Below are 68,152 nucleotides of genomic sequence, written 5' to 3'. Positions count from 1 at the left end.
GGGCCGCCGCCGCCATCATGCTTTTGAAAGCCTCTGTTTCCACAAGCCTATACGGCAGCATCTCTAGGCTGATCAATTTGGCAATGTGCACGTTTAACGCTTGAGCGTGCGGGTGCGTGGCGGCGTACTTGCGCTTGCGCTCAAACAGTGGCGCTAGCAACGTCTGGACGCTGTGCTGAGAGACATTGCTGGATGGGGCCGAGGACAGCGGAGGTGAGGGTGTGGGTGCAGGCCAGGAGACGGTAGTGCCTGTGTCCTCAGAGGGGGGTTGGATCTCAGTGGCAGGTTGGGGCACAGGGGGAGAGGCAGTGGTGCAAACCGGAGGCAGTGAACGGCCTTCGTCCCACCTTGTGGGGTGCTTGGCCATCATATGCCTGCGCATGCTGGTGGTGGTGGCTCCCCAGCTGATCTTGGCGCAACAAAGGTTGCACACCACTGTTCGTCGGTCGTCAGGCGTCTCTGTGAAAAACTGCCACACCGTAGAGCACCTTGACCTCTGCAGGGTGGCATGGCGCAAGGGGGTGCTTTGGAAACAGTTGGTGGATTATTCGGTCTGGCCCTGCCTCTACCCCTGGCCACCGCACTGGCTCGGCCTGTGCCCACATCCTGACTTGGGCCTCCGCGTTCTCGCCCGCGTCCACGTACTCTAGGCCTACCCCTACCCCTCAGCATGGTGTATTACCAGTAGTGCAGAAACAGAACGCTGTAATTAAATGTGCTGCTTATTGGCCTGTGGTTGGAGGCTGACTTAGCTTACGGAACGCCAGGAAATAATTTTGCGCAAGCCTGCTGTAACACTTAGCTGGCTGCGTATGAATTTGGAGGACAACTACACCCAGCACAGACCCAGAACACTGAGGACAGTCACAGGCAGCGCAAATAGATTTTTTTCCCCAAATGTTTTTGCAAAGGCCCACTGCCTATATTCAATAAATATATCTCTTCTCTCTGCGTCACCGCTACTGGCCCTGGAGTATGTCAAATAACTGCAGAGTGTTGCACTGTGGACTGCAATACAGCGGTGATTTAACAGCCCAGACAGAGCCAGGAAATAATTTTGCGCAAGCCTGCTGTAACACTTAGCTGGCTGCGTATGAATTTGGAGGACTACTACACCCAGCAGAGACCCAGAACACTGAGGACAGTAACAGGCAGTGCAAATAGATTTTTTTCCCCAAATGTTTTTGCAAAGGCCCACTGCCTATATTCAATCAATATGTCTTCTGTCCCTGCCTAACCACCACTTCTGGCCCTGCCTACACACTTCTGTCCCTGGACTATTACTGCAGGGCGCAATGCTCTGCACGGCCGATATACCAAAAAAAAAAATGTGCAACACTGCAAAAAGCAGCCTCCACAGTACTGCACACGGTCAGATCTGGCCCTAAGCAGGACCGTTGGGGTTCTTGAAGCCTAAAATACTCCTAACACTCTCCCTATAGCAGCTCCACCAAGACAGCACTTTCCCTCCTCTATGTCAGAACAAATCTGTGGCGAGCCGCGGGAGGGGCCGATTTTTATACTCGGGTGACACCTGATCTCGCCAGCCACTCACTGCAGGGGGGTGGTATAGGGCTTGAACGTCGCAGGGGGAAGTTGTAATGCCTTCCCTGTCTTTCTATTGGCCAGAAAAGCGCGCTAACGTCTCAGAGATGAAAGTGAAAGTAACGCGAACATCGCGTGGTGCTCGCCTCTCGTAACGAGCATCTCGAACACGCTAATACTCGAACGAGTATCAAGCTCGGACGAGTACGTTCGCTCATCTCTATAATCAAAACATTTGTTTTAAGTCTTGTTCTAGTCTTACATATATATACATTTCCTTGAGTTCCCATTACGCAGAGTATGGCAGTAATAATTTAATTAGCATGTTTTGTTATTTCATACGTGCAAATACATTTTATTTATTATTTTAAGCCATTTATCCCAGGGCACTGTATATAGGAAAATAGTATTTTACTGCCAGATTACAGGCGTATCCTAGGTGCTCCCAACCAAAGACTAATTTTCTCCAGGGTATATGGCATTGCCCAATAATAAAAAGTTTTTGGGCGGAAACCCAAACGCTTCTACAGGAACATGGGGGTTGACTATTCAGGTAACGCCCAAGTCTGTGCATTTCATTCTCTCCCTAATTGCACTAGAAGTTCTAATATGATACATACTGCCCTTCTAATAAGCAAAAGGTGTCTGTTGACAAACTGGCTGCAAGCCAACCCCCCAACAATACTGGATATAATACTTCAAATGAAATATCTTCTGAGGGTGGAGAGATTGGAGATGGAAAGATGAGCAGAATCTCAGGCCTCAAAGTTTTTTTAAGAAATTGCAAATTTTTATAGAAAGGTTCCTAGACCCAAACGAGATCATTGCACGTATGCGCCCCTTAAGCAATACAACTTGGTACTATATCCAAGCAGATGCGAATCGGTTGGGGAGATTAATAATTACATAAATCATTAATTTGTGATCTTACAAGAGAAGCTTTACCCAAGGGAGAACTGTAAATTTGTAACCTAAATCAATATAGTCCTAAATCCGTTAAGGAAGAACCAAGCAAGACATTTGATGAAACGCCAGTAATTTCCACCTTTATTTTTTAAGTTTAGTTTATTTAGCTGGATTTTTTAAGTTTAAATGTTGATTTGTTGCTAGATTACAATTTTGAGTGTACGTGTGTGTATATGCATATATATGTGTATACCTGATAATTGACTCAGGGCTTATTCACACGGGCATATATCGGCTGGGTTTTCATGCCCTGGCCGATATACGTTGCCCCTCTGATGCATTGTAAACCAGGGGTGTATCTCCGTAACGTAAAAATGCCCGGTTGGACTCATGTGTCAGTGGCGGAAGCTGTATTGACTCCTATGGGAACCAATGACAGCTGCAGGAGAAGGGAGGTGGGAGGGAGTTTAGCAGTCTGACTGCTAAACTCCGTTCCCCTTCTCTTCTCCTCTCTGCCCCTTGAGACTGTTTGCAGTGGGAGGGGCAATATGGGGGTGGAGCTAAGCACCTCCCCAGTCCTGCCCCTCCCACTGCAAATAGCGGCAAGGGGCGAGAGCTCAGCACACTAGTTCCCGCCTCCTACCCTTACAGAGGCTGTCTTCCCCTTATACGGTACAAAAATCTAGAAAATACTGCACAATATTTACTTCTGTTCCTTTACCTACGCCTATTGACAATACGCATAGTAATTTTAACATGCATTGGAATATAGGTAATTGGCAGTAAAGATAACATATGAACAAATGTTTCTGTGCAGGCCATTTCAACTATAGCGTTCTCAGTCTGCAGTGCATAACTCGGAGGTTAGGGACAGAGCAGCTTCTATAGGGAAAGTTATACAGTCCTGATCCTCTATGTAAGAACCCCAACGGTCCTTGTTAGGGCTACATCTAACCGTGTGCTTTACAGTTGTGGCTGGCTGGGAGTAGTAGTGCATCAATTTTTGTATTACGCATCTAGGCCTGTTCCCGGCCTTTCACTAATAGCGTTCTCAACCTGCAGTGCCGTACAACCAGCTCTCACCGTGAAACTGCACTTTAACATTTCCTAGCCTACTGCAAACTACTTCTGCTATACGGTTCTGTGTCTGCAGTGCATTAGACAGAGTTTAGGGACACAGCGACTTCTAAAGGGAAAGTTATACAGTCCTGGTCCTCTGTGTAAAAACCCCAATGGTCCTTCTTAGGACTACATCTGACCGTGTGCTTTACAGTTGTGGCTGGCTGGGAGCAGTAGTGCATCAATTTTTGTATTACGCATCTAGGCCTGTTCCCAGCCTTTCAGTAATAGCGTTCTCAGCATGCAGTGCCAGACAACCAGCTCTCACCGTGAAACTGCACTCTAACATTTCCCATCCTACTGCAAACTTCTTCAGTTATACCGGTCTGTGTCTGCAGTGCACTAGACAGAGGTCTCACCGGTAAACAGTACTGTAATATTTCCTGGGCCACTGCAAAGTATTTCAGATCTGCCGCTGTGCAGAGGGTCTCACAATACCCTTTTCTTGGTGGGTTGAGATAACCGCAGTTACCAGCACTATCCACTGGCTTTAGAGTCTTCTCCCACTCCACACAGCCTCTATTATCTACAAGTCTCTGCGAGCGGTAAATTAGCCCTAGGTATCAGCGCGAGTCACAGCATAGAGCCTCCACTATCTACAAGTCTCTGTGCGCGGTGAATTAAGCCACAGTTGTCAGTGCTGTACAGTGGGATAATTTATTTGGGCACTGCTCTGTTCTTAATCCACTATGATGACGAGTAGGGGTAAGGGTCGAGGATGCGGCCGTCCAAATGAGGGTGTGGGCACAGGCCGAGTTCCTGGGTGTAGTGAATCACAGCCGGCTGCTGCGGGATTAGGAGAGAGGCAAGTTTCAGTGCTCCCCAGCTTCATATCACAATTTTTGGGTCCGCATGGTAGATCTTTATTACAAACAGAGCAGTGCGAGCAGGTCCTGTCGTGGATGACAGAAAACGCATCCAGCAATGTATCGGGCACACAGTCTTCTACGCAGTCCACTACTCCCGGCCGAGGGACTGCAACTCTGAATCCTCTGACTGCTCCTCCTTCCTCCCAGCCTCCTCACTCCATGAAAATGACATATTCTGAGCAGGCAGACTCCCAGGAACTGTTCTTGGGTCCCTGTCATGAGTGGGAAAAAAATGGTTCCTCTCTCACCTGAGGAGTTTGTCATGACCGATGCCCAACCTTTGGAAAGTTCCCAAAGTCGGGGTGATGAGGCTGGGGACTTCCGGCAACTGTCTCAAGAGCTTTTTGTGGATGAGGATGATGAGACACAGTTGTCTGTCAGTGAGGTAGTAGTAAGGGCAGTAAATCCGAGGGAGGAGCGCACAGAGGACTCGGAGGAAGAGCAGCTGGACGATGAGGTGACTGACCCCACCTGATTTGCTAAACCTACTGAGTAGAGGGCTTCAGAGGGAGAGGCAAGTGCAGCAGCAGGACAGGTTGGAAGAGGAAGTGGAGTGGCCAGGGGTAGAGGCAAGGCCAGAGCGAAGAATCCCCCAACTCTTTCCCAAAGCACCCCCTCGCGGCAAGCCTCCGTGCAGAGGGCTAGGTGTTCAAAGGTGTGGATGTTTTTTAGTGAGGGCACGGACGACCGACGAACAGTGGTGTGCAACCTGTGTCACACCAAGATCAGCCGGGGAGCCACCACTACCAGCTTCACCACCACCAGCATGCGCAGGCATATGATGGCCAAGCACCCAACAAGGTGGGACGAAGGCCATTTACCGCCTCTTCCCCTGTGCCCCAACCTGCCACGCAGATCCACTTCCCCTCCCAGGACACAGGCACGAGCGCCTCCCGGCCTGCACCCACTCCCTCACCTCCACCGTCCTCCACTCCATCCAGTAACACTAGGTTACTGACACGTTGTAGTTGTGTAAGTGGCTCCAAGCCGCATAGTCTGGGCCAGCTTTTCCTGGAGTGGTCAAAGTGAAGGGTGGGATGGCCACTCCCACTTACCAGGTGAGGCTGAAAACAGGCCTCATAAAAACCTGGGCCTGCAGATCTTGTCAGAGAGTGTCTGGCTGAGAGAGCCAGAGAGACGGTTCAGTGGAGCTAGGAGCCCGGCTAGCCCAGTGGGTGGCTGAGAAGGCCAGAGGTTCACAGGGAGACGCCCCTAACCTCCACACCTAGGAGAGCTGTGTGCTGAGACCTCTGCAGGTCTGAGGACCGGACTGGCTGTGCGCAGCAAGCGTTGTTGTTTCAAGTGAGTAGTCAGGGCCGGTATATGCTTAGTGAGTGCACAGACGAGCAGGTGTTAGTTTATGTTGGCCTGGAGTTAAGGCCTGTTTTGTTTTGTTTATGCTGCAATAAACCCAGGCGAAGCCCGGACTAAAGAACTTTATTGCCCGGTGTCACTGTCCCTGGCCGCAGATGCCCACGCTGCTACCTATCCTAATGCTAATCCCTCAGTGTGTGTGTGTGTGTGTGTGTGTGTGTGTGTGTGTGTGTGTGTGTGTGTGTGTGTGTGTATCTCAAACTACTAACGACCACTTGTCTTAATGTATGTGTGTGAGTGCTCCTCATGCTCTGCCCCTGCTGATGTCATTGCTGAGCCCCTTGGTGACGCCCTCGAAGGTCCTACAACATATATAAAACACAGGGTCTGACCGACAGATGAACAACACAGTTGGGGCTCTTGGAAGGGAAGGACAAAAATAACACAATGAGAATACAAATCAGCCATTATTATCTCAGAAGACACAACTCAGCAGTCCTGACAGAAGACAACAACCTACCACCACTACAGAAATACGGTGGGCTGAAGGAGCTGTGGTGATGTCACTGCTATGGGAGGAGCAAAGCTGTGTGTGTGTGATGTGTGGAGTGTAGTAGAGCTGTGTGTGTGCATGTACCATGTAGCGGAGCTGTGTGGTGCATTGCGTCACCAGAAACACCGGTACTATAATTTCCTACACAACTCAGCAGTCCTGACAGAACACATTGACCTACGACAGATATCCAGTGGGCTGAAAGACCTCTGGTGATGTCACTGCTGTGGGAGGAGCCAAGCTGTATTTGTATTTTGTGGTAATCAAGCTACTGTGAGTGTGATGTACCACCAACACTGCTACTATGATGTCCTAACAATTACTAGTGTGTGTGTGTGTGTGTGTGTGTGTGTGTGTGTGTGTATATATATAATATATATACAATGGTAGCTCGGGATGCGAGTGCCTCAGCTGGTGAGTTTTTGACTTGCGAGCAGGCTCGTAACCCGAGTTTTTGCTCTTCATTGAATGGCTGTGATTGGTTAACCCAGCGCCGGTTTCCATTGGCTGATGCGGCGCTGGGTTTTCATTGAATGACGAGTTAATCTGGAACTGCCACTCCGGGTGTGCTTCGGGTCCTGCGGGAAAGCAGGAGATTTAAAAAATCTCCACTGCGTACGTGAGGGTGGCGTGCCGGCCGGCGGGCCCACCCACATGCAAAAAGGAGACGCCGGACGACCCGCATGCATCCGGACTGGTAAGTAATGTCCTTATGCCGTGGGCAGGGTGGGGTCCCATGGTAGAACTCCTGCCTATGGAAGCCGACCCGCCCGTGGACATGAGGCCTAATTCGTAGTACTAGGCTCTCTATATGGGCTCCTGCACACTTGCGTTTTTCTTACGCAATATCGCAGTATTTTTTTTAACGCGATTGTCAATGGGACTTTCTAATGTTGAAAACGCATTGCACAAAAATTGCAAAGCACAAACTTGCGATGCGTTTTTAACATTAGAAAGTCCCATTGACAATCGTGTGGAAAAAAACACGCAAGAAAAACGCAAGTGTGCAGGAGCCCTATGGAGAAGAGAGGCCTTATTGGCTCCCTAAGGCTGCCTGTGCACAGGCGTTTTTGAATTGCGTTCCCCGCAGTGATAATGCGTCCACGGGAAACGCGATGCTTGCTTTCCATAGCGTTGCTATGGAAAGTGCAGCCCCCCTATCCACAAACGGAGAACCACAGCGATTCTCCGCTCACGGACGGCAATGCGCAGCATTCTGTGAATTGCTACGATTCTCCGTGGTCAGATAGGCTCACTGCAGAGATCCGTCTGCCGGCTCTTGCTCCCGGGTGGCGGAGATTGGCCATGGGATTTTGCAACGCCCATTGGCAGGCAGCCTTAGGCTCCTGGGCCCCCTGTAGTTAAGTCTGTGTCTGAGCCTATAACTACTTCCCTGTATGTTACTTGGGTGTGTTTTGAGAGCTGCCAGGTATGCAGAGAAAACCCTTCACCTATCCTTCACACAGTGCTCAGCACTTGCTTCAGGAACACATGAGTGTCCGCAGCTGAGAAAGAACCATGAGGAAATTCTTTTCTCTTAAGAGAACACGGACCTGTCTGATCCTTCTGGGAACTTTCTTGATCTTGGGAAGTTTTTATTTTGGCTTAATAGGGAAACTCTTCACAGCCTACAGCCGGCCAGTGTTATATGAGAAAAGGAAGGAGATGGAACTTGTGGAAGACATCCGCAGGTGAGTAAAGTGTGGGGGAAGGAAGATCAAGGAGGCATTCACTGCCCGGTTATCGTTGCCCCGACGGGCGGAGGGGAGCAGGTTATCGCTGCCCAGACGGAGCTCAGCTCCTGCTCCTGGCTCTTCCAGCCTCCCCCCCCCCCCCCGCAGATGAGGATGATGTATATCGGCTCGGCGTGAAAACCGAGCTGATATACGTTCGTGTGAATGCAGCCTAACACTTTAGGGGTCAGTGAGACGGGCATTTTTTTGCTGCGCATGTTTTTGGCGTTTGTGATCTGCATCTATATAGAACCAATACTTTTCAATGGCAGCTGTCACATGATTTTTACATGTGCATAAAATTCGCACCTACAAAAAATGGAACATATGGGTGCCAATAGACATGGTCATGCGATATATATATATATATATATATATATATATATATATATATATATATATATATATATATATTTTTTTTTTTACGGTCAAATAAACGCATATAAAAAACGCCCGTCTGACTGAGCCCTTAATAAGATTTACATGCGGATCTAGCTCCAGGCAAAAGAACAAATCTGTGTGCTGCCGCCCATTGCGGTTTCCACGTCAAGAATTGCCTTGGGGCTTTCTCTTTCTGCCATTATGCAATGGCACCATCTGCTGGCTAGAGCCAGTACTGCGGTATGGGACATGCTGGGGAGGCCCCCGACAACAGTAAGAATACCCTACCGGACATCTTCCTACATCGGAGCTGTACAGCCTTCAATCAGAATGTCTTTAGACGTCAGACAGTGGATTGGAAAGGGTTAATGGGTACTATTCTCTGTGCAGATACAGATGTTTGAAGAAGCCCTGAAGGGCTTCTGAACGCAAGGAATTTTAAGTGTGTTTTCACGTGCGTAAAATTGCTCGCGTAGACATTAGCGGTATTTTCACACATACTATTAATTATTATAGTTTTTCTACGTGCGCGAAAGATAGGGCAGGTACTATCTTCTCGCAGTTTTTTTCAAACTTGCGCTAAGTAGTGTCGAGCTTGAAAAGTCCTAAAAGAGAAAAAAAGTTCATGCGCAACTATGCAGTGAGCGTAGTTGTGCATACAACCATGTGTTTTTGCCCTCTGGCTGCTTAAAGAAGCAGAAAAATAGCGCATGCTGCGGCTTTTCTTTTGGCGACTGAAATGCGCAGAAGAAATATGCGCATGTGGATGGACCCATTCAAATCAACGGGTTCTATTTTCTGTGTATTTCACATGCAAAATTTGTGTGCGCAACTACGCCTGTGTGAAGGGGGCCTGAGACCTGCAGCACTCCAGGGTTTTCTTCTTGTCCTTGTGTCAGATGTAAAAAAAAAAAACAACACACAGACAGTATACAAACCCGAAATGTTGAATGAAGCAAGAATTGGGACATGCAACTCCATGTCAGGCCTCCTACAAATGGATGTGACGTAACCACGCTTGCAAGAGCGTGACGTAATTGCGCTTTGAATGGAGCGTAATCATGTTCTCCCATGAGCGTAAGCCATGCTCCTGTACTGTACGTTTAAGCGCTGTTGGGCCTGTTCACATTGTCCGGTACCATGTTTTTTTTAAACTCATTTTATTGAAGTTTTAACATACAAAATTGTCAGAAAATTACACTTCACAGAACATGACAGTTTTATCGCTCAGAACACTTGGTGGAAAGGTCTGGAACCCCAGAACCCAGAAGATAAACCATATCAGGGCTCAACATTCTGGATGCAACAGATTGTATCTCAAGATCTGGTGAGTGAGCGTGGGATCCGCTGGAGTCTCGGTATAGATGAAGTCAGCATCTGGGGGGGAGGTACATTGGAATGGGGGAGTTACACCATAGGGTTACAACCCAAGTTTTCTCGAATTCATTAGGGCACTTTGGCCCTTTTATAGACTATATAATTATATGGAATGACAGTGTTAACCGTCTTCCTCTACATAGAAAGTGACGGATTTTTATGGTCCATCTATCTTAGAGCGATTGTTTTCCTGGCCGGGAATAATGATTCTCTCAGAAAGATTCTAATATGGTGCCACCATTGTTCTTCATCTAGTATCCCAAATAGGCAAATTTCAGGGCATGTATGAACCGGGACTCCTAGGATCTCTGAAAGGACCCCTGTAACCTCCTCCCAGAAGCTCTGGATGCCCGGGCATTCCAATATCATGTGCCAAAAAGCAGAGCGAACACATGTACATCTTATGCAAGTTGTTGATGGAGTCCTACCCATTTATGTAGCCTTACTGGAGTTAGATAGCATTGGTGTATTATATATATAACTGGACCATTTTGTTGTTTGCCGCTGGTGAAACAAATAGAGGAGATTCCAACAAATCCTGATGGGTATCATCTGTTAATGTCGGAATGAGTGATCTCCATTTTAACAGGGCAGGAGGTGTTGTCTGGGGTATTTTGAGTGAGATAAAGTGGGAATACAATGTGGATATAAGGCCCTGAGGGCCTTGGGAGCGCAAAATGCCTATTAGGGGATAATGCGATATGTAGCACCCGGGGTTTGAAAATTGTATTTGCAGTGCATGTCTGACTTGGAGGAATTTGTAAAAGTGTGATCCAGGTAATTGATACTTAGTCTGCAGCTGTTCAAATGAGAGTAAAGTATTAAGAGTATATAGATCTGCTAAAGTCTGTATGCTCTGGCCCTCCCATTCATGGTCGTCTTGTAACTTGAGCATCTCTGGAAGTCCGGGTTTGTGCCACAGAGGCGTATCTGCTATAATGTCTGTAAATTGGACATTGGTTTTGCCCGTCTCCAGATTTGTAAAGCCAATTTGTGTGTTGGGAGCATTTTACCTGAGCACCGAGGGTGACTCCAATACCGGCCACAGCCTGGGGACTTTTAAGTATTCCGCCTGATGTGACTGAGTTGGGCAGTGGGCTATCCCCCACCCAGCTTCTCAGATGGATCAGGTGGCCAGTAATATAGTATAAGAATAGTCCTAGAAGGGAGGCTCCCGCATCTTTCTTTGGCCTTTGGAGTGTAGACATACGCAGTTTGGGGCGTGAATTTCCCCATATAAAGGTAGACCTCAAAGAGTTTAATGCTTTGAAAAAGCGGTTTGGGATCCATGTCGGGGCGTGTTGCATAATGTAAAGGCATTTGGGTAGCACTATCATCTTAATTAAATTTATTCGACCCGCTACTGAGAGTGGCAGAGACCTCCATAATTTAAATTTAGTCTTAAACAGGTCTATTACGGGATGTACGTTCCGGTCCAGGGACCTTTTGGAGATATTAGAGATCTGGATTAGAGATGAGCGAGTATACTCGCTAAGGCTAACTACTCGAGCGAGTAGTGCCTTAGCCGAGTGTCCTCCCGCTCGTCTGTAAAGATTTGGGGGCCGGCGCGGGTGACAGGTGAGTTGTGGCGGTAAGCGGGTGGGAGAGAGAGATCTCCCCTCCGTTCCTTCCCGCTCTCCCCCGCCCCCTGAATCTTTACAGACGTGCGGGAGGATACTCGGCTAAGGCACTACTCGCTCGAGTAGTTAGCCTTAGTGAGTATACTCGCTCATCTCTAATCTGGATGCCTAAATATTTAAACTTATCCATGATCTGAAGGCCACAAAGTGAGCCAGAGTCCCACAGTGGGCTTTTCAGAGAGAGAGGCATCAAAGCAGACTGTGCCCAATTGATATGCAGGCCAGAAAACCCACCAAATCTATTTATAATGCCCATTGCATGCGAAAGCATTGTTACAGGATTTTATAGGAAAAGCATTAAGTCATCCGCATACAATGCCACACGCTCTTCCTCATCTCCTACAACAATACCCCTATACATCATGCTCCGCCGCAGCATAATTGCCAATGGCTCAATTGCTAATGCAAATAGTATGGGAGATAAAGGGCACCCTTGTCTTGTACCTCTGTAGAGGCGGAAATAGGGAGAGCATAGGCCATTCACTGATATTGCAGCCACCGGAGATTTATAGATTCATGAGATCCATTGAATAAAAGCCTCACCAAACCCAAATTTCTGAAGCGTGTAGAATAAATATGGCCACTCAATAGAATCAAAAGCTTATGTAGCATCTAGAGAAGCTAGCGCCCAGTCTTCTCCAGTGGCTTTCCCTATCTGCGTGATCTCCCGCGCCATGTTTGAACAGGCCTGCAGCCTACTTAGTAGGCAGGTCAGCCTAATTAGTCGCTGGTGTTATCGACTAACACCGCAAAATCACGCCGTTCAGTGTGTGATCTCGTTCTGAACAAGGGCGCATTTTCTCATTCCACAATTCCTTTGGGGCCTTGGGTGCGCAAAAAAAATAGAGCATGGCGCATATATTTTTGACCAACTGTGGGCGCAAAAACCCTCCATGAGAGGGAACCCATTGAAATCAATTGGTTTTAATGGATGCGGTTTGCACGAGCATTTTTTTTTTTTCTGTGCATAAATTCACATGCAAAATCGTCCGTGTGCAGGAGCCGTCAATGCGTGGGTAGTCCATGTATCGGAGAGCACATGGACAAGTGTCTGCATAGTGTCCAGTGTGAATTTTGCCCGGGTGCAACTCGGGCAAGATGTATGTACACCCAGCCTAAAGATTAGTTCCACTCTTCTGAGTGAGGGATTTCTGCAAGCCCCGATGTTCAACAAATCTGTGCCCTGTGAATATACCCTTTTATAACAGCTTATTGATGTGCTGCATTAATAGGTTAATAGGTTTTTCTATATATTTCTCTTTTTTTTTAATAGTTGCTTTAAGTTTTTGTCCCTTTAATTTTGCAGTACAATCACCTCCAGTGTAAATACAGGTATTATGCAGTGTAAATAAAGGTAGAGCAGGTAGCGGTGTGATGCAATGCTTTTGTTTTTACTCACATTAGCCGCAGGATCAGTGCTTCCGCCAAATTCACGTTTCATACCTGAGGCAAACTTTTCTGTCTTGTTGAAGAACAGGATCCAAATGCAAATGAGTTTCTGTACTCTAATCAATGGTACTAGGCATCCTGTCTGGTACCATTGATTTTAACCCTTTGCCTTCTCCATCACCCAATAGAAGGTTGTGAGAAATGTGCCATGCCCACACATCGATATGCTATTGCATCAAGGCGCAGGCACCTACATGCGCAAATTTTTCTATAAGGTCTATTTTTTACTCAAGCCCCCTTTACATTCAACGATTATTGTTTTGGCTCTAGCTAGATCACGGGAATCTAAACGATTAGCGTTTATTGTAAATGCCTACAAGATCGGAATGACGAACGATAATTTGTTAATTGTTCAGATCATGCAGGCATAAGGATGATTGGTCATTGTAAACAGGCCATCGTTCATCTGTGAGCGCCGGCCGGCCGGTTTACCGTGGATGGAGGCGGCCGGGGGCCGGTTTACCGTGGATGGAGGCGGCCGGGGGCCGGTTTACCGTGGATGGAGGCGGCCGGGGCCGGTTTACCGGGAATGGAGGCGGCCGGGGGCCGGTTTACCGGGAATGGAGCTGAAACGTTCTCCGGCCCGCTGCGCCTCCATTCACTAGTAACAATTGTTCCTACACTGTCACTCAACGAAACTCATTATGCCAAGACCAACATTACCAATAATAACACTATATACCACCACACCATGACCACATATTACCCACTTGTGATTAATGCCAATATACTGTTACTGAATAAAGACCACTACAAAGATCAATATTATCAAAAATAACATTATATGAGGGTCAAATAATACCCCAGATCGTTACTACATAATATCACCTTAATGTTGAGGAAAAAAACACTATACAAAGACCAATATTACTCCCCTCAATACAGTGACCAAATAGCATTATACACCATATCTACGCAGGCACTTTACAGACCATATAAATAATAACAGTACTCTTATAGTCCGTGATCACAGGTGGCATCCAATCTAACTGGAGTCATTCACTGTGCCTTTTTCTTCATCCAGCGCAGGCCATCATGATGACTTCTCCCAGGCCTAACTTGTGTCTGTAGTATTTGACACACAAATGCCTTTAATTCCTCAATTTTCCAGGGACCTGGCTACGTTTTACAAACTTCCATATGATCTCTCTATCCATAGTGCCCCAGATAGTAGTAATGCCACCTGAGGTAATACACGCAGTAACCGTATACCCCTTTTTGTGCTCCCTGTAGGCCTTACATAGTGCTACTTTTCATGTCCAATGCACGCTAAAAGTGCCTCCACTCAGTAATAATGCCCCAAATAGGCCCCCACTCAGTAGTAATGCTCCACATAGGCTCCCACTTAGTAATAATTCCCCCGACAGGCCCCTCATTAATGCCCCTCATAGGCCTCCACTCAGTAATAATGTTCTGTAAAAGCTCCTGTAGTGGCCTGGAGTTAGGGCCCACACAGCACTTTATTAGCTACCTCAAGTGAAGTTTGTGTATATGTCTGTTCAACTGTGTCTGGTTATGTGTATTGGCCTAGACAGGTCCCCAGGAGGTCAATGTGAGAAGGAAATATATATATACTTGTAGGTAGAAAAGAAAACACTGGAATATATACATTTATATAGATCTAGTTATGTGCCTTTCTTTTTATATGTATACTAACTTTATTCTCATATGTACTAACTCTATAAAAAACGTAATACTTCGCCTTATACCAGATATTCCAAAGGCCCTGCCAGGCGAAAACAAGATGTACAGCAAAGAAGAACCAGACACAAGGCCGTGTATTTGGCCGTTTTCCCAGAAGCGCCATATCAAGATAACGACTGTTCAACTATGCATCTGAACTTTCACTGTCTCAGGCCGGAAATCCGGACTTCCCATATATGGTTATGCGGTGGATTTGAGCCAATGAGACTATTACTCATTTCTAGTGATGAGCCCAAAGGGTATAAGATCTCATGTAATCTGTAATAAAGCGCGCAGCGCAGTCATGTCCCCGTGTGAGGAACTATCCTAGACCTCCGTGTGGTGTTTTCTTCTTTACCGCCGGCAGCGGGGCAAGTGGGGTGGGCCTGATTGGTGCTGTACTTAGAAATTTACCCTGACAATTTGGCGCCCGAACGTGGGGCGGTAAAACCGGAGCCGTACAACGCAGTCCACCCGGAGCCACGCCACGGGGAAGCCGTCCTGCTGCAAACCGAGCCTGATCAACTCACAGAACTCCAGGCAAGACCAGCATATATTTATGTTGTGTTTTACACTGCGAGTCTTGCAGCGGGAGGGACTATCTGTGTTTTGTGACCGGACAGGTTGGGTTAAGAGTTCTACACGGTAACTCGTGTGGGATTCGGGTTTGCTGTCATGGACCACTGACCGTGATATGCGCACCAATCGCTCACCCAGAAACTAGTCTGTAGTCTATTTTGTTGTTGAAGTCCGTAGCGTTTTAACGATAGTGAAGGTTGTTTGTTGTATCTGCAGAATTTTTTTCTCTTACTTTTCGTTTGGTCTCACAGAAGAAGGAACCCTCGGTTGTTTTAGTTGTTAATGGTTTAGCAGAGAGGGATGCACTCTGTGAGACAGGTCTCACAGAAGAAGGAACCCTCGGTTGTTTTAGTTGTTAATGGTTTAGCAGAGAGGGATGCACTCTGTGAGACAGGTCCCATAGAAGAAGGAACCCTCGGTTGTTTTAGTTGTTAATGGTTTAGCAGAGAGGGATGCACTCTGTGAGACAGGTCCCATAGAAGAAGGAACCCTCGGTTGTTTTAGTTGTTAATGGTTTAGCAGAGAGGGATACACTCTGTGAGATAGGTTCCACAGAAGAAGAGACCCTCGGTTTTAGTTTAGTTGTGGTTTAGCAGAGAGGGATGCACTCTGTGAGATGGGTCCCATAGACGAAGGAACCCTCCGTTTTAGTTTAGTTTAGTTGCTGATGGTTTAGCTGAGAGGGATGCACTCTTTGGGACTGGTTCCATCGAAGGAGATGCCTTCGGTTGTTTTGCCATATATAAGGGGCTGACAATTCGGGTCAGAAGGATGCACTCTATGGAGCGTGTTATTATTATTATTGTTGTTCTAATATGCGTAAGATCTTATTAAAGAAGACAGAGCTCCTTATGGGCTGCTGCCGTGCGGATCAATTGGTGGAGGAGAGACAGTAGGAGAGACAAGAGTTCCAATCTGTAAAATGTAAGAAAACTTATGAAAATGTGTAACATCGACCCGCACGGTAGATTACAGCATGGTGTCTGGGAGGAGGTCTTTAGGACCAAGAGGCGCCTTGAAAGACCAAGGTTTGCTAGAAAGTGCTGGAGTGAGGAGGAGAGAGAGACAGTCAGAGAAAGTTAAGTATGTACACATTATTTGTTTAAGAAAGTATCCGTAAGTGAAATGTTGGAAAGTACAGTAAGTGATCAAGAGGGTGTCGGAGAGTGTCTATTGAAGGTTACATTGGCAGTTAGGTAGGGAGAAAGTGCTGAAGGAACACGCAAAGTCGAGAAGAAAGTTACAATGCATGTGATTTGTTGGCAGAGAGAAAGAAGAAAAGGTGTATAATACAAGATAGATAATAGATATAGATATATATGTGTGTATATATGTATATACTGTATGTGCAAATAGTTAACTGAGCTTGCTTTTAGAAGAGAAGGGTTTGTTTATGTGAAGCTGCAGCTTGTGTTTAGTTTTCAAGGTCAAGCGATAACAAAGCAGAGAGAATGAAATAATGACCCTGGAAAATATCTTTGCTTGCTTAAATGGAATGGAGGCTTGAAATGAATTTAATTAATTATACTGTCTTAGATTTCAGGAAATATAGCAATTTCTAAGGTATATTCTTACTGGGTTCTGAGGTCACAAATGGACACGTCTTGGACAGGTGTAAGGAAGTTTACCCCACTCACATTCTCTGGGGGCTTTTAAGAATACAGGGGTTGAAAATGCAAAACATGTTAAATTTGTCAGAAGGTCCCAGCATATGTGTTATTTATGAGTTCAAATGCAGGGAATAGTTAAGCTAAAACAACTTATTCAGTTTGTGTTTCATATTCGTAGAGAGATAACAGATATTTTGAAAAGGTGGGGGCTTTCAGACTTCACTTTTTGTTCAGGGTCAAATACAGAGAAAGAAAGACAAGGGGGGCTGAAAGATACCCATGCATTCTAAAATACTTCAGCGTTTAATATAGCATATAATAGCTTCAGTAAATAAGAAATATAGAATGTCTCAGTCACTCAGCAAACTTTTTTTTCACATAATTTGTCATAAATAGCGCTCATTCACAATCTCATCTCAATAGAATCATGTACTTTATAACGTTCTAGCACTCACCTCAATGTTTTTCAACTGATGTATGTATGTTTGTCAAACTTTTTTTGTCTGTGCATCTGTATGTACTGGTACACCTTCAATAGGGGGTGACGGAGCAGACTTGAGAGCATGGATGGATTAGAGTTAGTGACCCGTGTTCGGGCTGTGGTGAGTGTGTGATGCAGATAATGACTGGGGATAAAAGTCCCCCCCCCCCCCCCCCACCACATGCATAAGATTTTACTTGTTTGAGATGTGGATGCTTAGACTGTTAAGCTTAAATGAAGCTGTGTAAAAAGAAGCAAGCGACCAATATCGAAGGGGTGGAGCTAGATGATGTAAAGGATGTAATGTTTCATCCCTCGTCCACAAGGGAGGGGGTGAGGCTCTTGAGCAGCTAGTAAAAGTTTTTTTTGTTTTTTCTCTCTCAAATTTGATAAGACATTGCAGGCAGGAACAGATTAATAATGAATTTGCTTAAAGGGATATCACATTTCAAATATTAGTAGATGTTTGTAGATTATTCTGCCCTGATGTAACTCATGTCTCTGTTATTGGTGCTAACATCTTACAGGCCTTATCTGCATCCATCAAATCTTTTTATAATGTTGTACTACTTAAACCCGGCTACTCTTCTTACAATTGAGTACCCTGGTTCAAAGGGGGGGAGGAGAAGGCATACGTGATCTAGGTATTGCAAATCAGCCATTTTTAAAATTTTTTGCAACAAGGTTCTGATCTTTTTGAAATAAAATACCAGCCTGATTGTCTAGCATTGATGCAACAAGAAAATTTAAGTTTTAAAGTTACTGAAAGCCCTTGTTAATAATGCATATTTTGAGTTGTTTTTTATAGATGGTACCAGGGTGATTGACGACTCCACACTGGATATGCAGTGGTCACGCAACAAGATGTCCTAAAAGCAGAATGCCTCCGCATGTCGCAGCACAAGAAGCGGAAATAAAGGCCCTCACTGAGGTGTGTAGAGTGGTAGAAGGTAAGACGGCAAACATTTACACTGACTCCCGGTATGCATTTGGCATAGCTCATGATTACGGCCCAACATGGAAGGCCAGACAGTTTTTTACCTCAGCAGGACAGCCAATTAAGAATGGTGCAGCGGTGCAGTCTCATGGAGACCCTACTTCTGCCTAACAAAGTAGAGAGCTCACACCAATTCCTACACCAGAGAAACAAGAGGCAACGCCATCACAGACTACACAGCAAAGGCAGCGGCCCTGAAGCCGTGGAAGAAAGAAGAAAAGAAGAATTTGACAAAAACTTTGGACTTTGACAATAACTTTGGACTTTGACAATAACTTTGGACTTTGACAATAACTTTGGACTTTGACAAAAACTTTGGACTTTGACAAAAACTTTGGACTTTGACAAAAACTTTGGACTTTGACAATAACTTTGGACTTTGACAATAACTTTGGACTTTGACAATAACTTTGGACTTTGACAAAAACTTTGGACTTTGACAAAAACTTTGGACTTTGACAAAAACTTTGGACTTTGACAAAAACTTTGGACTTTGACAAAAACTTTGGACTTTGACAATAACTTTGGACTTTGACAATAACTTTGGACTTTGACAATAACTTTGGACTTTGACAATAACTTTGGACTTTGACAATAACTTTGGACTTTGACAATAACTTTGGACTTTGACAATAACTTTGGACTTTGACAATAACTTTGGACTTTGACAATAACTTTGGACTTTGACAATAACTTTGGACTTTGACAATAACTTTGGACTTTGACAAAAACTTTGGACTTTGACAATAACTTTGGACTTTGACAATAACTTTGGACTTTGACAATAACTTTGGACTTTGACAATAACTTTGGACTTTGACAATAACTTTGGACTTTGACAATAACTTTGGACTTTGACAATAACTTTGGACTTTGACAATAACTTTGGACTTTGTAAAGTCTTTAGCATATCAGTTACAAGCCAGCAAGGAAGAAAAAGACAAATGGACTAAAAAGGGACGGCATATGGTGAACAGTCAACAGCACTTGCCTACCATGGTCCCTGTGCCCCATGATGGCCCAGCTGATGCACGGAAAGACGCACCTCTCAAAGCAGCAATGGTGTCGACGCTTGAACGAGGACGGGTGGCTCCTGGGTTTTCTGTAGCTGCTGCATCATTTGTCCAATTTTGCATGATCTTTGCCGTAAAGCAACAGGGCAGAAGTAAATTTGCCACATCACACTTGCCTAAGCCACTCCACCCATTTCAGGGATTGCAAATTGGCTACACTCAGCTCCTACTTGTTGGGAAGTTTGAATATGTGCTTGTTGTTGTTGATTTCTTTTCAGGTTGGAAAGACCTACTCTGTTATCAAAGTAAATAAGCAGGTAACCGCACAGAAGCTCATGAATGAGGCAATCCGCAAATTCGGGGTACCGGAAGTGATTGAGTCAAACAAAGGTACACACTTCACAAGTGAAATAATGCAATACATCATGTCTGCTTTGGGTATATTCCAGGCTTTTCACACACCTTACCATCCACGGAGTAGTGGGAAAGTAGATCCAAAAGGCAATGGAGGAAACGGGCAAATCTTGAATCGAGTGTCTTCCATTAGTTCTTTCCCAGGAGGGTACATGCCACAGTAGCTGAGCTTGGGAAATGATTTTCTTGTTAATGTTGTCATAGGTCTCTCCAAGGAATTGTCAATAATGCATTCTGTAGTCTCTGCTTTTCTCCCAGGTCCTACAGATGAGTGTCACAATCTGAAACCAGGTGACAGGGTCTATGTGAAAAAAGTTTGAGAGAGAGACCCGGTTTGAATGTCCCTACCAGATGTTGCTCACCACCCCAACTGCAGTCAAGCTCAAATGAAAGCCCACTTGGATCCACACTTCGCACTGAAAAAAACTCATGATCCTGCATATCCTTTACATGCTATAATGTGGTACAATTCCTCTAACACACACCTTTGACTACTGTACACTAGCCCCCTGTTTCAGAACAAATTAATACAATCAAATGTGCAATATGAAGACTACACTGAGGGTGAGAATCCAACACCGCATCGTGCTAAGAGAGAAGTTGATACTCGAGGTGGTAACTTTGATCCACCTGTATACATAGATGTAATAGGAGTGCCAAAGGGGGTGCCAGATGAATTTAATTCTAGAGATCAGGTTAAAGCAGGTTTTGAGTCCTTATTTGCTATTGTCACTGTTAATAATAATGTAGATTGGATGAATTATATCTATTCCAATCAGCAGAGGTTTGTAAACTACACTAGGGATGCTTTGCAAGGGTTAGCGGACCAGTTAGGGCCCACTGCATCCATGGCCCTAGAGTGGCCCTGGATATGATTTTAGTAGAAAGAGGTGGGGTATGTAATTTCCTGTATGTGTATAATCCCTTTGATCAAAAAGAGTATGAGTAAGGGAATGGATAATGTGACACCAACGTTTCCCTTGTTTGAAAAAGATGAAGAGCCAGTTCCGATAGTGCCAACCACGTACGTTACCAGAAGAATGGAGAAATGTACTAGTACTATGCCTACCCCGGTCTCATAAGATGGACTGTCAGTGGACTTCCCATTTGCCTAGGGATAGTGCAGAAGACCTTAGGTTCCGGCGAGGGCACACCCTGTGGGGTGTTAACTTGTACAGATAGAGGGTATGGATGCCCGGAAATAAGCCCAGGGAATCCATGGCCTCCTTCTGAGGTGAGGTAGGGATCCCCCCTTTTTTAGGAGTAGGGACTTACGGGCAGTGGAGAAAACCCTGACACAAGGGAGAGGCGACTGAGGAAGAGTGCGAGGCCTGGTGCTTGATCTCCGTATTAAGTTTTTAGGGGGGTCTGAGAAGGAAATATATATATCCTTGTAGGTAGAAAAGAAAACACTGGAATATATACATTTATATAGATCTAGTTATGTGCCTTTCTTTTTATATGTATACTAACTTTATTCTCATATGTACTAACTCTATGAAAAACGTAATACTTTGCCTTATACCAGATATTCCAAAGGCCTTGCCAGGCGAAGACAAGATGTACAGCAAAGAAGAACCAGACACAAGGCCGTGTACTTGGCCGTTTTCCCAGAAGCGCCATATCAAGATAACGACTGTTCAACTATGCATCTGAACTTTCACTGTCTCAGGCCGGAAATCCGAACTTCCCATATATAGTTATGCGGTGGATTTGAGCCAATGAGACTATTACTCATTTCTAGTGATGAGACCAAAGGGTATAAGATCTCATGTAATCTGTAATAAAGCGCGCAGCGCAGTCATGTCCCCGTGTGAGGAACTATACCAGACCTCCGTGTGGTGTTTTCTTCTTTACCGCCGGCAGCGGGGCAAGTGGGGTGGGCCTGATTGGTGCTGTACTTAGAAATTTACCCTGACAAATGTCTGGTGTCTTTCTAGCTAACTTGTGAGTGACTTTGCAGAATGTAACCTAACCTGCTCTGTGTCTTGCCAATCACCTCTAGCTAGCCCTGGGATTGGGTAGAAAGAATTTCCTCTAGCCCAGGATTGGTTAGTGGGGAAGTTTCTCTCAGACAGCGGCTCAATGCAGACTATTGCACCTCTTTCCCTTAGCTCTCCAGCTCACTTGCATCATCCCTGCACTCTCCTAAAGGTGCAGCAAAAATTGCTTTTTATACGGGAGAGCCTTAACCAATCAACAAGTGTCCTTTGAGCATGCTCAGTTCTATTGTGCCAAAATTTGGTAATTCTGGTATTTATGATTTTATATAATTGATGCAATCATCTTCTCTGTGCTGTGAAAAAGAACCCCTTACATTTCGAAACGCGTAGTGTGGGTTCACTGGGATGCTTCAGATCCTTTTATAGACATTTTAAATAGACATCAATAAAGAAGATTTTGGTTTTTTTTTACAAAAGTGCTACAAAACTCAATGAGCAAATGTTAATGTGCCCATCAATGTCATTATATGTTATATGTTTCAGATATAAAAGCTCTTTCCAAAAAAATAAGTGCACATGTTCCCCCAAGGAGGAAGGATTAGCAGTTTATAATCTCAAGGAATGTTTGGCTGCAGGCGATCTGGAATCGGCATTACACTGGCGAGAGAAGGAATATAAACATTACAAAAACCGATATGACATGGCGCAAAGGATCACTCAGAGTTCGGTTTTAAATGGTAATTAAAGGAAGTGTATAGGATTAGGGAAATACTGGTTTTCTTCTACAAACAATACCACACCTTTCAACAGGATCTGTGTTGCATTCACTTGCTGAGGGGCTGAGCTGCAATACCCCACACAACTTGTGGAGAGGCAAATAGGATCATGGGGTGCATCAAAAGAGGTCTATGGGTGCATGATGAGAACGTTGTTCTTCCTCTTTACAAGTCACTGGTCAGACCACACATGGAATATTGTGGACAGTTTGGGGCAGCAGTACCCAAGAAGGACACATCAGAGCTTCAGCAGGTACAAAGACAGGCAACTAAAGTAATGAATGGAATAGATGGACTACAATACCCAGAAAGGGGTTAGAAAAAAAAAGCTTAGGAGCAACCTAATAGCTATGTATAAATAAATCAGGAGACAATACAGAGATCTCTCCCATTATCTATTTATACCCAGGACTGTGACTGTAACAAGGGGATACCCTCTACTTCTAGGGGAAAGAAGGTTTCTATACTAACACAGAAGGGGGTTCTTCACTGTAAGAGCAGTGAGACTATGCAACTCTCTGCCTGAGGATGTGGTGATGACCAGACCTCTTCTGGAATACTGTGTTCATAGACATAGACAAACTGGAGCAAGTTCAGAGAAGCGTTACCAAGATGGTGAGCGCTCTGCAAATCATGTCCTATGAGGAACGGTTAAAGGATCTGGGAATGTTTAGCCTGCAATAAAGAAGGCTGAGAGGAGACTTAATAGCTGTCTACAAATATCTGAAGGGCTGTCACCATGCAGAGGGATCAGCCCTATTCTCATTTGTACAAGGAAAGACTAGAAGCAATAGGATGAAACTGAAAGGGAGGAGACACGGATTAGGTATTAGAAAAAACTTTCTAACAGTGAGGGTGATCAATGAGTGGGACAGGTTGCCACAGGATGTAGCATGTTTTCCTTCAATGAAAGTCTTCAAACAAAGGCTGGACAAATATCTGTTTGGGATGATTTAGTGAATCCTGCACTGAGCAGGGGGTTGGACCCAATGGCCCTGGAGGTCCCTTCCAACTCTACCATTCTATGAATTCGATAAAAGAGTGCAAGAGAGGCCTGAATGCCTTACATCAGAAGGGTCGGTGATCCAGGGATTATTCTGATTGCCAGATTGGTTTTGGGAAGGAATTTTTTACCCTAAAATGAGGAATGCTGACTTCTAGCTCATTGGGGTTTTTTGCCTTCCTCTGGATTAACATTGGGGGTAATAGGCTGAACTAGATGGACATGTGTCTTTTATATCAATCTATGTTACTATGTGAGGTATGGCACTATTTCTAAGAAGAAAGCAGCCATGTTTTACTGATCCTGCACAACCTCTTCATTTTTTTTTTTGTTTTTTTTTTATTGCCATCACCGCTTGGACCTATTTGTTCTTGACAGTTTGGGAGTTCCAACTGATAGTCCCCAATTCTGTGATGGAATAACAAATGGTGAATATTATGGGAACCCCCTTTTAATACCTCTGTATATGATTTCCTAACAGTGAACATTCTGAAAACATTTTGGTAGCACCTCCGAATTCCTCATTAGGGTACCCTATATATGGAGTCCAAGTGATGCCGCTCTACACAATTAACCTGCCAGGTGAGACACTTCAATAGAGAAAAGGAAGTAATGTATTTTTAAAATGCTTGAAATGTTTGTGTAGATTATGTAAACTCTAAAATTTATGAGATATTGAGATAATTTTATGGAATGTAATTTTTTTTTTTTGCTTTTTTTTTATTCTTTCAGGACTGCAGATTATTGCAGATCTCCCAACATACACAGTATAGTATCCAAAATCATCAAACACCAGGACATAACTATCTTCTATATCTTATCTATCCTATCTCATCTGCTATTCTTCTGTTTATCTGTATGTATGCCCCGCTCCCATATCTTACTGTCATGGCTCTCAGACAGTCAGACATGTTCTGCCCCTGGCTGTCAGATAGGGCAGGGAAGCAGAGAGAAGAAGACTGCCATGAAGCAACAGAAATTGTCAGTGCCATGAGCGCTGGTGAGCTCCTGCCACCTAAATGAGCCCGAGTCTTTCTGACACAACAGGCATCCTGCAAAGGTGAATTTCACTTGTGCCACAGATAGGAGAAGCACAGGGACTGTGTAGAAAGTAGAGGTGCTGTCACAGAGTTGCAGATTCAGGATGCAAGACTTCTCGGGCACCACAAGGAATGCGAGAGGGACTGTTCAAGTTACTATTGCCGTACTGACTGAGTGGAACCCAGAGAGAGAGAAGCCATCTGGAGGATAGCGAGAGATTTTGGATTGCGCTGTAGAGCAATGGATAAAGACCAAGGAGGACATTGAAGAGTTAGTTGGCAACGAGTCGTAAATGAGGCCGACCTCAATAAAAGCTGCTAGGGGTGCGCACCATGTGGGATCAGAAAGTTAGCCTGCTGCAATCAGGGACAGAGACATTAGTGGGTGTTCGCACATCTGTTATCAATTCTGTGTTGAGTACTTGAATGTGAACTGAGATGGGTATGTTTATAAGAACTTAGCCAGCAAATGCAAACACTGATACTGAAGCTTCACTTAAATTGAACTGTATGTTGCATTGTGTGGTTTATATTTTTGATCCATGGAACTGACTTGGTTACAGCATTACTGATACTGCTTTATCGGCACTGTGATTATTTCGTACTAATTACAAAGTATTATTGTTCCTTATTGTGTATAAGGTATTAATAATCTTGAGATTATCTACCGTAACAGTTTAATTGCTTGTTTTTATGACATTACTCATATTCCTTTGTTCATAAATAAAACCTGCATATTTTTTTGTAACTCCTTCTGCTGCATCGTATCCTGAATCTGTATTGTAATACCACCACCCATGACATGTCTACAGTATATACTGTATCTATTTTATACTCTTTATGTACATAAATATGTCACTTTACTGATTGCCGGCAGCCTGTTGTTTTCAATAGAGCCAGCTGTAGCCAGAGGATCACGATCTTCACTGTATGTTCTCAATGGGGTCCGTGCTGGGGCTGCCGGCCCCTTTGAGTACAAGGTTTTACATCCAAAAAAGACGGATGCCGCAGTTATTTGCGTTTTCAAATCCGTTGCCCTATATTTACCGCTACACATTTTTGTGCCCTGATAAATATCGGCATATGACCGCTGCCATTGAAAAGCATTGGTTCTTAATAGAGGCAGATCGCAAACGCAAGTAACATGTGCACATAAAAACGCCCGTCTAACTGAGCCATAAGGGTTTGTTTTCACCTGCTTCCACCATATTAAATGTACAAAACGAAAAAAAAAGAAGGCTCGGCGCTCATGCAGGAAAAAAACCCGATGTAATACTAAAGATCAAGGTTAATGATCTTTAATGTCATAATAAACTTCGTACTACGCGTTTCATCAACCGCGACTTTCTCAGGTACAACATACATACATTTAATCCTACCAATTTATATATAAAGTAAAAGACTCACATTATGGGCACGCCAATCATCTTCCGTCAGGACACATCCATACAGGTTAAGTAGCGCTTCCGCGTGTCGTGACCGAACGTGTGACGTAGGCACATCCCCTGGAGCACACACTACGCACCAATGGAACGCTTGTGACATCACTTCAGGGTAACGTGACAGCAAACCCGTTACGCATGGAAGAATGCTACTATGAGTTCAATGCATTGCCTATAGCGCTGTCCCTTAAATATGGCTTTTCGCTTCCACCATATAGAACACAACAAGAGTACACATTCAGTGTACAATTCCAGGAATCACCCTAGGCTGTATGGCGTCGACAATCTGAGCTTGTCTCCATATACAGTAAACTTGTAAAACACAGATGCGGACACCATACATACTTTTTCAGCTGCTTTATGCAAGAATGTTATATCTTACATTGCCATATGACACATGAGGTCACCCAAGTTCTTTACACACAAGTGTAACCCAAGTGACTCAGAGTGGTGCAGAGTGTTAAGGCAGCAGTATGAAGTCCTAAGCTCTTGCTCACGGCCTGAAGGTTGTGAGTTCAATCGGTACATGGTTCAGGTAGCTGGCCTTCCATCCTTATAAATAAATGTAAAAAATTAACTTCAGCACTAAGCAAAATAACATTAAATACAATTCAGAGGCTATGAGCGGAGCGTGTAAGTACGCTATCCACCACGTTTCAGGGGCTCCTTCCTCAGGCCAAAATATAACATTCTTGCGTAAAGCAAAATGTATAATATCGTCCTCCATGTTTTACACTACATCAATATTCAAGCATAACATATGATATAACACTTCTGCTTCATATCACCTTGAGTATAAGCCAAGTTTTTCAGCACAAAAAAATGTGCTGAAAAAGCCCCCCTCGGCTTATACTCGAGTGAGGTTAAAAAAAAAAAACCCTCAATACTCACCTATCAGCCGGCGTCTGTGTCCCAGGCGCGATGCTGTCCCTGGCGGTGCAGCCAGCTGCTGCAGTCTTCTCCCTGGCTTGCTTTTGAAATCTCCGCCGTCAGCGCTGTGATTGGTTTGAACGCTGGCCAATCATAGCCGGCGTTCGATTAACCAATCACAGCCATTTAGTGATGTGATTTTGAATTGCTGTGATTAGTTTATCAAGCGCCAGCTGTGATTGGTTGGCGCTCGATCCAATCACAGCGCTGACGGTGGGGATTTCAAAAGCAAACCAGGGGGAAGACAGCAGGGAGAAGACTGCAGCAGCTGGCCACACCGACGGGTACAGCATCATGCCGGGGACACAGACGCCGGCTGATAGGTGAGTATTGCTTTTTTTTTTCCTACCATATACTCGAGTATAGCTAGGCATATACTCGAGTCAATAAGTTTTACCAATTTTTTGTGGTAAAACTTATTGACTCTGCTTATACTTGGGTCGGCTAATACTCGAGTATATACGCTATGTACCAAACTGACCCATGATTTGTTGTTACTTTGAATGGCTTTCCTAATATGACAATTTTGTTCTACACTTCTCATGTCCATCCATTTCACAACTCAATAACAATGGATTATACATATTTATTAGAGATGAGCGAGCGTACTCGTCTGAGTTTGATGCTCGTTCGAGTATTAGGGTACTCGAGATGTTCGTTACTCGAGACGAGCACCACTTGCTGTTCGAGTCACTTCCATTTTCTTCCCAGAAAATTTTGCGCCGTTTTCTGGCCAATAGAAGCACAGGGAAGGCATTACAACTTCCTCCTGTGAAGTTCCAGCCCTATCCTATCCTATTCTTAGGGCCACATCAGACCGTGTGCAGTATTGTTGAGGCTGCTTTTAGCAGTTTTGCACTTTTTTTTTTTTGTATATCGGGCGTGCAGACCATAGCGTCCTCAGTCTGCAGTCATTTTACTGAGTATAGGGGCAATACTGGTGAGGCAGGGGCAGTGGTACAGGGAAAGAGGTATACTGGCTATATAGGCAGTGGGCTTTTTCAAAAAAATTGGAAAAAAAAAATCTTTGGGCTGCCTGTGAACCGCGATGCGAGGGTTCGTTTCGAGTAACGAACCCCATTGAAGTCAATGGGCGACCCAAGCATTTTTGTATGGGACCTATGCTCCGCTAAGGTTTTCATTTGTGAAATCTGGGAAATTCAAGAAAGTGATGGGAACGACACAGAAACGGATAGGGCAGGCGAGGGGCTACATGTTGGGCTGCATCTCAAGTTCCCAGGTCCCACTATTAAGCCACAATAGCAGCAAGAGTGCCCCCCCCCCCCCAGTCCCAACAATTTTTACTTCTGAAAAACCCTCATTAGCAAGGCATACCTTAGCTAAGCACCACACTACCTCCAACAAAGCACAATCACTGCCTGCATGACACTCCGCTGCCACTTCTCCTGGGTAACATGCTGCCCAACCGCCCACTTCAGTAATAGTAGCAGTCAAGATAGGCCCCAGTAACAATTCCAAAGCAGCAGTATAGGGGGAGCACAGTATTAGTTCCATTTCAGTAGTAGTAGCAGTCTAGGGTATTAATGAGCGACTACTACCCCCAGCAGACACGCAGTAAACTGTAGACGGTCACAGGCTTAGCTGGGTAATAATGAGCGACTACTACCCCCAGCACACACGCAGTAAACTGAAGACGCTCACAGGCAGCCCAAATATAGTATTTTTTTCCAATTTTTGGGAAAAAGCCCACTGCCTATATAGCCTGTATATGGATTTCCCTGTTGGAGGATGACTGTGATTATTGAAAGCACAGTGCAGCCAGAAGAAATTATGCGCAAGGCTGCAGTAACACCTAGCTGGGTAATAGTGAGCGACTACTACCCCCAGCAGACACACAGTAAACTGAACACGGTCACAGGCAGCCCAAAGATTTTTTTTCAAATTTTTTTGAAAAAGCCCACTGCCTATATAGCCAGTATATCTCTTTCCCTGTACCACTGTCCCTGCCTCACCAGTACTGCCCCTATACTCAGTAAAATGACTGCAGACTGAGGACGCTATGGTCTGCACGCCCGATATACAAAAAAAAGTGCAAAACTGCTAAAAGCAGCCTCAACAGTACTGCACACGGTCAGATGTGGCCCTAAGAAGGACCGTTGGGGTTCTTGAAGACGAAGATAACAGCCTAACCCTCTCCCTATAGCAGCTACAGCAGGACGGCACTTTCCCTAATGTCTCTCAGCGTGCATCTGTGGCGGGCCGCGGCCGGCCCCAGTTTATATACTCGGGTGTCACCTGATCTCCCCAGCCACTCACTGCAGGGGGGTCGGATAGGGCTGGAACTTCACAGGAGGAAGTTGTAATGCCTTCCCTGTGTTTCTATTGGCCAGAAAACGGCGAAAACTTTTCTGGGAAGAAAATGGAAGTGACTCGAACACCGCGTGGTGCTCGTCTCGAGTAACGAGAATCTCGAGTACCCTAATACTCGAACGAGCATCAAGCTCGGACGAGTACGCTCGCTCATCTCTATTAATTAACAAAAGGAAAAGTGAATGAACAAAAGAAATGTAAATCACATCAGTATTTGGTGTGACCACTCTTTGTCTTCAAATCAGCATCACATCTTCTAGGTACACTTGCACACAGGTTTTGAAGGAAAGCAGCAGAGAGATTATTCCAGACATCTTGAAGAGCTAAGCACAGATCTTATGTGGATGTAGCTTGCTCCAATCCTTCTGTCTCTTCATGCGATCCCAGACAGATTCAGTCATGTTGAGATCATGGCTGTCTGGGGTCCATATTATCACTTCTAGGACTCCTTGTTCTTCTTTACCCTGGAGATAATTGTTAAAGGGGTTTTCCAGGGAGAATACTACTGATGAGCCATCCTTAGGATAGGACATTAATAGTTAATCGGCTGGGGTCCGTCCAGGGGCGTACCTAAAGGCTTAGGGGCCCTGGTGCAAAAGTTCAGCTCGGCCCCCCTCCCCCCTGGGTCTCTACCCCCACACTCCCCCGTACCTATACCTAACTAGTACTGCATACATGATTAGATAGATAGATAGGTGAATGGATGGATAGATAGATAGACAGATACACACACAGATATACACATACCTCGGGGCCGGACCACTTCTCCTCCATGTGGTAGCAGCAGGGAGACACAGCCGCTTCCGTTCAGCAGGAGGGAGGGGCAGCACATGATCAGTCCCTGTCGGCCCATGTGACTGCCTCTCCCCTCCTCCCCTCTGCTCTTTCCTGCTTCCTTTGAGGTTGGCCGCTCTGGCTGCCGTGTGACCTGTGCCGTGCGGCAGACAGAGCAGTTGACCATTAATGCACTGAAAGTGCATATATGGATGGTGAAGGGCGGCCTCGGGGCCCCCTGAGCGCAAGGGCTGGGTCGCCACGACGACCCCAGCGAACCCTGATGCTACGCATATGGGTCCGTCGCTCGGGACCCTGACCGATCAGCTGAGTGGATGCATGCTGTCAGCGCCGCAAATACACAGAGGTTGGAATGGAAGCCTCTGTGCCGCCCTCTGTGTTGTCGCCGGTGCTGGATTTAAAATCCCCACCTGCTGAAAGGGCTGCCCCTGATTAGCTGAGCACTGTGACCATTTAGAGGCAGCTCTCAGCTGTCATTCAATAGCTGAGAGCTGCCTCTGATTGGTCAGACTGCTCAGCCACTCAGAGGCAGCCCTTTCAGCAGGCGGGGATTTTAAATCCCCCGCCTGCTGAAAGTTCTTCATAGTAATTTAGGAGAAGACCCGGCTAGATGCACCTGAGCCCTGGCAGCTGCAGAGAGGTGAGTATATATATTTTTTTATTTTTTACACATTTTAGGGATGATTTTCAGGGAAGGGCTTATATTTAAAGCCCTTCCGCGAAAAATCACTGCAGGGTTTGTCGGCAGCCTATTGCTTTCAATGGAGCCGGCTGTAGCGCCAGCTCCATTGAATTCAATGGAAGAACATCACGCTCCTCTGTCACAGCTGTGCCACAGGTTCGCGATCTTCACTGTATGTTCTCAATGGGGTCGATGCCGCAGTTACCTGCGATTTTAAAAACGGTGTTCTATAATTTTCGCCGCAGACGTTTTTCCACATGTAAAATTCGCACATGTGACCGCTGCCATTGAAAAGCATTGGTTCTATTTAGTGCGATCTTTTTTACACGCGAAAAAACGCCTGTTAAAACGTCCATGTGTCTGAGCCCTAATGATGTGAGGGTATGAGTGATGTAGCAGATGGAAGAAGTTGATCTCCCCTCTAGAATAAGAGCAAAGCAACAAAATATAAGACCAGGGCTACAAAGGGTTACTAGTAGAGATGAGCGAGTATACTCGCTAAAGGCAATTGCTCGAGCGAGCATTGCCTTTAGCGAGTACCTGCCCACTCGAGACAAAAGGTTCGGGTGCCGGCAGCGGGCAGGAAGCTGCGGGGGAGAGAGGGGAGGAACGGAGGGGAGATCTCTCTCCCCCCCCCCCCCCCCCCGCTCCCTCCCGCTACTCACCGCTCCCCCGCGCCTGCACCCAAACCTTTCATCTCGAGCGGGCAGGTACTCGATAAAGGCAATGCTCGCTCGAGCAATTGCCTTTATCGAGTATACTCGCTCATCTCTAGTTACTAGCACTTTTTATAAACTTGTTTCTATATTCTTCTTTTGCAGTGAAATTTAAACAGGGTGAAAATATAGCCCAGATACCAATATCAATCCGACAGCCACCAATTCCCCGCTTACATGACCCAGGACGAGGTAATATACATATACAATACATGTAATATATATATATATATATATATATATATTTCTCAACCTTCATGAACAGCGATGGGGGAGATGGCTTGACACCAGCAATCAACAAACTAGAATGTATGTAGATGAATACCAAGCAACACACTTTCAGTCGGTTTTGCACCAAGTATAGGATCAGGGTGCAAGTCCTGGATGCCCAGGCAACCAAAGCTAGTGGTGCCACCTTTAATAGCAAGAAGCACAGATCGCATACTGCCTGCCACCTCTCACAACTTGAAGGGGTTGTCCCATCTGGTTCAACATCTTCATTAAATTACGACTCGCTGATGATCAACTGATGTAGCCACTGACACACTCAACTGTTATCACCATTGGAAGCTGTACACTCCCACTGCAGGACAAATTGGGTATTACAAGGGCCTACATTCAAATGAATGGGCAATCATGTAAAAATTGGTTGCTTTCTGAATCCTTCGAGTCTTTGCAATGACTCTGGACTGAACAGGGATTCTCATAATGGGACACCCCTTTTAACAATAGATCCAGTAATAGATCGTCTTTTTATCCAGAAACAGCATTGTTCGTGTCCATGGGCCATAGATAGAAAACCTTTCTATGTGGATTATATCTAGGTAACGAAGTTTACCTAACCTTTCAGATGACTTTTCAGAATACCCTGTCATGAGTGTACATAAGGAATGACACTATTTCTGGCCATTCTATGACTTGTGTCCATTTTTCCCTCTGCAGAATGCAAAGGTGTAATTTGTAGCTGCTGGGCCACAATGCAAAATCTGTATGTAACAAGGCCTCAACTATAGTGCTTCATTTATAGCACTGGTCTAGTCATATGGGATAAAGAGACCTTATGGGCCCTCTAAGTTTCCAGGGCCTGGGTGAAACTGCACCCTCTACAACCATTATACAGTAGTTACAACTCTAACAGGATGTACATCTAATTCTCATTCCTTTAAGAACAGGTGGAGGGAGCTGCTGCTCTGCTGTGTTCTATAGACTGTGCAGAGAGAACTGCAGATCCTGCTCTGTAAATGGCTGTAATACACAGAGAAACATTAAAATCATGTAATACAGAGTACAGCTGGAGTGAGCAGTGGAGATGTGATTTCTGTAGCTAAAACACAGTAAAAAGGCACTTCCTTCATCTGTGTGAGATTCTTCTCTCCAGTCCCATCTCCTCTGCTTTCTATACATTTCAATGAGTACAATGATTCACTCCCCTCCTCCACCCATGTTTCAACATCTCCTGGCAGTTACCTGAGAGTACACAATTGCCAGCATAACGGGAGGAAGGGAGATTGCAGTTTTGCTCATTTTCATAGAAGCACAAGTTGTTTAAAATGTCGACTTAAATAATCTTATTTCCCAATGTTCTATAACCAGAAGATTCTGCTTACAGAAAAAAAAATTAGTGACCTGGTCACCATCACCACCAAGACCTTTCTGCGCTATGACAAGCTGCGGCTGCTGTTAAAGAGCATCCGACAATATTATCCTGACATGAAGGTCATTGTGGCTGACGACAATGAAACACCTGAGAAGATTGATGGCCCCAATGTAGAGCAATATATTATGCCATTCGCAAAGGTTTGTATGTATAGCACATAGGCAGGCACTTATGCGTTCAAAGTTATAGCCATAGCGAGTGTACATGAAAGGAGGGGGGTCTCTAAGTAGCCATAGGGCCCTCAACAGGATTCGGAAATAGGGGTCTTACTTCGACTTGTGTCTTTTTCCAGAGATTAATTAAGCACAGCCAGCATTGGAGGAGTGCTCTCTTCTCCCAGGGGGTGGGTTCCAGGACCCGAATCCATGACTCTGCCCCTGGTCTATATGCATGGGAATGGGTCTCGGCACAGCCCTGTAGCTTAGGGGGCAATGGTTTGTGGCAAGGCATCATCAAACAGTAGTTAACAGCAAGTAACTTTGCTCTTACACGTCCGAAGTACTTAGAGCCAAGAAGCTCGTACATTGCGTAAGGAAATAAAATTCAAACATTCCTTTGGGCTTGGAACACCAAGACAAATTTACAGTCACTCATGTGCAGCTCAAAGCAGAATGTAGTCCACCAGATAGTTCCCTCAGCACTTTAACCTGGTGTAAGTCTTAAAAATGCAGGGCGGGCCCTCAGTCGAGGCAGTGAGAGTTGTGCTCACTGGAGGAAGACGAGGGTAGACACTGACATCTGCAGGAAGTAACCGTCGGTCCCGACAGTATTTGGGAAAACTCCGAAGCCTGAGAACGTTCTTTAGGCCGGAAGCGAAATAATGGTAGGTCATGCCAGTAGGCCTTGTCCAGCACCCAACAGGCAGCCAACGATTTGGCTACAAACTCTGAACTATGGCCCCGTAACATAGGTGTGTCCGTTGTGTGTGCCTCAGACGCTCCGCAGCTCATAGCAACACAATGTCAAGTCACAATACAATAGACAATGATATTTATCAACCACCAGAGACCCCACTTATGTAACCATTCATGTGAACAATGGGCGTTAGTGCAAATATTCTCAAAGCCTGTTGCATCACGAACCCTTGGAAAAAAATCATGGCATACACATATGCCTTACATACAGAATATACCAATTCCTCCTCCTAAAGGCCCATGGTCAGCCTGTGCATGATATATGGAGGAACACACTGGTTACACGGTGCTGCAACTACAGTAGCTGCCTGGGTAAATATTCTAGCAAACATGACCTGGTAATTAACAGTTCTCTTAGCTTTGGGCTGCTACATGCTATCCCTATGGCAGCTATAGAATAAACATTATTTATTAAAGACATTCCTATAATACTTCTTCGCAGTTATACATTACTTATCCCTCACGGCAATATCTATTCATTATGGTATGGGCATATTACACTCTTCATATACAGATCTGTATATACATATTTCACTTTACGAGATAACACTCACTAGTACCATATTAATCCTCGGGTTAGGAAAAGTATCGTTTCTCCTTAAGGAGACACCTAGAAGGTGAGTGAGAAGACTTATAAGGTCTTCCATGATTCTCTAAGAAATATGCAAATATGGAAGATGGAACAATATCTCTGCAGCAACACCTATTGAAAGGCAACATTTCTGCAAGTCAATGTCAGACATTTTAAACAAGCCTTATAACAATGACTGGGAGTTGCAAGCCAAGCCAGAATACCATACAGACAGCTGTTTCAGGGTTTTTACCCCTTATCAGTGTGCATTAGGTTTCTAGCTTGGCTAGTGAGAGACCTATAAACATGGGTCAAGAAGGGTATCGTTTCTCATTGAGTAGAGCACCTAGAAGGTGTGTGAGGAGACTTATAAGGCCACCTGTGCTCCTCTGGGGAATATGCTTTGCTATTTGCATAATAATCCTCAGTTACGGATACTTTTCATACATTTCTTGCATATTCACACAATAACTAGCTAACTTTGCAAATACACAGTTCACGTTGTTTAAGGGAAACCTGTCATGAAGTTTTATTACAGTAAACTAAGCCCACTGCTAGAATCGTTACCCTCACCTGTTTTCAAAACTAATCTTCCAATGGCATACCTAAGGAATCACTTGTTCAAAAATTCCTGCACCGTATGTAAAAACGCAGACCAGTCTGGTGGGCAAGCTGGATCGGCTAACTTATCTGTGGCATTTTGCCTATGCCCAGGTCTTTCTTCTCCTATCATGCTACGTCATCCATGCTACACTTCAAAATCTCATGGCACAGATGAACTCTCCCTTTTGTATACAGAAGCACCATGCTCATCTACGCATGCACTCAAATCTCAGCGCAGCGAAATTTTGAAGTGTAGTGTGGTTGACGTACCATTGTAGGAGAAGAGAGGAGTAGACATAGGTGAAAGCCGTAGACAAGAGAGCCTTTCCAGCCCACCCACCAGACCGGTCTACGTAAGTTACATATGGTGCGGCAATTTTTCAACTAACTATTACTCAGATATGGCTGTATAAAGAGTCATGGGAAGATTAGTGTAGGTAATGATTCTAGCAGTGGGCTTAATAAAACTTGACAAGTTTCCGTTAACCATGATAACTTGCCTTAGTTAAATTTTCCAACCGTCTTATAAATATACATGACCCTCTTCAGGCTACTCCATAAGAATAGCAGACATCAGACCAAAACCCCTAAATAAATGCAGACCTCAGAATAAATACAGAAGCTAGGCCAGACTCTACAGATACTTGCCTCTTCTCATTTCTGCAGTCTTGCTCCCTCCAAGTGCAGCGTCCGAGAAGCAGGCCTTCAGCTGAGGAGACAGAGGGGTAGAGATGTTAACCTTGTCACGGGGCTCTATCATCTCCTACCTAAGGGTAGCTCGGGACCCAACCTCATTACTGCTGGGGGACATCACAGGGACAGTAACTGGGGTTACCTGTAGTCCAACTTGTCACTCGTGATGCCAACATTCCGTCCTCCGCGGTGGATCTTTGGAGATGTCGATTCCGGGAAATAAAGTAGTCCATGCACAAAGTATACTTTTCTGAACAGGAACCAGGAACATTTGGTTCTGCTCCTTTACTTAACAAGTATTGATAACAGTCCAATACTTATAGTGGTGATGCAGGAAGGATTCACGGGGCATTTGTATCTCTACAGTCCCAATTATCTGTAGGCAGTAACTCTACCGGCAACTTTCTTTCCTGCCAATCACTCACATTTTTCCTGCTTGCTAGCAGTTCCCCTCTCTCTCTCTCTCCGGACTCGTGCCGTTTCTTCACATATCTCCCTGTCCGGGGTACATTTGCTTCTTTAGAGATGACTGCTAAGGCTAGGCCCAGGTGGGAACAACGGACGACCTCTTGGACTCTTCCATTCTCTAGGCCTCTGGCTCTCTCACTTGGATGGACTATCTCTCCAACTTCACTCCACTGTCTTGGTACCACAACTGCTCTCTTCCATCTCCCATTCACTTTCTCCTCTCCTTGCATTGCATTCTGCAAAGGCCGCCTGCAGACGGACTGGTCGGCGGCGAGGATTCTCGCTGTGGGACCTGACCCAAGCGCCTGCAGAGAGCAACGTGTACTCACCCGCGCCCCACAGCTCCGGATTCTTCATGTGCCGGCTGCCGGGCAGCCGGCGCATGCGCTGACCGGAGACGGTGGCCGGTGAGCGACGTTTCTGTGCGGGGCTCTGCGAGCCCCGCAGAGAGATAGAACATGCCGGGGTTTGTTTGCCGCGCGAGATTTCGCGCGGACAAGCCGCGGCCGTCTGCCTAGGATAGCGTTTGCTAACGCAATCCTATGGCAGCTTACAACGGCGGAAATTCCGCGGGAAATCCCGCCGCGGAACTTCCGCCCGTCTGCAGGCGGTCATACACATATATCTAGCACCATCACATGACCACAAACGATACACACAAAACGATACATTTTCCAGACATGACCGAGACATTAACCCATTCATGCCTGCAGCCATACAATACACATAAACCAGATGCACTCTACAAACAAGACAGTGACACGAGACAGACATAAAACATTCTGGACCACTTAAATCTGGACTACTAGACAAGCGTTGCTACATATAATGTCCTGGAGCTGACATGAGGACATTAGGACCTATTTATTAGCTTTTTGACCTCCAGTAGTCATAATTTTAGCGCACATGCCAAAGACGTCACACCAGAATAGTACATGCTCCAATTTTTTCTTCTACATGTCTGTATTGCCCCATTGATTGTGATGTGTTAGTGTTACAAATATTGACAGCATAGGATGTGAAAATCGCTCGTAGGATTTAAGGCTTACGCTTTCATTCTTCTAGAACGTTTTGCAATGCACCATATTGGACACGATGTCACTGTGATGTTATCACTGCGAGCTACTACCTTCTATATTACGTAGGCTGTAATATAAAAGAGAGATAAAAAGATGCATATACAACACATGTCCGATAGCTAGATGTTCAGTAGATGTGCAATATATGGTTAGATAGATTTTCCTCTATTACTTCTGAATGAATTATTTACAATATTTCTCAGCTATCCAGACACAGATTAACTAATCCTGTCTAGTTTAACTTTAGACCACCTATTACTTGGCTTAGGGCTTTTGCCCAGATTGTTTGTTTTTTTTTTATGCTGCGATATCGCTGCGTTTTTTTTCAATGGGACTTTTCTAATGTTAAAATCACATTGCGCAAAAATCGTAAAAGCAAAACTTCACAAGTTTGTTTTTAAACAACTTATAGAACAACTTTTGAATTCTAAAGTCAGAAATGTAATAAGAGTTGTGACGCCTGTCCTCTTATGTAGGGATGGTTTGCAGGCAGGAATCTTGCAGTGTCTCAGGTGACAACCAAGTATTTCCTCTGGGTGGATGACGATTTCCTTTTCACCGGTGACACAAAAATTGAAAAGCTGCTGGATGTGCTGGAGGCGACTGACCTGGATCTGGTAAGATGCTGAGGCACCTCTTCCAATGTTTCCACCATTCAACTTTTCCTGATTCAACTTTTTGCAGGTCTTAGACCTTTATGTACTCTGTGTTGTGTTGACTGATGTTCTTGCCGGTTTGTCTTTTACACAGGTCGGCGGAAACGTTGCCGGAAACCATTTCAGCTTCAAGCTCATTCTGGAAGAAGGTGGAGAAGATGGTGATTGTTTACATTGGAGGGAAGGAGTTTACCATATAATCCCAGGCTTCCCTAACTGCATGCTGACTAGTGGGGTGGTAAACTTCTTCCTGGCCCACACAAACCGAATTCTTGGTGTTGGATTTGACCCAAAATTAAGCCGAGTGGCACATACTGGTAATTGTCACATTTTGTAAACAATCTTGTATTACTTTCAGCGCTAGAAGAGCCAGAAGATAAAAGTGGTTTTCAGTGGCATCAGTGTGATAGTCAGAGGTGTAGTACTAAGGTCTTATTAAGTAACAATCACCCTAGGGCTCTGTGTCTTGTAACTTGTCACTAATTGCTGCTGAACATCCCCTCACTTGGCAGCGTTACAGTCACTGTCCTTCCACTATTGGCAGGAAACCACTCCCTTAAATACACGAGCTAGCACTCACATGTGTGTGTGTTGGCTAGGGTTGCTGACTTTGTTAGCAAAAAATACCAGCCAAGGTAAAATGGATCATGTTTTATCACGACATGTGATTTTATTTTTGTTATTCCTGTGGTCCCATTAATAATAGTGGCCCCCTGTAGTCATAGTGCCCTCAATAGTAATCGTGCCCCTTTAGTGGCCCTTATAGTAATAGTGTTGCAGTAGTAATAATGACCCACTTAGTGGCTCCTGTAGTAATACTGATCCCAGTGGTAATAGTGACCCTCTTAGTGGCCCACAATAATAATAGTGCCTTCCCCACCCCTGTACCTGTAAGTGGCCGGGCAGCAACCACACCAAGAAGTACTTTAACTCAGGAGGTAGAGAGTGAGTTAAAGTAGTTCATGGTGTAGTTTTTGCCCAGCTAACAATAATTTTCTACTGTCCGTTAATATGGCCGATAAAAAATAAATACCGGTATGGCCTTTGAATTTAGTTACCTGCTGGGCCAGTGATTTATCGCTCAGGTGGCAACCCTAGTGTCGGCTTGGTTACTCCCTTGCATTCGCATGCAGACCGGCCACACTGTTGGATTCCCAACCAATATGATGTTTGAAGCCCAAACTATTCAACGCTATATTGGTTAGAGCAGGGTGACTAAACCTTATGAAACCTGCTGCACTAAAGGTGGTTTCACACCTTTGCCCTGGGCTAAGAAAAGGAGAATCCCTGTGACTGATTGACTATATTGGGGTCCGCTCAGTTTCTACTCCACTTGGACAGAAGGAAAAGTAAATGTGAAACCGGCCTAACATTACTAGAGAAACAGGTTCTCATTGTACGACAAGTACGGTGAAGGAATACACTTGCTAAATATAGAAACATTTCTTGTAAATTAAAGCAGAAACAACACAAATATAATAAAAACAGCAACCACACATTAGCAATATAGAAGAAAAAAAGCCCCCGCGCTCGTGTAGATCAGACCGGCAAGACTCGATCTTCAAGATATCCACGAACATTAAACTTTTATTAGAACACTGAGCAACGCGTTTCGGCTGGTGTGCCTTTCCCAAGCTCGTAATTACAGTATACAAAACAACACAGGTATAAATACACTTACATACTCCATGATCTTTCTATCCAAGGATGACAAGTGGTCCTCTGACGTCACAGTGGGAGGGGAATACCGCTGTGGGAAGTGTCACGTGGTCTTCCGCAACATGGAGCGCACGTAGCGTTCCAAATTCTGATCAAACTTTATTGCACTTAGTCAATGAGACAAAGTGTCCGTGGAATTCCATGCCTGGGAGCTATAATCTATACCCCCATATACGCTCAATTTAAATAAATGTTAAATATGTTGAACGAATATAGATGTTTTTATTTAAATTGGGCATATATGGGGGGTATAGATTATAGTTTCCCACGGAATCCCACAGACACTTTGTCTCATTGACTGAGTGCAATAAAGTTTGATCAGAATTTGGAATGCTACGTACGTTCCATGTTGCGGAAGACCACGTGACACTTCCCACAGCGGGATTCCCCTCCCACTGTGACATCAGAGTACCACACGGCATCCTCGGATAGAAAGATTATGGAGTATGTAAGTGTATTTATACCTGTGTTGTTTTGTGTACTGTAATTGCGAGCTTGAGAAAGGCACACCAGCCGAAACGCGTTGCTCAGTGTTCTAATAAAAGTTTGATATTCGTGGATATCTTGAAAATCAAGCCTTGCGGGTCTGATCTACACAAGCGCGGAGGCTTTTTTCTTCTATATAGCTTGTTTATCCTTTAAGCACCTACTAGAATTGCTTGGTCTCCCTGCGTCTCTCCTGACCTATGGATCGTGGATGAAAGACCTTTTATACGCTAACATGGACAACAGGTGCAGGTGGGTTTCCCCGACCAGAGTTATCCCACCGTACACCAGGTGAGTCGTGACCTATCATTAACTTATTAGCATGTAAATTCCTACAATATACTTGGCGCACTCCTGACACATATTCATTTTTTAGCAACCACACATTATTATGCATGATCAACTGGTAGGTGGCTCCTACACTCCGTTACAACACTACAGACCCTGGGGGTATTAGTGTATCTTGACGCCACCAGAAGCTAGGGGTTTGACAGGTCTGCCATGCAGGAACGCCCCTGTCACAGCCCTAGCTCCCCATTGGGTCAAGTCCGTAAGGTCCTGGAAGGTGGACGACAACATACACTAATAGCCATACAGCCCTCCGCCGCGCCGCATAATGTCCTACAGTATACTGTGTGTTTCAGCACCATGTGCGGCCGAAATCATACCTGTACAGGCCGCCGTCGGTGCAAAAACTGTCCTCCCCCAATACACGCCATTGCCGCTGAGCACCGCTCACATGTGGGGCCCGGGAACTGTCTCTGCTGCCTTCTTCCACACTGCATGAACAGCCGCAGGGATGCTAGGAGGGGTGAGATGTGCCGGCGGCCGCCTGTCAGCGATGCTTTGTGACCGGTGACAGCGGGGGAGGTAGAAGGAGCGCACGGGTAACGTTACAGCCGCCGGGGAGCAAACAGCTGCAGCGGGAGCCTTGGACAGGGGTCGGGAGCCGCAACAGCAGAAGGATATTGCCCTGTCAGGGGACTAACAAACACCTCCACCAAAGTGCTGATGCAGAAGCAGCAGCATCGGGACCACAAGTAGGAAATTACAGCCGCCAGGGAATACAGAGCTGCAGCGGCGAGTCTGGAAACTGTTACACACGGGTCGGGAGCCAGCCCTGCAGGCAGCAGCCATGATCTCCTATCACTGCCGGGAGCCAGGAGGTGAGAGCACAATTTTAGTGGGCTGCCAGGACCTGCGGGGGAGACAGCTATGCAGCTTCAGTGGCCTGACATAGCTGTCAGTCTTGTCTCCACCAGGACTTCCTGGTTGCGACAAGATACACTAATACCGACCCTGGGCAGAGGCACAAGGTGAAACCTGATGTGGCCTCCAAACACACAGCGCAGTTCCTCCGTAGTGTCGTACCTTGTTTCTACACCTGGTGCATTATTTTCCTTAGTTTTGTAAACTTTTTTTTTTGCACTTACAGAATTCTTTATAGATGGTTTGGGATGTCTGAGAGTTGGATTCTGTAGTCATGTTTCTATTGGACACCAAAAGCAGGAATATCCCAAAGATAAAGAAGCAGTGGAAAAATTGAAAAAGTATAATTCATTCCGGGAAAATCCACTAGAGCAACAGAGGTTTAAGTTGGGCCTACTATACTTTAAGAATCGGCTGAGCTGTTTTACCAAACACTAACCTCTCAACAGGAGCCATCATTTTTGTAAATCTCTAATACACTGAAGTCTACTTGAAGGAACTCTGCAACATCATTCTGGACCCCTCCATAATTGTCATACATGTCTGTCTTATGTAGGTGCACTGTGCAAAACTGTCATATCTATTCTCTGTGTGTGTGTTACACAGCTGCAGCGTCTGAAGGGTTAACTACATTAAAATCATTGCCTGTGAGCTTGGCTACATGCTGAATGTATTTATCTTACAGTGTCATGTGACATGGTGTGCATGAATCTATAAGTATGAGTGATTGAGTTCCAGAGAGGAGTTCGGATCCATTTTCTCGGCTGAGGAGCACCCATCTACCATCTGAGGGTTTGCTACCACAGAGGTGCATGAGGGCACCATCAGCCCTTGTGTCACTTAAGATGGAGGAGACGAAGAGACCACCTGACCATATGTGAAGCGCAGGGGAGTGAGTGAGCCTGAATGTCCCGTCCCAAAAGTCCCAACACAAGAAAGCCTTTTTGTAAGTAACTACCCTGGCTAGTGACAATCTAATTTTCTACAACAAGATCAGTGCAGAAGTCTACCAAATCTTTGAAGATATTTCTAAGGATGTTTTATGATTCCTATGCGGCCGTCTGAAGTCTGTATTCCCGTATAGTGGTACACCTTTAACTGACGCTTGCTGAAGTCTATGAGCGTGGGCTGATCATTACTTCCATTCTGTGGCCAAAAATGGACGGAAGTTATTATTTAGGGACAAAACGTTCATGGCACCATATTACTGAGAATCTTCACAGTGTGGTATCTGATTTTTCTCTGTCCAATGCTGTATGAGAATGGAAAAAGATATATATATATACTCCTCTATGTGCAATCATGGAATGGTAGAGTTTGAAGGGACCTCTGGGGTCATCGGGTCCAACCCCCTGCTCAGTGCAGAATTCACTAAATCATCCCAGACAGATATTTGTCCAGCCTTTGTTTGAAGATTTCCATTGAAGGAGAACTCACCACCTCCTGTGGTAACCTGTTCCACTCATTGATCCCCCTCACTATCTAACATCTAATCTGTATCTCCTCCCTTTCAGTTTCATCCCATTGCTTCAAGTCTTTCCTTGTACAAATGAGAATAGGACTGATCCCTCTGCACTGTGACAACCCTTCAGATATTTGTAGACAACTATTAAGTCTCCTCTCAGCCTTCTTTTTTGCAAGCTAAACATTCCCAGATCCTTTAACCGTTCCTCATAGGACATGATTTGCAGACCGCTCCCCATCTTGGTAACTCTTCAGTGAACTTGCTCCAGTTTGTCTATGTCTTTTTTTTAAAGTGGGTGCCCAGAACTGGACACAGTATTCCAGATGAGGTCTGACTAAGGAAAGGTAGAGGGGGATAATTACCTCATGTGACCTAGACTCTATGCTTCTCTTAATACATCCCAGGGGCATACGGGAGTATAGTAAGAGTCCATAGACTTCTATGAATGGTGAATCTGTAGTGACCCAGTACATCATCCTGGTCCCTTCAATAAATGTCATACATGTTTGTCGTTTGTTGATGCACTGTGCAAACCTGTCTTGTCATTTCCAGTATGTATGTTGCACAGCTGCAGCGCTAGAAGGGTTAAGTGTTCAATAAAACCTAAGGCCTGAATGTAAATGTATCAAGTCTGTTATGTCATGTGGTATGAGAGAACATATAAATAGGAATGATTGAGAGAGCGGGAAAGGAGTTCCATCTTCTGGAGTTTCAGGTGTTCGATCTTGCCTGCCCCCTACGGTCCAGCTAGCACAGAGCCACATGAAGGTATCTCCAGCTTTCCTGTCGTGAACATGAAAGAGGAGGAGGGATTTCCCGTGCCACTTGTGTGTTGAATGTAAGTGGAGTGAGCCCTCCCAAGAGTGAGAGAGTATTTGTAAGTAACTGCTTCTTCTCAAAGCTAGTGCAGAGGTACTATCTAATTGTCTAAGTTTTCCTACATGGCTGTCTAGAGCCTGGATCACCACATAGAGATACACCCTTTAATTGTTACACCCACACATCTTCAAGTCAGGGTGTGGAGGTACTACAAGATAATAATCTTTGTTCACACATGTGCGTCACTATGTCCAGAAGTCATTTGCCTGCACTGTAAAGTCTTTAATTGTACTGCCTTCTATTATCTGTTACAAGTAAAGTTTGCCAGGCTCTAACTGTTCCTAGAGACCCGTGGTCAAGAACTAATGTGGCTGCATTTATTCTCTGTCAAGGGTCATACCCCTAAGACCAGGTCACCAATGTTATTGCATGGGCTCCTCTGGGATTTGAACCCCAGACCTCTCACACCCAAAGAGAAACCCATACCCCCTAGACTAACAAGCCAATGCACAGACAGCTTTTTTTTTTTCTCTCCCCGCCTCCCCCCGTGAAACATATATGACAGGCAAATAAGTCGCTGTAAAGTCAAAAAAACACAACCGCAAGTTGAATAAAACAATACGGGCAGAGACACACCCCTAAGACCAAGTTGCCAATGTTATCGCATGGGTTCATCCAGGATTTGAACACCAGACCTCTGACACACAAAGCAAGAATTATACCCCTAGACCAACGATCCAATGCATGAGTGGCTTTTTTTCCCACCACCGAGACGAATATGACAGGCAAATAAGTGGCCGTCAAGTCAAAAAACGCACCAGCAAGTTAAATTAAACAACACGGGCAGAGCCATACGCCTAAGACCAAGTTGCCAATGTTATTGCATGGGTTCATGCAGGATTTGAGCCCCAGACCTCTCACACCCAAAGTGAGAAGCATACCCCTAGACCAATGAGCTGACACATGGACAATCTTTTTCCTCCACTAAGGCAAATAAGTAGCCATCAAGTCAAAAAACGCACCCGCAAGTTGTATTAAAACACGGCAGAGCCTCCTCTGGGCTCTCCCAGGTGGCCTGCAGAGATACTCTAGCCTTGGCTGCGTGTATCCCCCCTGGAAAAAATCCTAGTAAGTGCCACCGTAACACGTCAGCAGTACACCCTCCCAGCTCCCCACATATGTCAGGTGTCCGGGGTCTCCCTATGGGACGCTGCAGATCCATACAACTTAGAAGTGATAAGTGAAGTTTAGCTTATACATCTTACCTCTGCATACCATAAAATATATCTCTCTGTCTAACTTTATTTTCACCAAAGAAATTGACAAATAATAGAAGCATATTTATTGATCACTAACATCCACTGGTTAATTCATCTCACTTTAACATTTTTGTAGGCTAAACAGACTTGTAACTTAATTTAAAAAAAATCATAATTACCAGCTAGAAGACATTTTATGCACTTTGAGGCATCCGTTTAATAATAGCACTTTGGGCACTCAATTTTTGTTAAGGCCCATTTAGACACAACGATAATTGCTCAAAAGTTGTCGCTCTAGCGACTTTTGAGCGATCATCGTTGTGTTATTTACAGCGCAAGATGATCGCTCAAGACGAGTGATCACCAGGCGCTGCCAGTGGAGAATGCAGAATACAAGCGGGGTGTCCCCACTTGTCTTCTGCATAGAGCTGTTCCCCACTCTGAGCGCCTGGCTGTTATACAGCCGAGCACTCGGAGCAGAGGATGCAGAAGACAAGCGGGGTGTCCACGTTTGTCTTCTGCATCCAGCTGTTCCCTCGCTCCGAGCGCCTGGCTGTTATACAGCCGAGCACTTGGAGCAGAGGATGCAAAAGGCAAGCGGGGTGTCCCCGCTTGTCTTCTGTATCCAGATCCAGATGTTTTCTGCACGGCGCGCCCGGCTGTTATACAGCCAAGCGCTCCGTGCCAGTATGGAGAACAGAGCTGGACCGCTCTGTTCTTCATACCCAGCTGTCATCAGGGAGCGGAATACAGCTGAAACAATAGTATCAAAAGTATCGCTGTGAATCTCGGATAAGACTCATCGTTGCCTTTTAGCACGCTGAAAGACAACGATGAGCGACGGCATAACGAAAACTGCACGATGTCAGTGCAGTTACACACAACGATTATCGCTCAAAAGATGGCTTTTGAGCCAATTTTGAGCGATAATCGTTGTGTCTAAATAGGCCTTTAGAAGGGGCCTCTAGTGATCTATTGTATTCTATGGAGTAACTTGAAAGTGTTCAATTTCACTATAGTGCAATAGGCAAGCCTGTTCGTGAGGCCAACATTTGTAACAGGCAATTGAAAAATAAATATATACTGTGCGTGACTGCCAACAACTATACCCGGGCTGAGGTATAAACTATATACAATTTTCTTGTTACATGAAATGGCAGGCAATGTATGGGGGTAGGAGCTGTCAGTTCGTGACGCCACCGTTCCATACATGGGCATTCATACACGGTGCATTAATCATACTGGACAAGTGTATAGTACCTCGGGTCCTCCGGAACGGTGGAGGCCCGGTAAAGCTTTACTAGTGACTTTTCAACACAATACAACAGACTTCAGAATGCAGAGTTTACAGTGCAGGAAAACTTAGTACATATTCAGCAATACTTGACATGAAAGTCAATGGCCACAGAATGGCAATAATGATCACCCCGCTCTCATAGACTTTAGCACACGTGGGTGTCAGTTAAAGGTGTTCTACTATATGGTGATGGCCGCATAGGAATTATAAACATCCTTAAAGGGGTTGTCCCGCGAAAGCAAGTGGGGGTATACACTTCTGTATGGCCATATTAATGCACTTTGTAATATACATCGTGCATTAAATATGAGCCAAACAGAAGTTATTCACTTACCTGTTCCGTTGCTAGCGTCCTCGTCTCCATGGTGCCGTCTAATTTCAGCGTCTAATCTCCCGATTAGACGCGCTTGCGCAGTCCGGTCTTCTCCCTTATGAATGGGGCCACTCGTGCCGGAGAGCTGCTCCTCGTAGCTTCTCCCTGTCACGTGCCGATTCCAGCCAATCAGGAGGCTGGAATCGGCAATGGAACGCACAGAGCCCACGGTGCACCATGGGAGAAGACCTGCGGTCCACCGTGGGTGAAGATCCCGGCGGCCATCTTCGCAAGGTAAGTAAGAAGTCACCGGAGCGCGGGGATTCGGGTAAGTACTATCCGGTTTTTTTTTTAAACCCCTGCATCGGGTTTGTCTCGCGCCAAACGGGGGGGCTATTGAAAAAAAAAAAAAACCCGTTTCGGCGCGGGACAACCCCTTTAATATTATCTTCAGATGTTCGGTAGACGTCTGCACTGTTATTAGCTGTATAAACGTCTCGTCACTTGAAGCGGTAATTACTTACAATGGTTCTCTTGTGATGGGACTTTTGGGGAAGAATACTTAGGCTCACTCCCTTACTCTTCCCAAATGGTCAGGCGGTCTCTCTGTCTCCTCCATATTAGGTGCAAAGAAACCAGAGATATTTCCCTGATCCCCTGCGGGTTCTCCAGCCGATCGGGGAAGAGGGAAGATCCTCAGCTCCTACTAGGGAGCCTCTCCTTCTTTGCCATTTTCGATACAGTGAAGCTGAAGGTGCTTCCCTGCATCACTGTGGGTCCTCCCACAGCATGGTGGGATGGAAGATCATCAACCTCCTTCCCGCTCTCTGACTCTCACTTTTATCACCTCACTTGTACCACGTCACATGACACTGTAAGATAGATACATTCAACATGTAGCCAAGCTCACAGGCAATGATTTTAAGGAGGTTAACCCTTCAGATCCTGCTGCTGTGCAACACACATACAGAAAAAAGACCTGACAGCTTTGCACAGTGCATCTACACAGTGCAAGACAAGACAGAATGATGTTCTGGGACACTACACATAGCTCGTGTGCTGACAGGACCTGTGATAATGTCATCATCATGTGATCAGTTACATGCTCTCTGAGCTGAATGAGGGCTTATGAGCGGACTACATCCCCCACAAACCCCTGGCCTCATTTGCTATGGATACAGCAGTACTCAGTCTGGCAGTTTGTAGCTGGTCCTTCTCTTCTGCGCTGACTTTCCTGATGCATTTTGACACTGACGCCTTGGTGGCCAGCATCTGTGGGGATGGAGACTCCCTCACCTCCCATGTACTGCTGGTTACTTTGCCCCAGTAGTCTGGCCAGCACTCCATTCATCTATCTCTTAGGCCCCGTGGATATGGAAGAGGGCTTCAATCATTAAAAAGAATAACTATTGATTAAAACGCATACATCTGACAGGTAAACGCTGAATGAGTTTTGGGCAGACAGTGGCTCCCAGGTCATCAGGGCCCTTTTGGTTTCTGTCAGTCTCACTCCTTTCAGCACGCCACCATGGAGACAATGCCTGCTTCACTGTTCCTAGGCACAGGCTCTGCCACTGCAGACCTCCGTGTTCTGTATGCTCTCACACACTGAATTCATAGCTGCATCACAGTTCTAACACGTGTACTGGCCCTTCCATTTATCACATGAAGTTACACAACCAATCAGAGTTCTTATTGGAAGCTTCTCAATATAGTCCAATAGCTCCATTCACTTCTATTAACAACAACCTCTTCTTGTGTTAGGAATCCAAAATAACAACAGTTCAGATAGTGCGTGGGGATTAGTGATGGGTTATCCACTTTATCATTTTCGAATCCTTTATATACAAGGAGAGCTGCAAAGACAGTATGGGGGCTTCTCTCAGAGAGAGTATCCCCCAAAAAGAAACATACAACAAGCCGTAAATAAAAAGAAAAAAGTCTGCGCTCTTAGAAAATGTAAGGTGATAACCCAAACAAATCGTCAATCTAGAAAAGGGAAAGAAATAAGGACGGCACTTACTCCGGAGGAGGGGGGTGTATCTAACAAGAAGCCCCCTCCTTGAAGTGCTGACTCCTCAAATACTCCCGGTCACAGTAACGTCACGGGGTCTGGTAAGTTCAATCTTCACTTTATTCCCAAGTTGTGTATACAGGCAACGCGTTTCGGTGCACGCTGGCACCTTTCTCAAGCCAATATTCCCCTAAACCCCTGTACACACATATATATATATATATATATATATATATATATATAAATTTTAAGAAGTCTTACTTGCGATTTGTCCCACTGGCGTTCTCCGTTCCCAGTCTGGGAGGAGCGGCGGATGATGCGTCACCACGTCGGGCGTGGGATGTCACTACGTCATTACGGAGGTCATGTGATCATGTGGGCGACATCATGCCTGTAGTGCGCGATGCAGCCGCGTCACTATGCTTCAATCATGCGGCGTTCTATGTTACCCCCCTCCTCCGGAGTAAGTGCCGTCCTTATTTCTTTCCCTTTTCTGGATTGACGATTTGTTTGGGTTATCACCTTACATTTTCTAAGAGCGCAGACTTTTTTCTTTTTATTTACGGCTTGTTGTATGCTTCTTGTGTTAGAGCTCCGAGTTGTGGCCAACTTCAATAGTGCAGTTTGTAACAATTTTAGAGCTCTGTGTTTGGGTGCCACAGAGTGTCTGATAATATGGAAACCGAGCACTGCTCACGCCTCTTAGAGGCTCATGTGATTAAGTGGGGCCATTTAAGGCTTGAAAAAGACTTAGATTAAGTCGAAACGTCGCCATTTTATGGAGCAATAAAACCCTTTTTTTACTATCTTTACACCGTTGATGCTGCCGCCTCCTTGGATACCATTGCATTTATTTGGGGTTGGGTTCATGACCCCACAGGTGGCTTGGCATATACAGACTGGAACCTCTGCACTGAAGTGCATGTGTTAGGTGTGCTGCGGGGCTTTTTCTATTTCTACTAAGTGGGGCCAGTAGACATGTTAGCATTGTTATGCCCCCAAATTGGTGAGGAGCACAAACACTAATTTTCATAATAATTCTCAACACTCTCATTTGCTAGCTTAGTAGGGTTTGAGGACAGGAGATCATTGCAAAGGTTAAACCACTAAAAACGAGGGATATTGTCAACCTAAATTGGGCCTCTTTAGCTCAAGGGTCTCATAGCAGCTTTACAGGCTTCCTCTACAATATATAACACCTTTATCAATATACCTTCCTGTAACGTAAAAGGGACAATGCCCACCTCTATGACAGCTGTATCTCTAGATGCAAATATTTGTTCCCATCAGTAAGTACAAAATATTATTAAGTATGTCCAAACTTTCAGTCGATTGGAATCCTGTAAATACTTGCAAAGCCCTGTATGTCATCAGTTATGTTTTTTTTGTCTAACAGCTCTGGATTAGTAAGAAGAAGCACTGAGAGCGTTACTATGTGGGGCAACACTATGAAGACTCTTCTGCACTTAGCCAGCATCGGTGCCCCTTAATACTAATGATTGTGGGGTATTGGCCATAAAACCTCCATGATCAGTTGGTAATGGCATATCCTAGGAATATGGCCATCATTTATGCTGAGAAAACTTTATTTACCCATGTGCCAGTAGCAATCCCTAATTAAACAGCTGGGGTACATGCGCTGCCTGCTCCCTCCCCTAGCCAGACCCTTAGCTAAAGACTCCCGTATACATTAGTCTTTAGTTGCCCAAACCCGCCAATAAAAGAGGGTCCAGTTAACTCTTTACTCTGTATAGGAGAGGCTCGACAGATGATGTTGAGGGAAAGAAGGATTTGTGACATTGAATTACAATGACCTATCCTTTTGTTTCTAGGAGATAAGCCAGTGCCTGAACTGTCTGGCTGCGGCTTGCTTACCTCCTTAAATGCACAAATGCTTGGACAAGCCAAAAAATGGTGACTTTAAAATGGGCCATGTCTGGTATTACAGACTATTTAAATTCGAGTGAATGGGGCTGAGCCCCCAGAGCAGGCACAACCCATGGAGGGAAGTGGTGCCGATTCTGGAAAATAACTAGATCCATTTTTCTAATCTTGAGCAATCTCTTGAATTAGGGGAAAGTAATTGTTTAAATACAGAAATAACAATATATTTCTACGCAAAAAATAATGCATTAAAACACCCATTATCTATAAGCACAGACCTCCTGCATCTACTACTAATTCCAACCTCTGGTAAAGACCAAAAAGGCAATTTTGTAAAAACACGGTAACTCCCTGCTTGGCGGCTCAGGTTTGGCTCCATTTCATTTGAAGTGATGAAAATTATTAAAGGGGTTGTCCCGCGCCGAAACGTTTTTTTTTTTTTTTTCAACCCCCCCCCCCCCCCCCCGTTCGCCGCGAGACAACCCCGATGCAGGGGTTAAAAAAGAACACCGGAGAGCGCTTACCTGAATCCCCGCGCTCCGGTGACTTCTTACTTACCTGATGAAGATGGCCGCCGGGATCTTCTCACTCGGTGGACCGCAGGGCTTCTGTGCGGTCCATTGCCGATTCCAGCCTCCTGATTGGCTGGAATCGGCACGTGACGGGGCGGAGCTACATGGAGCCGGCATCCAGCACGAGCAGCCCCATTGAAAAAAGAAGAAGACCGGGACTGCGCAAGCGCGGCTAATTTGGCCATTAGACGGCGAAAATTAGTCGGCTCCATGGAAACGAGGACGCTAGCAACGGAGCAGGTAAGTAAAAAACTTTTTATAACTTCTGTATGGCTCATAATTAATGCACAATGTACATTACAAAGTGCATTAATATGGCCATACAGAAGTGTATAGACCCACTTGCTGCCGCGGGACAACCCCTTTAAGATCGGCAATTAACTCTATGGTCATAGAAAGGGCATGAAGGTGGGTCAAACTCGGGCCCTTCTGTCCTAGGGAACAGAGTCCAGAACTATAATGTGGGCGAGGGGGCAGTTTGAGTTCCGTATATACTCCGCTGATCATTGCATGCAAGTTGTTCCCACAAGTAGAGAAAACAGGACAATTACATTATAGATTTAAGGAGTTGTACCAGAATTAAAAGTTATCCACAGGATAGGCGATAACTTGCTGATCGGTGGAAATCAAACCTCTGAGAACCATGCTGATCTTGAGAACAGGGGTCCTGTGTCCACCTCTGCCTGTCATTGCAGGGGTCGATGCTTACCCCGCAGTGACGTCAGAACACATGGAGTGCTGGCCGACAAGCATGGTCGGTGCGCCATTCATTTGAATGTGGCCGAAAGAAAAATCCGAGCGCTTGCTGCTCGGGTGTCTCTGTAGTCTCATTTATGGTTCAGAAGTATTTTATTAAAGTAGTATACAATGGTCTTACATTTAAAATATGTTTTACAGCAGAATGATACATTTCCTTTGCTCTAACTCAAACTGATTAATTCTTGTGTTTTAATCTATATAAACAGTAATAGGAAAGCTAGGTCTGCGCTCTCGCCAGACGCGCTGAGACCGTAACTATGTCCACTTATAGTAATGTTTTATTAAGTGGAGAATAAAGTAATTTTCATGGTTATGGGGTTACAACACCAGATGCTAACCACGCGTCCAAGCGGGGTGAAGAACGGAATACTATCCACGCTGCCCATGTGTTGTAGAAGTTGGTGTGTTTGTTGTCGTAATCAACGCCTAGCTCTTTCATATTCATTATATTATCTAATGCTTCTAGCCATAGCAGTCGTGTTGGGGGTGATGTTGATTTCCAAAACTTAGGGATAAGTTGACGCATGGCTAGAAGAAAGAATCTGAGTGGACTTGTTTTGGTCAATGCCAGAGAGCCAGGAAGCAGTGTAAGGAGAGCCATTTCTGGGGAGAAGGTCAGGGTGGAGTTAAATGCCGCATTGTATAGGCTATTTATTTCGTGCCATATAGGCAGGAGTAAGGGGCAGGACTACCATATATGTAAGAAGGAGCCTATACCCGAGGAGCATCTCCAGCAAATGTGTGGGGACTAGGGATACATTTTGGCCAGCCATGATGGAGTTCGGTACCATTGGGTTAGAAGTTTATAGTTCAGTTCTTGGAACTTGCTCGACCTAGAAGTTTTGTGTGTCAAAATAAAGATTTTGCCCTATTGTTCCTCTGTGAAAGTTTTACCTATTTATTTTTCCCAACCTTGCTTAAATGCCAATGGGTCTTTCCCTGTCTCCTCTGCCAGCAAAATATGGTATACCTGAGAGATCTCTTTTGTAGGTGGAGTGGATGACATGCATAATTTTTTCAAATTAAGATAAAAGAAGCTATGAGTTGAGTACTAGGACTGAGAGACTGCATGTATGTACGTATCTGTAGATACTGAAACCATGCTCTAGCCAACGGGCCCCCTCCGACCATTAGCTCACATAGCGGCCTCGAGCCTGACTCCGAAAGCAAGTCATGTATACGTGGCAGATGAGTTTTCAATCTAGAAAGTAATGTGGAACCACCAAACAACGCCATCAAGTCTGGTTGTACAGCAGAGGTGTGAGTGGGCCAGGTCGAGATACCAGACCTAAGCGCGTCGCCAGTCTATCCCATGTATCTAACAGATTGCTGATGAGTGGTGTTAAGTTGGGTATTTGTTGGAGTGCTTGGCGATGTAGCCAAAAGATACCCTGTGCTTTGTATGGTGTGGAATCTTGCTCCATCTCCACCCATAATTTGGAAGAGCGATTATGGATGAGGTTCAAGATACATTTACATATGGCAGCACCATGGTATAAGGTGAAGTTTGGCAGGCCTACCCCACCCTTTTCTTTTCTCTGTTCTGAAACTGAGCCGTGGTCTGGTGTTACCCCAGACAAATTTCATTGTGACTCTACGGATACGGGACAAGTAGTTTCTGGGTAATTTGATGGGGAGAGTTTGGCATAGGTATAGGAATTTAAGTAGAGTCCATTTTTAGTACAGTAATCCTGCCGATCCAGAAGAGCATAAGGGGTCGCCATTTCTGTAAATCTGTTTCTAGTGTCACAAGCATAGGTTTATAGTTTAAGTTGAATAGCTGGGCTGGATCAGCCGCCAAGGATATCCCTAGATATTTAATGGCGTCTTCGTTCCAGCGAAGTGGTATTATGGATTTTAGTTGGGATGCTTCTTTGGTTAGAAGGGTTATATTGAGATTTTCTGATTTGTGAATATTGACTTTGAAGTTGTTGACTTTTCCGAATTTTTCAAATTCTTTTAAGATGGTTGGGAGAGCAATTTTAGGGTTTGTTACGTGCATTAGGAGATCATCGGCAAATAGAGCTAATTTATGTTCTTGTGATCCCATTTTGTTTCCCTGTATATTAGGATTATTTTGTAAGTGCGTTAGCCAAAGCTTCCATTGTGAGAATATATAAAAAGGGGGACAAAGGGCTTCCCTGTCTGGTGCCATTTTTAATTTCTAATGGTGACGATAATGATCCGTTAATTCGAACCCTTGCTCTTGGATGGTTGCAAAGGGCCATAATCCAGTTTCGAAATCGGGGACCCAAACCTATCTTTTGCATAGTCGCCTCTAGAAACCACTAGTGAACTCTATCAAAAGCTTTCTCTGCATCTATCAACAACAGACATGGGGGATCCCCAGAAATGCGAACCCGCAAAATCAGCAACATCGATTTTATAGTAGTACCTCTAGCTTCACGTCCTGGAACGAAGCCTACTTGTTCTCCATGGATCAAAGAGGGTATTATGGGTGCCAGTCGAGTTGCCAGGATTTTGGAGTATAATTTTGTGTCTATATTTAAGAGCGATATGGGCCGATAGTTACCACAGGAGGAGGGGTCCTTACCTGGTTTCGCAATTACCGTTATGGCTGCCTGGAGAGCTTGGGAAGGGAAAGGACAAGATTTAGATATGGCATTGAATGATTTAAGTAAAAGTGGAGCCAGCATATTCCCGTATAGTCTATAGAGCCGGGGTGTGAAGCCATCTGGTCCAGGGCTTTTGCCTACTTTTAGTTTTTTTTAAGGCTTCCTGCACTTCCTGTTCAGTAAAGTCGAGTTCTAGTTCAGCAGCTGTTGTCCATGGTATAGGATCAGGAGCGTGATTATCTAGATATGAAGTGATATTTTCTGCTGTTTGTGAAGGTTGTTCCCCTGTATTCCCTTTAATGTCATATAGGTTTTGGTAATATGATTGGAATGTTCCCAAAATTTCTGAGGTTGAATGAAGTCAACCATTGTTGTGGGAGTTAATGCAAAAGATATATGGGGTGGAAGTTTTGGGGTGAATTGCTCTGGCCAACCATCAACCACATTAGTTGCCATATTCGTAGAACCCACTCCTGTTTTTTTCTCTATAACATAAGGATGATTGGTCTAATAGATGGAGGATTTGCTGGAGAAGGGCAGAGATCTCTTCTCTGCACATAGCTGGTCAGTTGGTGAGGATTTGTCAGTAAGTTCTAGGGAGTCTAAGTTTTTGAGAAGGGTTTCTAGTTTATAAGACCATTCTTTTTTTAGCCTGGATCCGTGCGATATAAGTAGTTCCCTGATTACGCATTTGAGTGCTTCCCATTTAATAAGAGCTGGAGTCGTGTCTGATATATGGTCGTCGCAGAAATGATTGATTGTTGAGTGTACATCTTTCAAGCAAAGTGCATCATTTAGCAGATTGTCATTGAGACGCCAGGTGTGAAACCCTCTTTCATCTGGAGAGTCATTTAGGGCACCACAAACCGGGGCATGGTCAGACCACAGAAAAACATCTATGGAGCAGGAGGGTTTAAAATCTAGTAGGCTGTGTGAAATAAACAAATAATCTATTTGGCTATAGCTGTTCTGTGCTACTGAGTGATGGCTGAAATCCTTGACTCCCGGATGTAACACCCTCCAGAAGTCAACGAGCTTCATTGAGGAGATATCTTTCTTCAGTTTACGTGTTGCGGCAGAGGAGACATTGGACTTAACCGAGGATGAATCCATGAATGGATCACAGCAGAGATTGAAGTCGCCCCCAAGGATTATGCTGGAGCCTACAGGAAATCTTGCCAATGCTCCCAGCATTGGGGATCAAAGGAGACCAGAGCTTGATTGGGAAAATATGCGTTAGCAAAGGCATAAACTTTTGGGACCACTTTAATTTTTAAAAATAGATATCAGCCTTCTGTATCAATCTCAGATGCAATATATTGATGAGGGAAGTTTCTGTGAAGGGCTATGGACACTCCACAGGATTTTTTCGTGGGATGAGTACTATAGTACCAGGTTGTATAGTGGTGAGACCTGCATTGTGGTATGTTGTTTGATTGGAAATGGGTTTCCTGCAATAAGGCTACCATTACTGCTTTTTTGTTGAGGAATGCCAGAATCTGCTCCCTTCTTCGCAGGCTTGTTTAATCCTCTGGCGTTGTATGGACAAAAAGATATACAAGTCATGGTATCGGTATTGGGGCGAGAACCCTAGCTGTTTGGGCATAAGGCAGAAAGAAAGGAGGAAACTGAGGGTGGGGGAGGGTGAGTAGTGGGATATTTACATTCGGGTCAAGACCTGAAAACTCTAGTCTACATACTAGTCCAGAGCTAGCATTGTGACAACGCATGTTGTCGACCCTAGGTGGGGCTAAAGAGGCAAGCAAGGGAGGAGCGCTGTCACCGGCTCCTTTATATTAAAATATGGAACCCTTGCTGGTATATTCTTGTACATCAGGCAGGAATCATTAAAACTGATAGTTTGCTCAACAAGAGATTTTTCAAACCAAAAAGCTGAGAATTTTTCTAACATCAATAACGTTGCTTAGATTAACTGGCATGCATAACTAAATCGCTTTTTAACACAAAGTAATTTTTAACTGGCAGTAAATGACAGTAACAATAATGTTTCAGTGAGGACGCTTAGAGGCTTCTTGTTCAGTGTTGTGGCAGGAGAAAACTTGTCCATCAGTTGCCCATGTCTCATACAGGCTGATTATGCAGGTGATGGCGGTCCCTACGTTGCCTTGAGGGTACTGTATGCCATTGCTCTCTCGGTGCTGACACTGGGAGGGAGGGCCCTAAGGGCCACTCAGGCCGGGAGGTCATAGGAAGTTTGAATGTGCTTAGGAATTTGGGTAGATCTCCCAGTGAGCGGAAGGTTGCAGATCTACCATCTTTTCTGGCTATGAGTTGGAACGGGAAGCCCCACCGATATGGGATGTCCCTCTCTTTTAAGTGTTCCAGTAGAGGTTTAAGAGCCCTGCGTAGCTGCAGCGTGCATTTAGCTAGGTCCGGAAGAACCAGTATGGGGAGGCCTTTATACTGGAGGTTAGGAGATTCCCGGGCACTTCTCAGAATGGCATCTTTATAGAAATGGATGCGGCAAATAATGTCCCTGGGTCTTTTAGGGTCTGAAGGCTTGGGCTCTAGTGCTCTATGGATACAATCAATCTCTATAGGTTTATCTGGGGGGCGTTGTAGCATGGCGCTGAATAAGGCGTGTGCCCACGGTTCAATTTGAGTTGCAGTAACACCCTCTGGGAGGCCCCGGATATGGAGATTGTTTCTCCGATGCCTGTTTTTCAGATCATCAATGTGGGTCAATTTGTCTGCAATTTGAATGGATTGCGCTTGGATAACCTGACTATGTGCTTCTATAATAGGCAAAAACTGTTCCTGGGACTCTTCTATGGTGGAGACCCTGTTCCTTATTTGCTGTATTTCCTTCTGTATAAGGGAGATGGCTTGCTTATTAGATGCTGCCAGGTTTTGCAAGAGAGTGTCCATCTCATTTCTAGTGGGAATAGCTCTAATGTGAGCTTTCCAATCCCATTCTGAATCTTTAATGGGAGCTTCTGATGTAGCAGAGCTGGAGGGCTGTGTTCAGGGGATGAGTCACTTGATAATGACCTCCCAGTAGAGATGAGCGAGCATACTCGCTAAGGGCAATTACTCGATCGAGTATTGCCCTTAGCGAGTACCTGCCCGCTCGGAAGAAAAGAATCGGAGCGGCAGGGGAGAGCGGAGAAGGAACGAAGGGGAGATCTCTCTCTCCCTCCCCCTTCCCCCCCCCCCCCCCTCCCCTGCTCACAGCCGCAACTCACCTCTCACCCGCACCGGCAGCCGAACCTTTTCTTCTGAGCAGGCAGGTAGTCGCTAAGGACAATATTCGTTCGAGTAATTGTCCTTAGCGAGTATGCTCGCTCATCTCTACCTCCCAGGGCTTGCTGCCAGTCTCTTGCTCACCACAGGAGGTACAGTAATCCTGCAATGAGGAGGACAGGGGACACGGGACCCTGTTTCTTGAAATTGCTTGGGGTCTCAGCGGTGAGACTCCCACCGATCAGCATATTATATCCTATCCTGAGGATAATCTTGGAACAAATTTTGGAAAATAACTCTCTGAGGCCATCTTCTGGCCAAAGTGTATTAACACATTTGAAGTGCAAGAGACTAAATGTAAGTGTATTCCAAGGACCTCTAGTGGTCATTTTCTGTTTCAAATCCTTTGCCTTGAAATTTATTCTAACGGGAACCTGTTAGCTGTTTTTGTAATTGAATCCAAGAGCAGCGCTGCATTGTGAACATTGTTGTCGTTTTATGTATTGCTTTTGTTTTATCTCATAATAGCAGCATGCATGAGATAGGGCTTACAGTTACCACATGGACGACAGCCTAGAGGAGGAGTAGGCGAGCTGGGAGACTGTTTATCGGGGGAGAAGTGAAATGGCTATGTACTAAAATGTCCTTAAGATTCTGACCTTTTCTAAATGTAATAGGCCCCCTGCACACGGGCGGAAATTCAGCAGACCTAGACAAGCTTGAACATTGAATGGCGACTAATAGAATAGTATTTAACAGGGAGAAATGCAAAGGCCTACATCTGGGCAAGAAAAATTAAAAAAGCACATGTGAAAAAGACTTGGGTATACTAATAGAATATAGACTGAACATGAGTTAACAATGTGATGCAGCAGCCAAAAAGGCAAACACAATTCTGGGATGTATTAAGAGAAGCATAGAGTCTAGATCACATGAGGTAATTATCCCCCTCTACTCTTCCTTGGTCAGACCTCATCTGGAATACTGTTGCTAGTTCTGGGCACCTAAATTTTAAAAAGACATCGAAAAACTGGGGTAAGTACAGAGAAGAGTTACCAAGATGGTGAGCGGTCTGCAAACCATGTCCTTTGAGGAACGGTTATAGGATCTGGGAATGTTTAGCTTGCAAAAAAGAAGGCTGAGGGGAGACTTAATAGCGGTCTACAAATATCTGAAGGGTGCACAGTGCAGAGGGATCAGCCCTATTCTCAAGAAAAGACTAGAAGCAATGGGATGAAACTGAAAGGGAGGAGACAGATTACATATTAGAGGGTGATCAATAAGTGGAACAGGTTAGCACAGGAGGTGGTGAGTTCTCCTTCAATTGAAGTGTTCAAACAAAGGCTGGACAGACATCTGAAAGTGAAAAAAGTCTTGTTTCTCACCTCCACGCTCCTCACAGCTTGTCGGTCACGCTCCAGCAAAAAATCCGTCACAGATGCAGCCACGCCGCGCAAACCCAAGCGGCAGCACAAAAGCAAATAAATCAAGGTTCTGACGAGAACTGAAACGCGTCCTTGTTTCTAAAGCTGGATATGTAAAGGCACTGCACTAATAAAGCAAGACATATCCTTTTTACTTCAAGTCAGCCATCTTTCCTGGATTTATTTGCTTCTGCACTAAGCAGGGAGTTGGACCCGATGACCCCGGAGGTGCCTTCCAACTCTACCATTCTATGAAACATTTTTCACTAACCATTTTAAATGGTACAGTTATGTGTATTCACTGTGTATTGAGACACGGAAACAGATATGCTGTGTTATAAAGAGTTTAATTTGTTATGCGTGTAAAATTACAGAAACTGAGAAGTTCTCAGGTGTGATTTTTAGCATTGCTGTGGAAGGTGAAAAGTAGAATCTGAATCTACACGGCCGTCATTATGCAGTTTACATATAGTTATCATTTCCATACAAAATCCTTGCATTACTGATCTTGCTCAGAGATATCTTCACAGGGTGATACTTGATCAGCAGGCTGCTGCAAAATGGGAAGGACCTTGCCAAAGGAGTATGGTTTGAATAACATGGTGGGGATAAATATAGTCAGACCCCATATATTACTATCAAACCCCAGAACAAACCTCTAAATTTATTTCAGACCCTCTGTTACACATTCCAACCCAATGTGTATCCTGGTTTTCCTAGGGGGCTTACTCTTTTTCTGCAGCTGTAGAACGGCGCTATCTGCTGGCTAAAGCCAGTACTGCATGAGGTGACACGTTGGATAGGCTCTGACAGCAGAGAGGTTGGCAATATACAGTAAGAGAACCCAGACAGACGTCTTCCAACATTGGAGCTGTACAGACTTAAATCATAATGCCTTCAGATGTCAGACAGTGGATTGGAAAAGGTTAAACCCCAGACGAAGCCCACAAAAATATTCAGATCCTAAACCAGACCGCCCAAAATATAGTCAGATTCCAGATCCTATATATAAATTTCAGACCCTAGATCCAACCCCTAACTTTATTCAAACTCCAGAAGAGACCAAAAATTATATTTAGAACCCAAACCAAGCTATCTACTTCCTCTTCTTGCTCCTGGCTCATGTTCGGCTCTGAGCATCTCTGCACTGGGTTCTGACATTGACCAGCATCAGGATTTTGCATGCACCTTCACATACTACATCCAGATGCTGGATGGAGTCAAGACACAATACAATGATGCCCAGATCTGGACAAGAGTCGGGAGGGAAGTACAAAATCACTATTTATTGAGTCAGTCCTATAGATAATGGCGGATTTGGGCTTTTTACTGTGCCAGTACCCCTGGCAATACGATGAAAACCGTATGTCACAGGGTGACTGGGTGAGGGAGGCTGATAACAGGGTAACTGGGTGGGTTGACGTTTCTGCTTGCTCTACTCCCGAGTCGTTCTCAAGTGATGCATTAAGATTTCTGCTGGTTTCTATTTGAATCAGTCAACACTTCGTCAACAGACTCTTGATCCTGGAAGCTACTGCAAATTAAAAGTACTGTAATTGTCCACAGCAGCCAATCAGATCTCTGTTTTCATTTTCCAAAGTGAAAATGAGAGGTACAATCTGATTGTTAGCTATGACAACTACTCAACTTGTTGGCACTAGTTTTGATACATCTTCCCTATTGTTTCTAAATCAAATTACAAGACTATGCTTCACAACACAGAAAGCTTAGTGTAGACACTGAACCAGCAGGGAATGCTGGATGATGTGAGCTCAGCAAGATGCAAAATTGTGAATGCAGTTCTGGATAAGACTAAAGTACAGGATGAGTAGCTTGCCTCTGATTCCAGTATCACACTCTTATGAAAGCTGTCTAAAAGAAAATTTGTCTTTGCTGCCCATAACAACCAATCACAGCGCAGCTTTCATTTTATCTCAGCAGTATAAGAAATGAAAGCTGCGCTGTGATATGATTGGTTGCTATGAAAGATAGCTTTTATAAATTTGTGATGCTGGACTACTTCTTCATGGCCCACCCTGTATAAGGCCTGTTATCACACAAGGGCAGTAGGAGGCAAGTGAAGCAAAGCATATCAAGAGTTTCTCAACTTTATGTATGGATGATGTTTTGATTAATACTGTAAAAAGATGTTCGATGGCCGGCTTATATTATAAGTGAAATAACAAAGCTTGTTGATTTAAATGTGAGGCTCAATGGCCACCAAAGTATGCGATTAACATCCCGTTTCAAACTGATAATTGTTACGTCCTTGACAGGAAATTTTCCAAGCACTCCTGTAAAAACAGATAAAAATTTAGATTAATATATTGGTCATTTGTCATGTTATATTAAAAACACGTATTTATAGATTGTTCCATTGCAACACCCCGGAGGGGTGACCCTGAACACTTGACTAACATGTAGAGCTGGGATAGTTAAGTGTTGGCTTGTCACGACGGTACATTTCAGTCTCTTGTCTCAGAGGGATGACATGTAGCCAAGGCCAGAGCAGGATTGCAGGACACCTTCGACACCCCTAAGATAGGGAATGCCAATAAACGAGTTGATGGGGGTAGTAATACTCATCACTCGTGATGCCACCGTTCGCAGACACCAGCATGCTATGCGGCGGCGGAGAACTAACACAGAGACTTGTGTATAGTACCTCGGGTCCCCTAGAACGGTTAGGGCCCGGTATAACTTTACTTGAAAGAATAACTTTAACAAACAAATATTCAAGGCAATGCAGGTACAATTCTCTTTAAGTGCTGACAGGCTAGAGCTCAGAGGTCAGGGAGGATTCACAGGATGAAAACAGTCCTACACTCCACGTTATCTGTACGGTACCGCACCTGGACTGGGAGCACTCCAGAGGAAGAAGGGGGGTAGGGGTCACTCCGCAGACGCTCTAGCAGACAATTATTTACTTGAAAGACTTAGCAATAACACCGCGCATAGCAGACGCGTGCATGTGACTCAGTAGAGTACCTCTGTGCGGTGATCCTAACTTTGGATGGCTGCACAGGAAAAACTTGTAGTGTGAATTGGTACCTGTACGGAGGGTTCCTCTATACAGAACTATTGGGAATTGCTCTCTCTCTCTCTCTAAGATCTTGGGACTCACTCCATTCACATCCAGACTCCAATCGCTACGGTATATTGCTCCTCTTCCTTCATCTTCACCTACACGGAAGCTGAAGGTGCTTCCATGAGGCTCTGTGTTAGCACTCTCTCTGCAGACAAGATGGAAGACCTCTTCCTGCTCTCAAGCACTCCTATTTATGCCTTCACATCATACCATATGACATGACAGATTGATACATCTACATGCAGACAATGATTTTGTTACTGTTAACCTCTCAAGCACCGCAGCTGTACAACACACACACTGGATGTGACAAGACAAGCTTTGCAAAGTGGAGTCTATGGCAGCGTCTGTATTCCGTCCAGGAAGATAGTTCTAGGACTATCTTTCCTGGTCCTCCTCGGGAATATGTCCATGTGATCTGATGCATTGGAATTCAATGCATCAGATGGTAGTGTGTATCGGCTGGCCATGAAAACGCCAGCCAATATATGCTTGTGTGTATCGAGCTGATGCCCGACTCTCGTCCCGCATATACTTGCTCACATGTTTTTGTACAGGAGCACGTATCATTGCTTCACAGCGGGGTGGCTGCAGGAGATTTCACTACTCGCTGTCCCCTGCCCTTTTCCATTCACTTGACCGTGGCCATCCGGTACTGAACGGCTGCTATTTACACTAAACGATCATCGTTCAGTTCATAGTCCATCATTTATGCAGCATGAACGATGATAGTTCAGTGTAAATAGCAGCCATTCAGTACTGAACGGCTGCTATGTTAGGTGAATGGAGAGGGGCGGGGGAGAGCGAGGAGAGAAATCTCCTGCAGCCATCCCGCTGTGAAGCAACGATGCTCACTCCTGTGCAAAAGCATGTGAGCCAGTACATGCGGGGGTTAGTGTCGGGCATCGTTTGCCCAACATTCATCCCGTCTAAATAGGCCTTTTCACTACTGAAAACCCCTTTAAGCTTCATTTTCCCCCATAATATAATTGAAACTCTGATTTTGTTGTGCACCTCTTAGTAACTAATAATTAGAACGGCTTGTAATTTAGAACATACCAGGCACCAAGTCCATTAGGATCCGCCACAATTCTTTTAACACATTGCAGGTCATCAGTGATGTCGTCATTCAGGAAATCTGAAACAGAAGAACACATTGGATGGTGTCGCTTGCATCATATCTTCAGTTACAATTAGAGATGAGCGAACGTGTTCTTAACGAGCACTTACGCACCCGGACACCGGCTTTTCCGAGGACTTCAGTGTTCGCGCGTAAAGATTCAGGGGGCGCCGGCGGGCGGGGAGAGGCGCGGCGGCGCGGGCGGCAGCAGCGGGGAACAGGGGGGAGCCCTCTCTCTCCCTCTCCCCCCCACTCCCCGCCGCACCCCCCCCCCCCCCCCCCCCCGCGCTGCCACGGCGACCCCCGAACTTTTTTCGCCCGAGCACGGAATTCCTCGCAAAGTTCGGTGTTCGGGCGAAAAGGGGCGGGGCCGAACACGTTCGCTCATCTCTAGTTACAATGTAAATGATCCCCCTATGCTATTCTTTACCAGAACAAAGTGTAAATGCCAAAAAATGTGCACAAAAATATAAATCGATCGAATTACAATAGGCATCTCTTCAATGACCTAGAGCAAAGATCAAACTAGGTTTCATATTATGGTGCAGAGTTTTGCCATTCAGGACAACACGACCTGATGTCTTATTCTCCCATTGGACCACTTCCTCACCCCTGTGTTTGCTAATGATGCAATTCCTCTAAAGCAGGATTTCCCAAAGTGTGCTCTGGGGAGCCCTTGGTGCTCCACGAGAGCTTCTCAGGGGCTCCTATGGAGAGTCTAGGTCCCTGCTCTACTAACCCCTGCATCGGTGTCTGGATAGTCTGTAACAAGGAAATCAGTGTGCAAAACCTGCGGTCGGCATGGCAATGCGGATCACATGAGCCAGCCCCAGTCATGTGATCCATGTTGCTATGCCAACCACAGGTCCTACATGTTGATTTCCTTAGTACAGGCTATTGGAACACTGCTACAGCGGTGAGTAGAGCTGTGACCAATGGTGAATTATAATAGGGGTGACATTCCCGGGCCCTTGACTCCAAGGGGGCCCACGGCCATCTCAATCGCCCCTATTGTAATCCGCACTGCTAAACCTCTCCCTATATCTGAAGAGTTTAGTGGCAATGATAGACCCTATTACTACTGGAGCCACAATGGGGGACCCTATTACTATTGGGGCTACAATGAGGGACCCTATCACTACTCTGGCCACAATGGGGGACCCTATTACTATTGGGGCTACAATAAGGGACCCTATCACTACTGGGGCCACAATGGGGGACCCTATTACTATTAGGGCTACAATGAGGGACCCTATCACTACTGGGGCAGCAATGGGGGACCCTATTACTATTGGGGCTAGAATGAGGGACCCTATCACTACTGGGGCAGCAATGGGGGACCCTAATACTACTGGGACAGCAATGAGATACCCTATTACTACTGGGGCCACAATGGAGGACCCTATCACTATTGTGGTGGCAATGGGGGACCATATTACTACTGAGGCTACAATAAGGGAACCTTTTACTACTGGGGCTGCAATAAGGGTCACTATTGTAGCCCCAGTAGTAATAGACCAATATAGAGGTCTACTGGGGCCAATATAGGGGACACTATTACTACTGGGGTGGCAATAAGGGGCCCTAAAACTACTGGGTCTGTAATAGGGAACACTATTACTACTGGGGCCACAATAGGGGTCTTTATTTCTACCGGGGCCAATATTGTGGGTGGTATTACTACTGGGTCCACAATGGGGTCACTATTACTACTGGGGCTGCAATAGGGATCACTATTACTACAAGGGTGAATATAGGGGACACTATTACTACTGGAGCTAATATAGGGGACACTATTACTACTCGGAACAATATAGGGGACACAATTACTATTGAGGCCACTGTGGGGGACAATATTACTACTGGGGTCAATATAGGGGGGCACTATTATTACTGGGGCCAATATAGGGGATGCTATTACTACTGGGATTATTAATGCCTGGGCATAAATTGACCATAGGTTACACCATAAACATGATTACTAAAATGTCCTTCTTTATTCATTGGTGGACAATCATACATCACTGTGAGGTTAAAATCTTCAAGATGGTAGACGGATGTAGTTTAAGCATTTTTGTACGGCAACTGTCAGTATCGTGTTAGTAACAGCGGATGACTGTCGGAACAAAAAGTTTGTCATTGGTCTCAGTCTGTTTAGTAGATATACTGATAGTAGTGTTTATGATCTAGAACTAGAATACATTTCTTCTCCCTCTGTTACCACAATAGCATGCATTGATTAGAACAGGATCATTCAGATGTGAGCAATTGCTTCACTGAAATATAAATAGATCCTTGATGGTAAGAGCACCTAATGGGTTAATATAGCTGTATTAGGGGTGTACAAATAACAACCCTGTACGTTAAAGAGTAATAGGAACCAAAAGGACTATTAAAATCTCAATGCAAGGATGCTATTTTTTATTTTTTTTTGCCTTGATATATTCAAATTAATAGAAGCCAGTGCAATAGTCAAAGTATAATGAATATCTGAATAGCATATAGTCTGACCAACTATAAATGGCCGAGCTCCGCCAGTAACATATAGACTGACCAGGCTTCAGGGGCCGAGCTCCGCCAGTAACATATAGTCGGACCAGCTATAAAGGACCGAGCTCCGCCAGTAACCTATAGTCTGACCAGCTATAAAGGACCGAGCTCCGCCAGTAACCTATAATCTGACCAGCTATAAAGGACCGAGCTCCTCCAGTAACCTATAGTCTGACCAGCTATAAAGGACCGAGCTCTGCCAGTAACATATAGTCTGACCAGCTATAAAGGACCGAGCTCTGCCAGTAACATATAGTCTGACCAGCTATAAAGGACCGAGCTCCTCCAGTAACCTATAGTCTGACCAGCTATAAAGGACCGAGCTCCGCCAGTAACCTATAGTCTGACCAGCTATAAAGGACCGAGCTCCTCCAGTAACCTATAGTCTGACCAGCTATAAAGGACCGAGCTCTGCCAGTAACATATAGTCTGACCAGCTATAAAGGACCGAGCTCCGCCAGGAACCTATAGTCTGACCAGCTATAAAGGACCAAGCTCCTCCAGTAACCTATAGTCTGACCAGCTATAAAGGACCAAGCTCTGCCAGTAACATATAGACTGACCGGCCATCAGGGGCCGAGCTCCGCCAGTAACATATTGGCTAACCAGCCATAAAGGGCCGAGCTCGGCCAGGAACATATAGACTGACCGGCCATCAGGGGCCGAGCTCTGACAGTAACATATAGGCTGACCGGCCATCAGGGGCCGAGCTCCGCCTGTATATGTTACTGGCGGAGCTCGGCCCTTTATGGCTGGTCAGTCTATATGCTGTTCAGATAATTAAGGTATAATAACAACTAGCTATCACACTGGCTTCTATGAACCTGAATATATCAAGGCAAAAAAAATATACCGCATTCTTGCATTGAGATTTTACTAGCCCTTTTGGTTCCTATTACTCTTAAAGGGCTTATTCACACGCTCGAGCCTATATCAGCCAGCTGTGAAAACAGCCAGCTGATATACGCTACCGTGTGATGCACGGAGCAGCATATATATGGTCTGCCCCTTCCTTCCCGCCCAATTTAATCTCATGATCAGCCTCTATGCTACAAACACCCTTGGTTTTAAGATTACATCTATCTTTTTATTGCAAAACAACTAAATCTCATCTGATACATTCATCCTTCTCTAAGTTACTTCTGTCATCTTAATCAGAAGTCTATAGTAATGATCCCACCATTCCAGAACATTGAGGACACAAAATCAGAAAAGTTGGAAGGTCTTCAGCATAATTTCCATTTTACATACCACTGCATTTTTTCCCACATAGGTTTCGGGGGCTAGGCGTTCTACCATCGTCACACCACCACTTAGAGGCAATCTGGCACATGCCATACTCAGTAGGACTGTTGTTCAATCTTGTATCATAGTAACTCGTGTAATAAAATACACACATATCTGCATAAGGGGGAATGACAGTGTTATAGAGCAGATTTCCAAACAAGACCTAAAAAGTAATAACTCTTTCTATTCATTTGTAGCATCCATTTATAGCAAAAGAAGCTAAAAAGCAATTTAAACAAGAGGAAATACTTACAATCTCCAAGGCGGTACCCCTTCATGCCAACAAGGCCACTGGCTCTTATTTTTTGCATTACAGTGCATTTATCTAGTCTTATGCCGCTGGCAAAGGCAGAGAGGATGAGGATTATGAAGATCTTCATCTTGAAAGAGTTGTGAGGATTGAAGGAACCCTCCTTTTTTATAGCCAAAATAGTTTCTTTGGTGTCACATTACCTTCCTCTTAAGGAGATACTGATTTATCCAAACAATTCCTGGCAGTAAATTGAAAATTGTTCTTCCTTGTTCCATAGAGTTGGGAAACTTTCTTCTACCATCTCCAGAAATTAATTAATGTTTTGAGATATTATGCAAATGATCCGAAACAGTGCCATATTGTTACACTACCATATTGTTACACTACCATATTGTTACAATGCCACATATGCTTGGCTGGGCAAGTCCAATTGTTAATTTCCAGAGAATAAGGTGCTGGTCACTGGGCCCCACCTCGGGACAGTTGGATTCCAACATGCCTAACTCTTTGTTGCTGCAAGAGGTAATAACCCTTGGCTGAAATAAACATGCACACCAAAGGCATAACATGAAGCTCCTGGGTCCCAATGCAAAATCTGTAACAGGGCCACCAACTATAATGCTTTATTCATACTACTATATAGAGAAGATAGGCCTTGTGGGTCCCCTAAGGGCCCCGAGTCGGGAGCAACCGCATCCCCTATAGTTATGCCCCATGGACTAACTTTTCAAGGGGTGCAGAGTGTTAAGGCAGTAGAATGCAGTCCTAATCAAGGTTGCAGGTTCAATCCCTACGTGGTTCAGTTAGCTGGCTCAAGGTTGACTCAACCTTCCATCCTTCCGAGGTCGGTAAAATGTTGGGGGTAATAAACAAATTACCTGAAAGCGCTGTG

General features: G+C 45.0%; 2 protein-coding genes and 1 long non-coding RNA gene across 4 annotated transcripts; 2 read left to right on the top strand and 1 right to left on the bottom strand.

The window, feature by feature from the left end:
* The first annotated feature begins 7,811 nt into the window (after positions 1-7,811).
* Positions 7,812-42,845, top strand: LOC136588292 (beta-1,4 N-acetylgalactosaminyltransferase 2-like). Its single transcript, XM_066587390.1, has 6 exons — positions 7,812-7,997; positions 31,427-31,513; positions 32,931-33,118; positions 37,783-37,923; positions 38,057-38,279; positions 41,603-42,845. The coding sequence occupies exons 1-6, from the start codon at positions 7,955-7,957 to the stop codon at positions 41,812-41,814; spliced, it is 894 nt and encodes a 297-aa protein (XP_066443487.1). The 5' UTR covers positions 7,812-7,954; the 3' UTR covers positions 41,815-42,845.
* On the top strand, positions 8,452-21,494 carry LOC136588293 (uncharacterized). 2 transcript variants are annotated; one of them, XR_010787565.1, is made up of 4 exons: positions 8,452-9,747; positions 14,599-18,189; positions 19,528-19,639; positions 21,192-21,494. It is a non-coding gene; the product is annotated as an uncharacterized lncRNA (long non-coding RNA). The 2 variants fall into 2 exon arrangements; XR_010787564.1 differs by having other exon boundaries at positions 19,528-21,494.
* A 16,445-nt stretch (positions 42,846-59,290) lies between the features above and the next one.
* On the bottom strand, positions 59,291-67,416 carry LOC136588685 (lysozyme C II-like). The gene is made up of 4 exons (XM_066588086.1): positions 67,261-67,416; positions 66,972-67,121; positions 63,110-63,188; positions 59,291-61,256 (listed from the first exon to the last, which is right to left on the bottom strand). The coding sequence occupies exons 1-4, from the start codon at positions 67,385-67,387 to the stop codon at positions 61,196-61,198; spliced, it is 417 nt and encodes a 138-aa protein (XP_066444183.1). The 5' UTR covers positions 67,388-67,416; the 3' UTR covers positions 59,291-61,195.
* Positions 67,417-68,152: the final 736 nt, after the last annotated feature.

The sequence above is a fragment of the Eleutherodactylus coqui genome, chromosome 13 (assembly GCF_035609145.1).
Source record: "Eleutherodactylus coqui strain aEleCoq1 chromosome 13, aEleCoq1.hap1, whole genome shotgun sequence".
NCBI classification, from domain to species: domain Eukaryota; kingdom Metazoa; phylum Chordata; class Amphibia; order Anura; family Eleutherodactylidae; genus Eleutherodactylus; species Eleutherodactylus coqui.
The sequence above is the reverse complement of the archived record's forward strand: the minus strand, read 5'-3'. Positions and strand labels throughout refer to the sequence as shown.

What these genes read in the sequence shown, in the direction of transcription:
- LOC136588292 (XM_066587390.1), top strand. Translation starts at nt 7,955, where the DNA reads ATGAGAAAAGGAAGGAGATGGAACTTGTGGAAGACATCCGCAG. An exon ending in CTTGTGGAAGACATCCGCAG is followed by an intron (nt 7,998 to 31,426) that starts GTGAGTAAAGTG and finishes CTTCTTTTGCAG; the next exon opens with TGAAATTTAAACAGGGTGAA. An exon ending in ATATTATGCCATTCGCAAAG is followed by an intron (nt 33,119 to 37,782) that starts GTTTGTATGTAT and finishes CCTCTTATGTAG; the next exon opens with GGATGGTTTGCAGGCAGGAA.
- LOC136588685 (XM_066588086.1), bottom strand. Translation starts at nt 67,387, where the DNA reads ATGAAGATCTTCATAATCCTCATCCTCTCTGCCTTTGCCAGCGGCATA. An exon ending in GGGGTACCGCCTTGGAGATT is followed by an intron (nt 67,122 to 67,260) that starts GTAAGTATTTCC and finishes CCCCTTATGCAG; the next exon opens with ATATGTGTGTATTTTATTAC. An exon ending in ATGTGGGAAAAAATGCAGTG is followed by an intron (nt 63,189 to 66,971) that starts GTATGTAAAATG and finishes CTTCTGTTTCAG; the next exon opens with ATTTCCTGAATGACGACATC.